The sequence below is a fragment of the Schistocerca americana genome, chromosome X (genome assembly GCF_021461395.2).
Source record: "Schistocerca americana isolate TAMUIC-IGC-003095 chromosome X, iqSchAmer2.1, whole genome shotgun sequence".
Classification (NCBI taxonomy): Eukaryota; Metazoa; Arthropoda; class Insecta; order Orthoptera; family Acrididae; genus Schistocerca; species Schistocerca americana.
In genome coordinates, this window is record NC_060130.1 from 484,129,464 (window position 1) to 484,201,552 (window position 72,089).

Genomic DNA, 72,089 nt, shown 5'->3' on the forward strand with positions numbered 1-72,089 from the left:
TGTCACAGTTGATCGTGCTACGATATCTATCTTATTAGGTTCTGGGTTCGAATCCCTGTCCAACACAAAGGTTTACCTCACGGCATTTCAAGTAAGTTACTTGTTAAGAAACAATATTTAACATCTCTCGTACTTCGTTAACAGGGACAATAGGTGCTCGGTAGGAATTCGCGTCCATTAAAAATGTTTGCGTTACGTAATTTAAAGTTGGTATTTGCTAGTTGATACTGTCTAAAATCGAGGTATATCACTCTCTGTATACCTAATCAGGAATGACTGTTAGTTTCCGTCAGTCACGAAATCTTTGCTTAGTCTACATGACCTGGGTTTGAATCCATATGCAAAACGAGACGGTCCGTTGTGTCATTTGAAGTTCATACATATTCACAACCAGCTGCTCGTGAATAACTTAAATTTTTAATGTCATTTTGTGTTTAATAATAAGTACGGTATGTTACTTTGAAGAGGAGATCATGAATACGACGAACTTTCTACGTGCATTACCTATCTGACGTAATAATTAGAGTGGTAACATTTCAGGTATGTCATTTATTGTAATAAATGTGAGCTTACAATCCTTAAGGACAGTCTTATCTGTGATAAGATGTTCCCTGATATTTGTAGTATCGTAGTATTACTTTAAAATCTTGAGTTCTTGCGATACAGAGCAGTGTTTTCTAGTGGTGACTTGTTGGAACCATTTTCAATAGTCAAACGACTGTACCAAGGAGCGATTAGAGGACCTGCTAGACAGCTGCGTTATGTGCGTTGCATGCAAATCCGGCGAAATGCAATTCAGGTCGTTCGGATACTTTTGAGCACGACTGTACATGTCGTAATTCCTTTGTGTCTTCACAGGTAGTAGTTGCAGGACACTGCTCTAACATGGAGCCTGTGTCCAGTTTCTAAGCGTGTTTAATGCCATATAAGGTTTGAGACAATTTTCATTTTACTACTTTTTACTCGCCCATTATTACCATTGAAAAGTAATTCACACATATCACAGTCGTCTCAACACCAAACGGCACATTGATTTTCTGGTTTCTAAGATACGGTGAAGTTAAGTTACTATGGTAACAAAGTAAAATTTCGTATTTGCATTAATAGATGTATCTGCTCCCTCTATTTTACGCAGCTTAGTACTAACTGTCGGTACTGAGTGTCTTGGCAGTTCTATAGTTTACTCACTACAGCAAGGGTGGTCACATCTCTTCTACGGCTCATATGTCAATTGCACTACATGATAAGAAAATGTGAGGGACCCAAAAGGGAAGGAAGAAGCGAAATGAAGCTTTACGGGTTGAGAAGATATCTGGCGCTATCGCAGTGTTTGCAAAATGGAGTCGAATTTACAAGGAAATTGGCAGTATGACCCCATTTATCAGTATGACGTTTTACACTCTCTGGCTTTGATACATTCACTGATTCGTTTGGGAAGGGTCTCATAAAGCCCTTGTGTCCCCTTCTTAGGCAATCTGGCTCATAAGTGTTGTAACTGGTTCTCGATATCTTGGATACCGTCACTGGGAGTTGACGTCCCTGGTCCCACACATGTTCCATCAGGGACAGATCTGGAAATCTTGCTGGTCAAGGAAGTACGTCTACATCACGGAGACAGTTCATCGCGACGCCTGCAATGTGTGGTCGAGCATTGTTCCGCTGAAAAATGGTACCAGTGGCATGCGGGGTAAAACGTAAGGAAGCAGGATGTCGGTGACTTACCATAGTGCGATCGGAGGTCCCTCAATAAATACCAACCGTTACCTGAAGTCATTCTCGGTGGCTTACTACATCATGACGCTGAGAATAACACCGCTGTATCTCTACAAAACATCGGAAGAATGGGACCTCTTCTCAGGTCTCCGCCATACTCGTCGACGATAGTCATCCCGAGAAGCGTAGAATTGTAGTTGATAACTGAACACAAATAACCACCAGCCCATGCTTTCCAATCACGGAACTACCCCAAACCGAACCGACTGTGCTGTAGTGTAAACGGCAGCCGAAGCATGGAATGGTAACTCCCTCGTCTGGATGATGCCTGTCTCAGACGAGTTGTGTGGGATGATGCAGGTTGTTGCTAGGAGTCTATTACTTGTCTTCAGTTGGCTGGCTCTGAAGTGAAAGTGTTACAATGTGTTTTGTGCAAAATACGAAGATCCTCCGTTTTAACGGTCAGGCTTAGCCGACCGTAACCACTAGAACGAGTATACCTGACTTCACGTTTCTGTTCAATCCAACAAGGAGCCACTGTTGCATCCGTATTCCCCACGTATCTAGATATAGTAAGATATGACCAGCCACCCAAATGGAGAACCCATAGTGAACCTACTTTCCAATTCTGTCAGGCGTTTGTAAACTCTCTACTTTCTAATCACTTAAATTAATTATACGACATTGACCGATTAGTGAAGAGAGTGTACAACAAGTTATTCCATTGAACAACCTATTCTACTTCAACACTTTCTGCTGAGATGGATTTTGTTTCATACTTAACACAGTGCCATTAATCGCATAATGTACGAAATAAAAAGAGGCATCACGTGACTCAAAGATTCCCCAAAAAATCTAATTGAAATAATACAGAAATTAATGAATACGGTCGCAGCCCAATTGGGGATTGTCTGTTCAGTCTCCAAGTGATAACGCGGACAATGAATACGTAACTATTTGACTGTTCGTTTGCCAACCGAAGGTTGACATACGTTTCTGGTAACACAAGACGTCAAGAAATAATAATGAACAAAGAAAGCAGTTATCTTACATCATTAACAGTTATTTATGCAAATCTGGAAAAGTTATTTCAACTCGTTATTGAAAAATAAATGATTAATTAAAGGTGGCTCTTGTTGTTGTTGTTGTTGTTGTTGTGGTCTTCAGTCCTGAGACTGGTTTGATGCAGCTCTCCATGCTACTCTATCCTGTGCAAGCATCTTCATCTCCCAATACGTACTGCAGCCTACATCCTTCTGAATCTGTTTAGTGTATTCATCTCTTGGTCTCCCTCTACGACTTTTACCCTCCACGCTGCCCTCCAATACTAAATTGGTGATCCCTTGATGCCTCAGAACATGTCCTACCAACCGATCCCTTCTTCTTGTCAAGTTGTGCCACAAACTCCTCTTCTCCCCAGTCCTATTCAATACTGCCTCGTTAGTTACGTGATCTACCCATCTAATCTTCAGCATTCTTCTGTAGCACCACATTTCAAAACCTTCTATTCTCTTCTTATCTAAACTATTTATCGTCCATGTTTCACTTCCATACATGGCTACACTCCATACAAATACTTTGAGAAACGACTCCCTGACACTTAAATCTATACTCGATGTTAACAAATTTCTCTTCTTCAGAAACACTTTTCTTGTCATTGCCAGTCTACATTTTATATCCTCTCTACTTCGACCATCATCAGTTACTTTGCTCCCCAAATAGCAAAACTCCTTTACTGCTTTAAGTGTCTCATTTTCTAATCTAATTCCCTCAGCATCGGCCGACATAATTCGACTACATTCCATTATCCTCGTTTTGCTTCTGTTGATATTCATCTTATATATTCATCAATATCCATTCCGTTCAACTGCTCTTCCAAGTCCATTGCTGTCTCTGACAGAATTACAATGTCATCGGCGAACCTTAAAGTTTTTATTTCTTCTCCATGGATTTTAACACCTACTCCGAATTTTTGTTTTGATTCCTTTATTGCTTGCTCAATATACAGATTGAATAGCATCGGGGAGAGGCTACAACCCTGTCTCACTCCCTTCCCCACCAATGCGCCCCTTTCGTGTCCCTCGACTCTCATAACTGCCATCTGGCTTCTGTACAAATAATAAATAGCCTTTCGCTCCCTGTATTTTAACCCTGTCACCTTCAGAATTTAAAAGAGAGTATTCCTGTCAACATTGTCAAAAGCTTTCCCCAAGTCTACAAATGCTAGAACGTAGGCTTGCCTTTTCTTAATCTAGCTTCTAAGATAAGTCGTACGGTCAGTTTTGCCTCACGTGTTCCCATATTTTTACGGAATCCAAACTGATCTTCCCCAACGTCGGCTTCTACCAGTTTTTCCATTCGTCTGTACAGAATTCGCGTTAGTATTTTCCAGCCGTGACGTATTAATCTGATAGTTCGGTAATTTTCACATCTGTCAAAGCCTGCTTTCTTTGGGATTGTAATTATCATATTCTTCTTGAAGTCTGAGGGTATTTCGCCTCTCTCATACATTTTGCTCACCAGATGGTAGAGTTTTGTCAGGACTGGCTCTCCCAAGGCTATCAGTAGTTCTAATGGAGTGTTGTCTACTCCCGGGGCCTTGGTTCGACTTAGGTCTTTCAGTGCTCTATCAAATTCTGCATGCAGTATCATATCTCCCATTTCATCTTCATCTACATCCTCTTCCATTTCCATAATATTGTCCTCAAGGACATCGTCCTTGTATTGTCCCTCTATATACTCCTTCCACCTTTCTGCTTTCCCTTCTTTGCTTAGAACTGGGTTTCCATCTGAGCTCTTGATATTCATACAAGTGGTTCTCTTTTCTCTAAAGGCCTCTTTAATTTTCCTGTAGGCAGTATATATCCTACACCTAGTGAGATAAGCCTCTACATCCTTACATTTGTCCTCTAGCCATGCCCGCTTAGCCACTTTGCACTTCCTGTCGATCTCATTTTTGAGACGTTATTATTCCTTTATGCCTGCTTCATTTACTGCATTTTTATATTTTCTCCTTTAATCAATAAAATTCAGTATTTCTTCTGTCACCCAAGGATTTCTACTAGCCCTCGTCTTTCTATCTACTTGATCCTCTGCCGCCTTCACCACTTCATCCCTCAAAGCTACCCATTCTTCTTCTACTGTACTTCTTTCCCCCATTCTTGTCAATTGCCCCTTTATACTCTTCCTGAAACTCTCTACAACCTCTGGTTCTTTCAGTTTATCCAGGTCCCATCTCCTCAAATTCCCACCTTTTTGCAGTTTCTTCAGTTTTAATCTACAGTTCATAACCAATAGATTGTGGTCAGAGTCCACATCTGCCCCTGGAAATGTCTTACAATTTAAAACCTGGTTCCTAAATCTCTGTCTTACCATTATATAATCTGTCAGTATCTCCAGGCTTCTTCCATGTATACAGTCTCCTTTTATGATTCTTGAACCAAGAGTTAGCTATGATTAAGTTGTGCTCTGTGCAAAATTCTACCAGGCGGCTTCCTCTTACATTTCTTACCCCCAATCCATATTCACCTACTACGTTTCCTTCTCTTCCTTTTCCTACAACTGAATTCCAATCACCCATGACTATTAAATCTTCATCTCCCTTCACTATCCGAATAATTTCTTTTATCTCATCATACATTTCTTTAATTTCTTCGTCATCTGGAGAGCTAGTTGGCATATGGACTTGTACTACTGTTGTAGGCGTGGGCTTCGTATCTATCTTGGCCACAATAGAGCGTTCACTATGTTGTTTGTAGTAGCTTACCCGCACCCCTATTTTTTATTCATTATTAAACCTACTCCTGCATTACCCCTATTTGATTTTGTATTTATAACGCTGTATTCACCTGACCAGAAGTCTTGTTTCTCCTGCCACCGAACTTCACTAATTCGCACTATATCTAACTTTAACCTACCCATTTCCCTTTTTAAATTTTCTAACCGACCTGCCCGATTAAGGGACCTGACATCCCACGCTCCGATCCGTAGAATGCCAGTTTTCTTTCTCCTGATAACGACGTCCTCTTGAGTAGCCCCTGCCCGGAGATCCGAATGGGGGACTATTTTACCTCCGGAATATTTTCCCAAGAGGACGCCATCATCATTTATCCATACAGTAAAGCTGCATGCCCTTGGGTAAAATTACTGCCGTAGTTTCCTCTTGCTTTCAGCCATTCGCAGTACCAGCACAGCAAGGCCGTTTTGGTTAATGTTACAAGGCCAGATCAGTCAATCATCCAGACTGTTGCCCCTGCAACTACTGAAAAGGCTGCTGCCCCTCATCAGGAACAAGCGTTCGTCTGGCCTCTCAACAGATACCCCTCCGTTGTGGTGGCACCTACGGTACGGCTATCTGTGTCGCTGAGGCATGGAAGCCTTCCCACCAACGGCAAAGTCTATGGTTCATGGAAGGGGGGGGGGGGGTGTCTCTTAAGTTACGACAATAATTTACGTAACCTTCGATCAACGTTTACTTGCATTCACTCAATTTCTTGATGTTGCAATCTACGTACTTTGCATGGAACGTAATTGCTATGAAAATTTACTGACTTGAATAAGCAAATGTTGCATTTCATCAGTTTGGCAGCATCCAAATACGAACCAAGCTGGCACACAACAGCACTATTACAACAGATACAGGGATAAAATATATATACTTGACTTAGTCTTTTCTAAGATTTGCGATTACCACAATTGTTTTAAGTTATTTTAGTTTACTTTAATGTGTCATCATTTATTTAACAAGAATAACTTTCCCCCTGAATGTTAGTGAACAACACATTTAACTTATTGAGGCTTCATTATAAATTACTCTCCGTTATCTTTTCAGCAAACAAACAAAGCTGACAATGATAGTCTGTTTTTAGTCTTCTTTTAAATTCATTCAGTAACTGGAACGGAATTGAACCCCAAGTAGGTGGCAATGCCTGAGGATAGTGGTAAGGTTAGGTACCTAAAGTTTTTCCATATGTTACTTATTTTTCAGTTACAGTCACTCAAATTACGCCACTGGGCGATGGCTCACAAAGTTTGAAACGTGTACGAAAATGGAACGATCCTACAGTTGGCTGTGGATGTTCAGCCGTTGCCTTCGCTGTCGTTGACAACAACCCTGTTGCTCCCTGTAATTCTGTGGGCACACTTTGATTAGCAATGACTAGTTATGGGGAAGGATCTCGATGTTATTGGAGCCTCTTACCTCTGCCCTCACTTGTCATGCATGCTTTTGGTGCGTGTTCACTTTGATGTCTCACAGTCATGTAAGTCTTCTGGGCGCTCTGTTCTGACGTCACACCCACGTCCAGGGACAGCGCTCTTACATAAGTTTCCTCTCTGCCTATAATATTGCTATCCCTAACTTTCCCCAACAGTATTAACACAGAATAATTGTATCATAATACTGAATAATTTATACAAGTTACAAAGCATCTTATATTTCTAATAACAAAATAGTCTCTAAAGGTCTGCAGAAAAAACCACTACAGTCTGGACCCGAGCGACCGCTACGGTCGCAGGTTCGAATCCTGCCTCGGGCATGGATGTGTGTGATGTCCTTAGGTTAGTTAGGTTTAAGTAGTTCTAAGTTCTAGGGGACTGATGACCTCAGAAGTTAAGTCCCATAGTGCTCAGAGCCATTTGAACCATTTTTTTTTATGTATGGGAAATCATTCTTACGAAGATATGAGTCGGAAATTGGAAGACCACTGATTTGAGCAAAGAGCAGGCTTTTATGGCCCATGCCTGGAAACGAGCGCTCGAAAACTGGGAAGCTGGTCGACCGTTCCCGTGATGAACATCTATGGAATTGAATGAAGGATGGTGAAACCATGAGTAGACGACAAAATGCTGGGCGTTCAGGCCGTATCACAGAACATGAATGTTGGAGGGTTACCTGCTCAGGTGGACACATGGCATCACATCCACCGTGAGAAACAAGGCAACACTCTCTTCACCAGTCATTTGTCTAGCCAACTCAGCCAGATTTATCTCACTCGTGATATGCAATGCGGAGCTATGGCCAACAGCCTTCTCGGATCGCTCACCCTAAATTTGTGCCGTAGCTCTGAGTGCTCTTAGGATATGGCGAAGCAGAAGCCCATGGACGCTCAATACTGCACAGTAGACTTCCACCGTCTGCTGAGTAGCTGTAAAGCTGTTTGGAATAAGTGTGTCTGGCATCGTGGTCTTTACCCCTCGGCCCTATCATGGTGGACTGACCGCACAAAACCAGCCCACAGATGAACCTTAATGATGTGCGATTGAGAAGCAGCAACGTGGTGCCGATACTATGGACTTTTACTTTACCATCCTCAGAGAGTGTTCCAATTAGTCGCCCTCGCTAGGCAGACAAGTGTTAGTCAGTCTTGGCAAAACAAGTTTTGTTTCTGTAATATGTCTCTATTTGGAAAGAGGTGTAATACACGCACATGCAAAAGACAGCCTGCCCATAGAACACTCTTCAATGTATCATTTACTTAAGGAATACAAAACGTGGGTGTTGTGTGATGTCCTTAGGTTAGTTAGGTTTAAGTAGTTCTAAGTTCTAGGGGACTGATGACCATAGCTGTTAAGTCCCATAGTGCTCAGAGCCATTTGAACCATTTTTGAACAAAACGTGGTGTTGGTAACTGTCCACGTTATTGACATGGAGAATGGTAGGTATCTCAACAAACAACAGTATATAGCCAAAGGTTTTGATGACAATTGTGTATTTGGTGCAGCAACTCGACCTGGCGGTCGTGTCGGACGTCTCAGGGTTGATCCACGGCCCCATACAGCATGCATTGGAAGCAGACTTGATATGGGACATGAAATAAGACGAGGTGTTTGATGCCATCGAAAGATGATCGGCCGACAAGTCCCTGGGAATAGATGGACTCCCTTGGGAACTTCATTGGGATTTCAAGTAGTTGTTTGTCTTGGACAGAGAAATTCCAAGAACTGGTGTCTCCAAACATACCACTCCTGTTCTTGGAAATGATAGTGGCTATTCATAAACTGAAAGGTGGGTCCTGTATCGATGATCCTTGACGCTGCTGAATAGTGACATGAAAATCTTCAACAGGTTAGCGGCTACTCGTTTTATGAATACGATACAGTATGTAATTTCATAGGATCAAGGGACGTTGGCATAGCTCTGTACCGATAAAGGGACGTGATAACGCTGGAGAAGTTTCGGTGAATGTGATGTGCGCCGGATTCCATCGACTTTAGCCAAGCATCCGACCAGGTTGACCACGCATTCATGACTGCTGTTCTCCGAAACATGCGATATACAGACCCCTTTACCGAAGTGGTGGTGCGGCTACTTCGCAATGCGCTATCGAGGGTGGTCGTTAATTGTCGTTTAACGGCGCCCGTCCAGGCTCACTGCTCGAAGCGCCAAGGTGCCCATTATCAATAATATTGTACGTCTTGACTTTAAGACCCTTGTTATGCTGTCTGTGCCATTGACTGACTGGGATGAAGCTCGGTGCTGCCACCTCCCAAAGCACCGTGTACACAGGCGACTTGATGCTGCTCCTCCTTGGTGGTTTGTTTGTTTGTTTTTTATTGCTTTATGGAGCAAAAAACAACTGAGGTCGTACGTGTCCAAGTCAAAACTACAGAACACGAACACAGAGAGGAGTTAAACGACTATACGTCAGTCCCAATGGACAGAATAGGAGACAGCTAATAACAGGCATGTGGAAAATGGGCTAAAAAAACACCAGACAGAAATGGAGGTCCAGAACTAAAAATTAAATGGCCTTCGCCGTATTGCTTCGGCGGATAAAAAATAATACGCAGTCGACAGCCCGCGCGTCATTCGCTAAAACTGCTGATAAATCAGACGGCAAACCCCGGCCGGAACTAAATTGTTAAATAAAAAAGGCATTCCAGCAGGAAGTGGCTGACAGTTAAAATTTGGGTGCAATGTGTACAAAGCGGTGGGGTAGAGCCACTTATCAAATGACAATGGCTAAAAAGGCAGTGCCCAATACGCAGCCGAGTTAAAATAATCTCCTCCCGGTGGGAGGGCCGAGAGGAGGTCGTCCAAGGCACTGGGAGAGGCTTAATAAGCCTAAGCATTTTCCCGTGAAGGGAGGACCATTGGCGATGCCAGAAGGACTCTACCTCCGGACAGACGGCGACTCAGAGATCATCGGAGGGAATATAGGTATTCGTGGGTGGCGGTATGAGGACTGCAGCCTTGGCAGCAGCGTCAGCAGCCTCGTTGCCTGGCTGACCGACCTGACCAGGAACCCACAGAAACATGACACTGACTCCGCGAAGAGTGAACAAGTAACAGTTTTCCTGGACCTGCTGCACTAAGGGATGAGCAGTGTATAGCGCACATAGACTTTGGTGGCCACTGAGTGAGTCTAAGTAGAGAACCGAATAGGAAAGGCTGTGTCATTGGATGTACTCCCGTGGCCTGATACAAGGCGAAGAGCCCGGCTGCAAATACTGAGGATTGTGCCAGATGCCGATATCGAAAGACATGGGTGCCAATGACGAAGGGATACCAAACCCCACGGTCAGTCCGAGAGCCATCAGTGTAGACAAAGGTACTATCGCGAAGTTAGATGCGAAGGTCGTGAAACTGGAGGCGATAGACCGAGGCTGGAGTAGTGTCCTTAGGAAGTGAATGAAGGGCAAGGTTAACATTGGTCACTTCACGAAGCCAAGGTGGTGAAGATTTCATACCCACTAGCAAAGTTGCAGGTAGTGTGAAGGTAAGCCGCCGTAGCAAGTGGCGAAATCGGACTTCAGGAGGTAACAGAGAGGAGGGACGCGCCCCATACTGGCGATCAAAGGAATCATCAAAGAAGGAGGAATAGAGGGGGTAGCCACGCATGGCAGACAAACGGCATGCATAACTGCTGAGGAGAAAGTCATGGCGGTAGGACAGTGGTAGTTCAGCAGCTTCAGCATACAGACTCTCAACCGGGGTGGTGTGAAAGGCCCAAGATGTAGAGATAGTGGGAGAAACCATTTTCGCCGCCAGAAATTCATACATACGGTTTTGTCAGGGGAAAAGCGAAAGCCATTGTCGATGCTCCAGGAGTAAAGCCGATCAAGACCGCTGAAGACGCCGCTCAGTGAGACAGGTCTGTGGAGAACTGCAATAGAAGGCTAAATCGTCTACAAAAAGAGAGCCGGTGATGCCCGGTAGGAGACAGGCCGTTATAGGGTTAATGGTGATAGCAAAGAGGACAACGCTCAGGCCGGAACCCCGAGGCACACCATTTTCCTGGATAAGAATGTCCGACTAGGCAGAACCCACACGCACCTTGAAAACACGGTCTTGTAAAAATGCTCGAAGAAAACACGACAGGCACCCACGGAATCCCCATGTCTAAAGAGTACGGAGGATACCAGTTCTCCAGCAAGTGTCGTAGGCCTTCTCCAAATCGAAAAACACGGTCACAGTCTGGGATATCCGCAGGGCACCATTCATGACATGGGTGGGCAAAGTAACGAGATGGTCAACTGCAGAACGGCGTACTCTAAATCCACACTGTGCATTCGTTAGTAAATGTCAAGACTATAGCTACCACCTTTCCATCACCTTGCAAACATAGCTGGTAGGAGAGATGGGGCGGTAGCTTCAAGGAAGATTCCTGTCCTTACCAGGCTTAGGTATGGGTATGACGGTGGTTTCACGCCAGCGTCCAGGAAACGTGGCCTCTGCCTAAATGCAGTTGAACGTGTTAAGCAGAAAGTGCTTGCTCACAAGAGAAAGGTGCTACAACATCTGAATCTCGATAACGTCAGGCCCTGGGGAGGAGGATCGGGGTGAACTGAGAGCATGATCTTGTTCCCTCATAGTAAAGACGGCATTGTAGCACTCACGATTCGGAGAAGAGAAGGGTATCGCCCGAGCCTCCTAAACTCGTTTCCTGTGGAGGAAGGCAGGGTGATAGAGGGAAGAGCTCGAGACTTCCGCTAAATGGCGGCCCAAGTTGTTGGAGATAGCAAGAGGGTGCCAATATGATAGTCGCCGTGGAATGGATCATGACTTATAGGGCAGTCTTGGGTAACTGCATTAAAGTCGACATACATATAAGGACGAGATTGCCACCTGAAAGTGTCACCCCCTTATGGGTTAGCGACCAGATAAGATTCTTGGGCCGGCCGGAGTGGCCGTGCGGTTCTAGGCGCTACAGTCTGGAACCGCGTGACCGCTACGGTCGCAGGTTCGAATCTTGCCTCGGGCTTGCATGTGTGTCTTGTCCTTAGGTTAGTTAGGTTTAAGTAGTTATAGGTTCTAGGGGACTTATGACCTCAGCAGTTGAGTCCCATAATGCTAAGAGCCATTTGAACCATTTTTTTAAGATTCTTGGGTTAAGACTTCACGAATGGTATATACCATACGGTGGCCCATAATTATAGGCCCCTTCTTCACCAATCTTGAACATCCTCCAGAGGACAGAATGCCTGAGTCTACCAGAGACCTGTACGTACGTGGCGAAACCACGTGTTCATCACTCGCTATGCATGTGTAAGCATAAGCACGTGAGTGGTAGTCGCCTCATCCAGCAACACGTGGCACTCACTCACCAAGTGCGCCACACGGCTAACACATGTGGCGTGACAAGTGAGCAGCGAGACACATGGCTCGTCAGATACGTGGCAGTGCTGTGTCACACATGTGACTCGACGCTAATAGAAGTGAGAATAGTAGCGTGGCAGCACGCATTTTCCGGACGACGGAGGTTTCCTGGCTTTAGTCAACTTAATGAACATTAATCAACAGGTATTCAGAATATGTTGTTGGATACATCGTTTTACTGACGCTGGGCAATATGGCTGAAACAATTATGGGAGAATGTTGAAAGAAACCCATAGTGAAGCCATTGTACGTCTTTAGTACGGTGACAGTTCAGAAAGTATGACGCACCAGTTTTCAAGATGAGTACTTTGTTTCATTTAAAATCACAACACGTTTTGGAAACACATGAACCCATTATCTTGTTCTCAAAAATGCTTCGCTATCTATAATCATAACGGAATCATGTCTTTCCCAAATATGTTGTGTTTTAAATTAAATACAGTACTCATCTCGACAACTGGTGCGTCATATTCTTCGGATCGATAAAGTTCATTCGGTAAAGTGTAGTCTGAGGCAAGGTCCCACTTCTGGAACCTACGCCACTGTCACGACTGCAAATTACCTTGTTATTTTACTGCGTAAAAAGCTTTTGCTTTCACTAAAGGTAATGAGGTCATATCCTCATAAGCAATTAACTGATGAAAGGTGTGTATTTAAATATAGATAAACTGACTGGAGGGGGGGGGGGGGTTAAGTTGGTATGTAGAATGTTTTTTGCTATGTTCGTGCCAAAGCTCCAGGTAGGAAACCACACTGCAGATATCTGTTTAGTTCTCTTTCTTTTTTTCTTTTCCGCAAATTCCTTAACTTAATTTAGATTATTGCACTTGTCTCTGACATTTCTGCTACAGCCTTTTTTATGGTCCCTGTTCTCCTTGCTCTATTCAGCATCGCTGTCGTGAATACATACCCCACAAGACCAACAGATTGAATATTGAACTAACCATCATGTCTTACTCTACTGTGTACAGTGGCAATCGCTAAACAAAAGAAGTCTCATAAACTGTCATAGTGGAGACGTATAGCATTCCAAAGTGCAGCACGCCACATTCACCTGTCAGCGAAATGGAATGCCAGATGACGTGATTAAGTCACATCAGTCCTATAGGAGCTACCGCATTGGACTTTGTGTATTCGTCCTGAAGTTTCAAGCTGGGTGTGAGCCGCTTAGCACACCTGTTCGGTAGCAGTCTATACGGCATCCCTATATGGCACAGTTTTTATGCGGCTGTTGCTGTGAGTGGTAGGTCATAGTTAGCTCCCTTCATTTTATTCCTCCCCCGTCTCTCAGCACAGCCCCATAGAAATGAAATGTGTGCAAATACATGCTTGAGTTTTAACTTAACATCGTCTGAAAGAAGGAGAATACAGTGCATTCTCCCATTTGCTATAGGTTATGTAAAGACCTGTGTGGTTTGGCATACCTGTATTCTTCTGAGAGATTGCTACGAAACTGAAAATACATTATTGATTACTGGGTTGGAAGAAGTGCAAGCAGCTGGATGGATACGTCGAGAAATTTCAACAAATAATGTGAAGAACTTAATGATGGATTACTGTTTGACTTCAGCTTGGTCTGTAAACTGGCAATTTTTCTAAAATATAACCGATTATACAGGGGAACAGATTTTAATAAACCAAGATAAGTGACAAGGGTGTACTTTATTGTCTACTCGTTTTAATGTTTGAATAGATGGTGTCAAACAGAAATGGAAAGGAAGACTATCAGAATGAATCCATATAAACAAGAATAAATATGTCAATATACTACTATATGCTGATGCCATTGTATTAATGACAAATTCTGGAGACAAACTATAAAACTCAATGTATGATTTAAACATTATTGGAAAAGATTATAATTTTATGACAGCACTAGATAAAACTGATACAATGGCATTCCATGGGAAATACCCAATACAAAGCAGAATTGTAATCGAAGATGATATTTTCGAGCAACTCCAGCACTTCATCTACCTGGGAACCATATCACTTGCAGTAACCGCGCCATGTTTCTTACTATTAGTACTCTCTGCGGACTGCCAGACAGTATGGAGATAAATACAGATTTATGGCTAAAAATACACAAAATATTAATGAATAAATAATGTAAAATGTTTAAATTTTAATGCCAGTTCGACTCGCTCATGTTCTGTAATAAGCTGGTAAGACAACAGGTGCAGAAAATTTCTTCATCTTTTGCAGCTGTCTGAGTTTTAGCAGCATGAATTGCTAAAGAACTGATATGTCCAACATTCAGTAGTGAATAAAATATGATCACAGGGAATCAGCGAGTGTGTCTTGCACAACTGTGGACAACACGTAACTTTTCAAGCGCGTCTGTGCCTCCTTTCGTCTTTTTGTACAGGATTATCATTTTTGCTTTGCCCGTCTCTTCAACAGCACTGTCAAAATGGTGAAGACTGGATACAAAGCAACATTGTTGCCTTTGTAAGAAATATATAGTACAAGAGCACAAGATTTTCTGAAGGCAAACGTATTGGAACCTTGTGGACGCTTACTTGGCTACATGAATTCAAGTGGCAATTCCATTCCGCAAAAATATATAAATGGAACAGTTCACTGTCCTGCAACTAAAAAATGCTATTAACAGAAAATAATACCACAATTATGAGAATACCCTGGAGAATAAAGTGTAATGTGCCTATAATGCTTCCCTTTTACTGTTTCTCATAAAGGCGGCAGTGTGGGACTTTCAATCAGCAATTCTTGGCCATTTCACCACTATTGCCCTAGTAAAACTGAAACAAAAGAGTAACATAGTACTGCTAATAACAGTAAGGTACTCGGTTCATGTGATTTATAGGTCTGAACAGACGAACAGGAAAGGAGAAAATACGTTCGTGCCGACTGTCAGTCTGCATACGACTACTGCAGGGAAGAATGTAGAAGTTAAATTACAGAGATGTCAGACTATATGTGATACTATAAGTTGAACATTAAAAAATGCACAAAGAATAATGAAAATGAAATTCTATAAGCTGAAGGCCGTACCTGTTTTACAGTACAGGTGTAAAACCTGGGTTACGAAGAGACAAGATTTTAACCAAGTTCTTTGAGCTGAAATGATATTTTTACGAGCAGTAAAAGATTGCACTAACGAGGAAGAAACGACATGTGCCATAACCCGATTTCCCAGAAACTTCGCTCGCTATTTGCCACATCCTTAGAACATTACTAAACAAATGTTTCTTCTCAAGTTAGAGGATTCAAGGGCGTTGTATGACGTGTAAAATTACGACTGGGTTTCACAATAAGTGTCACACAATTTTTTCTTATGTTTGTGTTTATAGTTCCCTCAGAGGATGGAGTGTTTTTAAACTTTCATGTTCTTATATTTTATTTTGACATTAATTCTTACGTTAATTTCCGTATCTTTCTATAAAATTTATCTCAGAAAAGTTTTGTGCATTCCTTTTGATGATACCGGTTGTAGAAACTTTTGAAACATGGTAATGCCGAACACTACGAGCATCAGGCGAAGGCACGTTTGCCACAGTGAAATTTATTCATACGAATGTCACAGACAAGGGCCCGCATCTCGTGGTCGTGCGGTAGCGTTCTCGCTTCCCACGCCCGGGTTCCCGGGTTAGATTCCCGGTGGGGTCAGGGATTTTCTCTGCCTCGCGATGGCTGGGTGTTGTGTGATGTCCTTAGGTTAGTTAGGTTTAAGTAGTTCTAAGTTCTAGGGGACTGATGACCATAGATGTTAAGTCTCATAGTGCTCAGAGCCATTTGAACCACAGACAAGGAACATCGTAAACATTGCTTAAGATTTCACGTGTTGGCAATAACTTCACGGCAAACCACACATAGCAGATCACTTTACCGAAAAATAGTGCTAGCAACTGTCTGTGAATCCAGATATACTACAAGAATTTCACTGAGAACAGTTTAAAATACTTTTCTCCTTCCTTTATTGTTCCTTTCTTGTATTCAATCACGAGACATACAACTAGTAAACGAATACGTATGAAATTATTCCAGTATTCGAGTAGTAATCTTCTACAGACATGGGTAGATATATGAAAAACCAGAATAAAAGTACTAACCGTGTTTCGAACACAGGGTGCAAAAGTTTTAAACCATGATGCTAGCCACTGTGCCACCATTTCAGTTCAACTATTGCGTGGTGAAAGGCACATAAAGTACCTCGAAAATTCTGACCGTCGTTTTTTCAGAAACGGCCGAGTTTCTACGGATAAGTCGAGACATGTGTTTCATTTATATGTAAATTAAAGTTAGAGGGGAGAGAAAGGAAAGCAAAGGGAAGGGAAGGTATTACTGATGTCAACAGCATCGGGACATCACACGGAATCAGCGGCGATGAAAGAAAATTTGTGCCAGACTAGGATTCGAGCCCAGGATCTCATGCTTACTAGGCAGTTGCGTTAACCACTGCGTAAGCCATGAGTCAATGTTCAATTTAACTGCGCACACTATCTCGGCACGTCTCACGGTCGCCCCATATTCCCTCCAAGCGCCACCTATCGGCAGTCCTTGTCCATTTCCCCTATATTTGCTACTGTGAGATTCCCGCAGGAGGTCGAATGTACTAGAGCATCCGCACTGAAGATGGTGTATCCATTGCCCATCTAGGCAAATCAGTTATATGGATGCGTGGTGTCTGTTCTTATGGACATGTCTGAAAGAACAGACATCATGCATTCATATAATGTGTTTGCTTATTTTGACCCTTTCTCCACTGAGTGAAATTTTGAGGAAATCGGGCTATGGCACATGCCGTGTCCTCTTCGTAAGTTGGACAGGAGTCCTACTGAAAACATAAGACAAGAACTGATTATTTTTGCAGTAAATGACATGTAACAGAACACCAACCAAATTGGAAGAAAAAACTGGAGCAAATGAATGAAACGAGGTCCTGAAGATGGGCTTACAATACAAACACATAGGAAACAGGGGATTAGGATGGCCACTTTCAAATGGACCTAATTCTTCCCTCGACGTCTTTTTGGATAGTCCTGTACGTTTTGTTTTTCTTCACACATCTCACGACCAAATCAAGCAAATGAGCTAATACGACCTGTTATAATCTGTAACGTTAACGGCAATGACCGGAAAGAGGTAGGAGGCGTGAGGTGTAGTGGTAAATGTAGCACATAACACATGCGCACACCACAAATTCAGAGACAATATGCAAACGAGTGCAAGTGCGTAGCTTCCGCGTGATGGCAGACAAGCACAGTACTTAAAGCGTGGAAGACAAGTAGCGCTCACGCGGCTGCATTATGAGGCGAGATAATATCGGTTATCTTTGACAACTTTAGCCAACTTTCACGAAGTGTACTCGCCGTCTCTCTCACACACCACAGCCACATGTAGGCCACCCATATAGGCCACGCACCTACAGGGCTCTAATGTCTGTATAGTACCGCGCGGAGTGGCCGCGCGGTTCCAGGCGCCATGTTATGGATTGCGCGGCTTCTCCCGCCGGAGGTGCGAGTCCTCCCTTGGCATGGGAGTGTATCTTGTTCTTAGCATAAGTTAGTTTAAATTTGTTTAAGTAGTGTGTAAGGCTAGGGACCAATGACCTCTGCAATTTGATCCCTTAGGAATTCACACACATTTGAACATTTTGTGTGTGTCTAGTGGCGCGCTCATTCCGCACGTCGCACGGACTCTCCCAGTTACGAATCCAATTAGTCGCAGCTTTATGGCAACTCTCGGCTACTTCGTTAGCACCGGAATGTTTCTCAAAGTTCGATATGAATCCCTCACCCTCCCCAAGGACAAGGCAGGACCGGGGCTAGTAAACTTTTCCGATAGAATGGTCGCTCTGTCTGTTAGTTCACATTTACCATGATGGCATCGTTGCTCTACCACCCCAACGAGCTTGCTGCTGGAAATCGTGGCGCTGACCTCCTTCGAGTTCCCGATATCGTTGCAAAACATACCGGTACCATTCTTCTGCCTTGTAGATTTCTACTTGGAATTCAGTTACACACATTACGCTTTCCGGTCTCCATCTTTGGCGATGACGAAGGTGATATATTGCACCCTACAACGGAGACGGCAACCAAATGCGGTGGAAACGAAATATACCAGCACACAGTGGCGTGCCGTATGGTGGGCGATACATAAAACCATTCTCGACTTTGACGCCCAGTCCACTTGATATGCGACAGTCAATAGGAAACAGGTGACATTGGAGCATGTACATAAAATCCGCCTGTTGGAGTCCCCCAGTTGCTTGCAGTGTAATGTGAGTTACAAGGACGAACAACGCCTTAACAGCGAAAGAGGAAGCGGCTGTTTGGTACTTCGTCAAACAAATGTCGGCTTTACTGCTGTGGGTAACACCGATTCAAGCCACGCTCCAAACTCTTCTTCTTCAAGACGAGATGCACTCTCCAAGGACCAAGACAAACGCCATCATATGGATCCGAGGCCATGCAGTCTATTACTTATTCAATGACGGCCCAAATGATACATGTGATTTCTGTGACTACATACAGGAACGGCACTGCGCGATAGTTAGGGACCGCAAATATAGACAATATTTTTCTAACTACCTCTGGAGTGCACTACATAACCCGCCGCGGAGCTGGGTCATCCATGATGAGAGACGATGAATATTTTGCAATTCAGATGACTTAGAACGTACAACGGTGACCTAACAAAAGATACGATGAGATACGCTAGGACGATCTGAAAACATTAGGAGACTACGTGCAACTACTCGTGGAGTAACTGTTTACTTTCTTTCAGTCAAAGGGCGGTACTCGCTTTTCTTTTCTTTTCTTTTTTTTTTGTGGTACGATGTGACATTGTATACATCGGCACGGTTAAAAAAGAGAGAAAAAACTGCTGTGGCACTCAGCTAGGCGATAAGACGGGATTCCTGTGATGGATGATATTTTCGCGATCAGTATGTGGCAGACACGGAGGCGAAAGATGGTGGCTGGCTTAAAGTTTCTGATCGCCAATGTTGTGGATTAAATTCCAAACCTCTCCGTAATGTCTCGTGAAATGAGAGCGTATGACACTATTGATTGTGATACGTCCCTCGGATGGACACGTTAAGCCTGGCGGCCCCCTCAGTGCATTTCGAAAGGAGTGGGCTATGCGCAAGCCCTCAGTTCCATCCTCTCCTTTCCCTTCATCCAGGCCTACGAAAGGCAAAGGTCCCGAGTTCGATTCTCGGTCGGGCACGCAGTTTTAATCTGCCAGGAAGTTTCATATCAGCGCACACTCCGCTGCAGAGTGAAAATCTTATTCTGGAAACATCCCCCAGGCTGTGGCTAAGCCATGTCTCCGCAGTATCCTTTCTTTCAGGAGTGCTAGTTCTGCAAGCTTCGCAGGAGAGCTTCTGTAAAGTTTGGAAGGTAGGAGACGAGCTACTGGCAGAAGTAAAGCTGTGAGGACTGGGCGTGAGTCGTGCTTCGGTAGCTCAGATGACGCCGGCACGGTAACTCAGCGTGTTCGGTCAGAGGGTTAGCTGCCCTCTGTAATAAAAAAAAAATGAGTTAATGGATCAACGACGAACGGAAACGGGTGTCTTGCAACGTCCGCCCCGAGCAGATACGACGAACAAAAACGAACAAAATGAGATCAATAAAAAAAAAAAAAAAGATGGTAGAGCACTTGCTTGCGAAAGTCAAAGGTCCCGAGTTCGAGTCTCGGTCGGGCACACAGTTTTAATCTGCCAGGAAGTTTCACATCAGCGCACACTCCACTGCAGAGTGAAAATCTCATTCTGGAATTTTGTATTATATTTTCAGAACTGTTTCATAACTACAGGGAGATATCAAATCTGAAGTCCAGAGCCAGTACAGTTGACGCCCATTCTGAAGTCAGTTTCTTCGTCGGTTTTATTTACAATTTTAAGATATGTCTCATCACGACATAAATTTGCAGTGAATTCGCATCGAAAAACTAGTACTTCACTTTCAAACAAGCTAATGATCTCATAAAACCTATCATCGATATACACTACTTTTATACTTTCGTAACTGCACTGCAATGCAAATTTGAGAATGAATTAGCGAATTGTTATTTCTGAGTCATTTCAACCACTGAGTACTCAGTATTTCAGGTAACAATGAGGTGCAGACGCTGCACGCGCTCTTGCTGCGAGGACACGTAAACTAGTCCTACTTCTTCAAAAGTGTGACGATATTATTTGGACCATCTTGGCACGTTTCAAGGACAGACTGAAATTTTTAGTGCCACTTATGGTTCCTTCCTGTTTTCCGAACAAACGCACAGATGTTGTTCGAGAATAATGCCACTAATTTAACCCTTCGATCTGCCATGAAGTTTCGTTTGTCACGAAGTACTCTGTACATTGCAGGTTCGGCATTTCGCAATTGATTACATGGCCATCATATCATTTCATTGCATTTTATTCGCTTTTCCACAGATTGCATCATTTTCTTTTCAGTGAATTTATGTCAGTTTGTTTACAAATGCCTTCATCCAGTCGTCGGACAAATTCTGGTTGTATTGGTCAGAAGTCACTGAGGGTAGTGATACAACCTGGCTACATGGTAGACTATAAAACGCTGCATCCAGCCACAAACTTGAAGTATTTCTGCGTTTATTTCGGGAGTGATTTACGGTGGAGCGATCACACAAATCCATAGTTGAAGAAGGCAGATGATGAATTCAGGCTGTTGTCGGTCTCGGACGCATTCCAATTCCGATTACCGAATTAGATACATAGAATTCAAAGATGATCCGCACTATTCGTCACTGGTAGTTTAGTTAAAGGATTCAAAGGAGATCTGCACTATTCTTCACGGGTCGTGTAGTTACCTTGGGAATGTCGCAGTAACGCTCAGCTGTCAGTGGGAGGCACTTACAAGAAACAAGTTACTCAGCCAGGACATCCATAACGGTTATTCGTTGTCAATGATGAAATCCACTACAGCTTTAGACATTATTTATTTCTATAAAGAAAAGCACTAATCAGCTTCAGGACAATATCCCATCGTCAGGTGCACATTAAAATGTGAGCCCACAAGAGATGCATAAGCAAGGTTAAAACATGTTACAATAGTGCCTCCCTGCTACACTGCATGCAAGAGAATATCATCTTCAATCCTAAGTCTACCAGAAAGTCTCTCTCAGAGGAAGACAATGGTTTAGGCTTACGGGCGGGCCACACAAAGATCCCCATGAAGGTAGATAGACGGTCCTTCGAACACAGTGCTGCAGAGACACACATCAGGCTTTTTGGGAGACCTAGGATTGAAGAGAATGTTCTCTTCCATGCCATGTACCAGTGATTCACTATTTTAACTTATTTAAGGCTTATTTATTCATACTTTGTGGACTCACACTTTGATATGCACCTGAAGGTGGGATATATGTCCTGAAAACGGGTAGTAGTTTCCTTTTTCAGAAATAAATAAATTTTGCAACTGTAGAGGATTTTATCATTGAAATTTAAAAGAAAAAGACTGTGCACCCTAGAGAGCTTTATTCAAAAAATTCGAAAGACGTGTTTCCGTAATAAAATGAAAAACGTACTAATGTCTGCAATACACTTCTCTAAAAATGATAACAAAGCTAAAATTAGATAAAATTTGGCACATTCAGTAGGGTATCGAGCATGTTTCTTGCGGTATACTTTCCGTGAATGGGATAGGACCCACCATATTCCGTGATAATGGTGCACGATGTACTGTCCTCCAACCCATATTACGATGACTTACGAAGCACAAATCGAGATGAACTTCATATCGTGAAACTGCATACGTTTCAGAACGCCGATATCAAATGGCTCTGAGCACTATGGGACTTAACTGCTGTGGTCATCAGTCCCCTAGAACTTAGAACTACTTAAACCTAACTAACCTAAGGACATTACACACATCCATGCCCGAGGCAGGATTCGAACTTGCGACCGTAGCGGTCGTGCGGTTTCAGACTGTAGCGCCTAGAACCGCTCGGCCACTTCAGCCGGCAACGCAGATATCAGCTAATTTACTCAATCCCATACACCGGAAGTTTATTGAAGTAAACGAAGGAATCAGTACGTTATTAAAATTAAGGTGTCTACGACAGCGTATTCATCTATTATAGCTTGGACATTTGGATTCATGGGAGAACACCTGTTAATCACATGGACTAACACAAGAGTGTGGCATATGACAGAAGTGGTATGCGAGGGTAAGCGGTACGACCTATTGTTTTGAAGTAGGTACCATGAGAACAATTAACTGTTAAGTACCTGTAGAAACTAAGCTGCATGAATTGTAACAAATAACTGATAACACCAGGTCATTATTTCATGGCATAGAAATTTAAATTCATGTTCCATAATGCTGAGATACGTTAGAAGTATCTCTGTCGGGTATCAAAGATCAACAGCTCCCCATAACCGTAAGGTAAACTCAGGGCCGTGAAGACAAAGTGTTGTACTTAAGACGAAACCTTACACGTTACAGGTAACGCTCAGGGAAAATCAGTTACCTTGTCTCTGCGGGATCGTTTCTAGCTCTGAGATCACTTCCATCGTCGGGGCAGTGTCTGCTTAACTGGTGCACTAATCGTCGATGCTCGAGGTACAACAGCGGTGTATGCCGCAGCACAGACAGTCTCCTGTATTCTTTGCACATAAACTATAACTGAAATGTCTCATTCCATTATTTATTATGTTGCTGATAAGGAGTTCCTCTTCTGATACGACTTTCTGGGAACCAGCACAGCGTGCTGCTGAGACAACTTCTCACTTTCGCATCTTATTAAACACTGCAATAATGTCAGTTGTTTCAAGAGAAGTCCACAGAAAAATACGTGTCTTATGATGGTACGACTGTGCCATTAAGGTTATTTTTCATTATTGTGCCAACGGTAGCCCCCGTTCCCCCCGGTAGCTGAATAGTCAGCGTGACGGATTGTCAACCCTCTGGGCCCGGGTTCGATTTCCGGCTGGGTCGGGGAATTTTCTCCTCCCAGGGACTGGGTGTTGTGCTGTCCTCATCATCATACTATCGTTCTCATCGACTGCAGCTCGCCGAAGTGGCGTCAAATTGAAAGACCGGCACCCGACGAACGGCCTGCCCGACGTGGGTACCTAGCCATACGATTAAATAAATTACAATATATTTGGAACAATTAAGAAACGTTCTCCGTCTCTATCCCTCCTAAAACTGCTTGTCTTCCTTTGCCTTAAGATATTTGCATCAGGCATTTCGGGAGAAGACGATATGCCTAGCGCTGATAGGCTGCGATACGAGTAGTTTGTTTTATAATTCAAGAAGTGTTAAATGAAGTATTTCGCTGCCTATGTGAACACAATACAGCATACATCTATATTCTGTTACACTGCATCACCTGACCATCAACTTCAGGTTCAAACTTACGTAAATGGTAGAGAATCTGATTCTGAGTATTATGAAGCGAGAAAGCAGTGGTCGGAAATGAGTATTCCAAGTGCACGAGATTTGAATGAACAACACTTTCGATGGACAACATTTGTAAACTTCTTACATTTCATAAAAAACAACAGTTTATCACATCGCCCTTTGTGGTACTATTTTGAAAACCAATAAACAATCTTCAAGGACTAGTCTATGCTGTAGTTTACCACTGCTTATATTTCACAAATAATTGTCTAAGAAAGACCATCACTAATTAAAGGAACATGATTTTAATGTGTACTATAATAAACGAGGTGAAAAGAGTCATGGAATAGTGATATGTGCTTAAAAACGTGTGTGAATTTCTAAGGGACCAAACTGCTTAGGTCATCGGTCCCTAGACTTACACACTACTTTAACTAACTTATGCTAAGAACAACACACACACCCATGCCCGAGGGAGGACTCGAACTTCCGGCGGGAAGCGCCGCGATATGTGCTATATAGATGCCTGCAGTATCGCGTTCACAAGGCATAAAAGAGCAGAGCATTGGCGGAACTGTCATTTGTACTCGGCGTGACTCATGTGAAAAAGTTTCCGGGGTGATTAGGGCCGCACGACGGGAATTAACAGACTTCGAACGCCGAATGGTAGTTGGAGCAGGTTTCATGGGACGTTCCATTTTGTAAATCATTAGGGAAATCAACATTTCGAGATCCACAGTGTCAATAGTTTGCCGAGAATACCAAACTTTAGGCATTACCTCTCAAGGTGGAAAATACACTGGCCGACCGACGGCCTTCACTTAACGACCGAGATCAACGGCGTTTGCGTAGACTTGTCAGTGATAACAGAGAATCAAGACTGCGTGATTTAACTGCAAAAATCAATGAGGGGCGTTAATGGGCTATGGCAGATGACTACCGACGCGAGTGCCTTTGCTAACAGCATCGACTCTCCTGAGCTCTTGAGCATGTACATTGGACCCTTGATGACTGGAAAACCATGGCCTGGTCAGATGAGTCCTGGCTTCAGTTGGTAAGAGCTGATGGTAGTGTTCGAGTGTGGCGGAGACCCTACGAAACCATGGCCCCATATTGTCAACAAGCCCCTTTGCTGGCTGGTGGGTGCTCCATAATGCTGTGTGGAGTATTTACATGGTGTGTACCTCGTCCTCTTGACCAACTGAACAGATTATTGACTAGGAATGGTTACTTCGGGACCATCTGCAGCCGTTCATGGACTTAATGTTCCCAAACAACAATGGACTTTTTATGGATGACAATGCGCCATGTCACTGGACCACAGTTTTTCGCAATTAGTTTGAAGAACATTCTGTAGAATTGGAGCGAATGATTTGGCCACTCAGTTCACGCTACACGAATCCCATCGTAAATTTATGGAACTTAATGGAGAGCTGTTCGTGCACAAAATCCTGCACTGTCAGCAACTATGGGCGACTGTAGATGCAGCATGGCCAAGTATTTCTGCAGGGGACTTCCCACGACTTGTTGAATCCACGCCACGCCGAGATGCTGCAATAAGCCGGGAAAAAGGAGGACCGACACGATATTGAGAGGTATCCCATGACTACTGGCACCTCATTATAGAATGTAGCGCCCGAAAATCAGAACTATTATGGAGGAAAAAAATCGCAATTGACGTCTTCCTAACTGGACGAAATGTATCGTCGTAGCAGGAAACTTGCATGAAATAGTTCGAGCCATATAGAAGCTGACCAAGTTTGCGACAAGGAATTTTTCGCACAGTTTGATATGATGTGGTTGTGTTTCACAATGTGGGAAGAGATACATCGAAATTCTCCTATCAGCTTGGCCGTGAAATGAATACTTCGAATTACACAATGTGGAAAGTATTGACGGGCCAACAATTACAAACATATCTAAACTCTTTTCTGCAAGGAATCCAGGAATCTGTGTTTACATTAATACTGTATGCGATGTTTGCGAGTGTGTTATTCTGACTCTTTTCCCCTACAGTAATCATTCAGTAGTTTTTCTGCTATAACAACCCATAAATGTTACAGTTTTTTGATGGTAAAGTTATGAAATACATGTAGCTTTTTGTGACTGGATGCTAGTGTCAGAAAACAATATTTACACTAAAATCACAAAAAAACGACTGAAGACCAAGAGAAGAAGACCAACACATACCCAGACATTACTTACAATACCGATGTAAACACAGCACCTAAAAATGGGAACCAGTGCTTGAAACTTGTCATGGAATGGTCGAAAAGTGTGTAAATTATACTGCGTTTTACTGTTTAAGATATTAAATGAATTATTTTAAGGCTTAGGAAATTCTGACGAGTAAGAAACTTCGCAGGGAGAAGAAATTGCCGGCATCGTTCAGGACGAAATAAAGTATTATTTTCAATATTGGCTGGCGCTTGAAGAATTATATCATTTTTCAGTTTTTTCCATAGATGATATTTACGATAAAATTTATAACGGGGAGTAGGTCAGCAGAATAAACATCGAAAAAGTATGTATAAAATATGATAAAACATTCATATGGCTGGCTAGTTTATTCTGTTTATTCAGTATAAGTGACTAATCATTTCTATTCAGGAATATCTCCGTGGTATAGATGGAGATGTCGACGGGAAATATTTCTATCTATATTTGAAAACACTTCTTTCATATGTTAGATATTTCATTTCCCTAGGAAGGTTGTCACAGAATTTTATAGCTTCTTATTTCACCCCTTACCGTGCCAAAGCTAGATTCATTAAGGCAATGCTGATAATCTTCCTTCACGGTATTGCACGTGTGAATATTTCTGTTACTCTCATACTAAGATGGATCCTTCATAACAAATTTTATAAGTTAATGAAAGTCCTGTGAGAATGCGGTTGATACTTCCAGCTGCATAAAGATATGCCTGCAAGGTACGCGTATGTGGTTCAAAATGGCTCTGAGCACTATGGGACTTAACATCTATGGTCATGAGTGCCCTAGAACTTAGAACTGCTTAAACCTAACTAACCTAAGGACATCACACAACACCCAGTCATCACGAGGCAGAGAAAATCCCTTACCCCGCCGGGAATCGAACACGGGAACCGGGGCGCGGAAAGCGAGAACGCTACCGCACGACCACGAGCTGCGGACTACGCGTATGTGAACAGCGCCGATAATTCTGGTTACTTTCCCTTGTGGAAAAGATAATTTTTCTCCAAGTGAAGAGTTACCACAAAATGTGATTCTGTGAGATATCACAGAAGAACATAGTACAACAACCTTTCCTACACACCATTGACCAACAGGATGAAAGGACATAACATTGTCAAAGAGAACATATCTAATTAACAAATTGTAAACTTGCAGGTTTATCTATCCTAAACAACAATTTTCCAGGTGTTAATTCGTATATAAGTGGGACGGTGTGTATATACACTATGTGATCAAAAGTATCCGGACACCCCCAAAAACATACGTTCTTCCTATTGGGTGCAGTGTGCTGCCACCTGCGGCCAGCTACTCCATATCAGCGACCTCAGTAGTCATTAGATATCGTGAGAGAGCAGAATGGGGAGTTTCGCGGAACTCACGGACATAGAATGTCGTCAGGTGTTTGGATATCATTTGTGTCATACGTCTGTCCACACTCCTAAACGTCCCTAGGTCCATTGTTTCCGACGTGATTGTGAAGTGTAAACGTCAAGGGACACGTACAGCACAAAAGCGTACAGGCCGACCTCGTCTGTTGACTGGCAGAGACCGCCGACAATTGAAGAGTGTCGTAATGTGTAATGTGCAGACATCTATCCAGACTATCACACAGGAATTCTAAACTGCATATGGATCCACTACAAGTACTATAACAGTTAGGCGGGAGGTGAGAAGTCTTGGATTTCATGGTCGAGCGGCTGCTCATAAGCCACACATCACGCCGGTAAATACCAAACCATGCCACGCTTGTTGTAAAGAGCGTAAGCATTGGACGATTGAACAGTGGAAAAACGTTGTGTTGAGTGACAAATCACGGTACACAATGTTGCGATCTGATGACATGGTGTGTGTATGGCGAATGCCTGGTGAACGTCATCTGCCAGGATGTGTAGTGCCAACAGTAAAATTCGGAGGCGGTGGTGTTACGGTGTCGTCATGTTTTTCGTGGAGTGGACTTGTACTTCTCGTTGTTCTGCGTGGCAAGATCACAGCACAGGCCTACACTGATGTTTTAGGCACCTTGTTGCTTCCCACTGTTGAAGAGCAATTCGGGGATGGCGATTGCATCTTTCAACACGATCGAGCATCTGTACAAAGCACAGTCTGTGGCAGAGTGGTTACAAGACAACAACATCCCTGTAATTGTCTTTCCCGCACAGAGCCTTGACCTGAATCCTATAGAACACATCTGGGATGTTTTGGAACGGCGAATTCGTGCCAAGCCTCACCGACCGACATCGATACCTCTCCTCAGTGCAGGGCTCCGTGAAGAATGGGCTGCCATTCCCCAAGAAACCTTCCAGCACCTGATTGAACGTATGCCTGCGAGAGTGGAAGCTGTCATTAACGCTCAAGGTGGGCCAACACCATATTGAATTCCTGCACTATCGATGGCGGGCTCTACGAACTTGTAAGTCATTTTCAGGGAGGTGTCCGGACACTTTTGATCACATAGTGTATGCGTCTATGCTTCATCAATAATAAATGCAATCTTACACTCAAACATTAAATTGTTTTGGAGTGTTGGTCTACGTAAACGAAATGTGATTAAAGGCTTCATTCAGTACAGCAAGAGAAAAAAAAAAGTAAAATTCACAGTCAAACCTGTGGCTACCACCCAACTGCGCTATTTTCAAATGTATATTTGATAGTTTCCACACCATAGGTTTTCACAGGTGTGATTTGAAGTGACTGTCACTGTTTTCCCTTATAGAGTACCATTATGGGAAATACTGGGGGTCCTTTCTACGTGAGTGTGGCATTTTAAGTAATTCGTCATCATCATGTGCGTAATCATCTGGTATGGGAAGATGAGATAATTTTAATGGGCTACCAAAAAGGGACTATAAAGTTTTCAGCAATTCGATCAATATAATTTGTTATTGCAATTACAAATAAGTTGAATACGAAGACAAGGCGATATTTCCCACTGCAAGCGAGTTACTATGTAACTGTCTTCGTGTAATTTTATTTTAGGATAAAACTGTCCTCCTTTCATGTAAAGTGCCAAATTTAAGAGGTTCCTTATTAGTTACAGATAACAAACTGTAATACACAAGACAGTCAGAGAGACGCGCCGTTATTCCACATGTTGTTACATGAAATATAATCGCAGTTACGTGTATGATCAACCATCAGCTGAATAAAGAACTACAGTAATGAAGATATGTGCCGGAGTGGAAGCTATCCGTGCACGAATCACGACCAGACTGGAACTCACATATGTTCCCGTGTCACAACCTGTACTTGTACACACATTATGTAATCCCCGTACAGGGGATGACTTTTTAATTGAAAGTCGCTGGCTGATATCGGTGGATAAATACGATATTGCACTGTGTGTACTGTTTACAAGTACGATGCAGTATTCTTGCTTTCACCATTATGTATACTTATGTAACATTTACATATTGTTCGACAGAAAACTAAAGGACAATCCACTGATAATGGTGAAAAATTATCGAGGCATATACTAGTAAATAATAACTAAAGAATTATTTTCCTCCTCAAGGTAGACTGAAGAAAAAGTTTCGGTGATCATCATGCTGCACGAAATACATTTATATGAGTTTAAATGTCATGTACGTCACAGACGTGCACACGTACTAATGTCTGACAAACTTAATCATGCAATACAAATGTGCAAAGAGAAATTTCTCCTAAACCGGTTTTAAATATTTGCAGTATAACTGCAAAGTTGGCAAGTAATGTATCCGAATGAAGGATTTCACTACAAGAATACATTTACATAGACTACCGACGCATTATTCGGATTGCGCATACTGTATTGTTGCGGTTGTTTTCCAGTGATGCCGTGGTGTAAGGTAAGTTGTCGAAATTGAGTGACGGTAGGGAGATACAAGACGAGATAGTCAAAATTTCAGGATGGTGTGATGAATGGCACCTAGCCCTAAATGTGGAAAAATGTAATTTAATGCGGATGGGCAGGAAGAACAAGCACGTAACGCTCGGATACAGTATTACTAGTGTCCAACTTGACACAGTCAAGTCGTCTAACTATTTGGGCGTAACGTTGCAAAGCGATATGAGGTGGAACGAGAAAGTGAAAACTGTGGTAGGAAAGGCAAATGGTCGACTTTGGTTTATTGGGAGAATTATACAGAAGGGTGGTTCACCTGTAAAGGAGGCCGCATATAAAACGCTGGTGCGACCTGTTCGCGAGTACTGCTCAAGTGTTTGGGATCTGTACCCAGTCGGACCGAGGGAAATTCAGAGAGGGCTGCTTGATTTGTTACCGGTGGGTTCGAACAAAACTTAACTGTTACGGAGATTCTTCAGGAACTCAAATGGGAATCCCTGGAGGGAAAGTGGTGTTCTTTTAGGGAAACGCCACTGAGAAAATTCAGAGAATCAGCATTTGAAGCTGACTGCCAAACGATTCTGCTCCCGCCAACATACATCGCGCCTGAGGACTGCAAAGATAATATATGAGAAATTAGGGCCAGCGGCCTTTAAAAAAAATTTAAACGTGGCCCTCAACTACCTACCCTCAGACTCAGAGCTGAAATATTAAAAGTTTTGGCTGGTTTCGTTGTCTGGGGGCTGGGATACGTAGTTGCCACATTACAAGCCAAATGCTGCTGAGTCTACAGTATACAGTATGAATATACACATGAATCAAATGGTCGAAGGTTCCTATCACTCGTCAATTGCGTATTTTGAATGTAACATGGAAATTCATAAATAAAAGATTGCAATCTAATAAAATCTGCAGGTATTATTTTTAACGACTTTAAATGATGAGTACGATAGCAGAAGTACCTTTAAGAATGCCGTTTATTACTTCAAAAAAACATATTGGTGTCAATGGTCCAGCAATTAAATAAAATATAAGTTCAATAACTGCTTCACGTAAGTAGTTATGAACAACAACATAGCTAACTATATATTCACTTCTAAACACATACTACGTCTTCACTGCACAAGCCACGGAAATCTCACAAGTGCACAAGTGCACAAGTCGTCCAGCACTCCCTTTTCGCTGGCCGGTGTGGCCGTGCGGTTTAGGCGCTACAGTCAGGAACCGCGTGACCGCTACGGTCGCAGGTTCGAATCTTGCCTCGGGCATGGGTGTGGGTGATGTCCTTAGGTTAGTTAGGTTTAAGTAGTTCTAAGTTCTAGGGGACTGATGACCTCAGAAGTTAAGTCCCATAGTGCTCAGAGCCATTTTTTGAAACTCCCTCGTGTCCTGTTTGACTCGATGCTCCTCCCCCACTTCCATACTGCCTCTCCCTTGACTTTGGTAGTCGCCTACCGTAGTTCTGTATCCAGAAAGGCCCGTACAGGACCTACAACCTAATGGCGTAACCAGAGTTTTGATATCTTTATTAGTTTAAAGTTTAGCATCTGACTGTAAATGTCTCCAAGCCAATGCACACTCACAGACATGTTGACACGCATACGAAATACTGGATTTACATTTAAATAACTTGAAATAAAATAAATATTCCTACGGCTGGACTATAAACACGCTCTAACACACATTATTAAATACATAAGCAGTTTAAATAAACATATACCAAAGGAATAGAAGTAAAAGTGTCCAGTAGCCTAATGCCTCTGTGCTTTGTAAAACGCAGTAAATATGTGACCAATTTCTTCATGAACGGTATATATTGGATGTAAACAAAGACATATAGGAATAAATATATTTATAATCATGTTGCTACCGTTTATTTGTGTACTGTTGAGTACTCATGGCCTGATGCTATCAATAGTAATCACCCACTTTGCCCTCCAGTAACTCATGTACTGTTCAAGTTACATGCCTGTAATTCATACCAATTTAGTTTACACAAATAGGTTTATAAAGACACGTTGATCGACAAAATCGGATGAACCACTTAGATTTTGGAAATTCGTTGCTGGGTGTTACTTGCATAATTTACAGTCAGATGCTAAACTTTAAACTAATAAAGATATCAAAACTCTGATTACGCCATTAGAATCGTCATGCAAATAATGATAATGTACATGTTTCTTTTTTAAGGTATCATGATTCCTCTGGCTATTATTAATTTCTAAATGAACTGTGAAATGTCTGCCGTTATGGTTTCACAAAGTCCGCCATCTTTGGCACTCCCGGCATACAAATCTCCTTCACTCAACAAAGCACAGCGTGGACCACGCGCTGGGGCTACCCCTCGTACTCCGCCTAATGTCCAGCACCACGCGGTTGCTGACGAGCCCCGGCTTGCTGACCAGCCCGTGCGGCCACGCCATCTCCAAACTTTGAATATCTTCAGGGCGCCATAACTCGCGCGTTATCTCACAGGCTCATACGGAGGCGCACAGACAGTGGTTTGTTCCTCGCTGTATTATCGAGTGGAACAGGAGGGGAAATGACAAGCAATGGTACAGCGTATCCTCCGCCGCGCACCTTACGATGGCTTGCGGAGTATCTATGTAGATGCAGATGTACATGTAGATGAAAAAATATATTCCTTTTATAGTGACCTAAATCATGTAATTCTCTTTCTGAGTAACATAAAACTGAATTCAACAAACTTGTTGAGATTTCATCGTCATGAGGATCTATTATCAGCACAGACAGTTTGAGTATCGGTATTGTGGACAAAATACGTCTTAGTATGATGTAGCACGTTGTCCTAAAGGCCTTATTTTCTTTCACTGCAGCTACTCTTACCTTTACCTACAATAAAATTCCGCTACACACACGCACACACACACACAAAAACGAGGAACGATCTACAAGCTGTCGCAATAAGACACCGAGGGCACTTAGCATCTTGTGTGTAAAGGCACACTGACCGGTTTTCAAGAAGGAAACCATAACTGGAAAAGCAGCCTTGGGCACTGGGATGCATCGGAATCTGAGATGGGTGTGCGTTCCACATTACATCAATGAACCCAATATGAGAAGCACATCGCTTTGTCTGCTTACGTCAACGCAGACCTTACATTGGCGACGCTGAGTCTGAAGCACGTGAACTAATTCACTACTGACCATTACAATTGCTACACCATGAAGATGACGTACTACAGACTCGAAATTTAACCGACAGGAAGAAGATGCCGTGATATGCAAATGATTAGCTTTTCATAGCATTCACACAAGGTTGGCGCGACACCTACAACGTGCTGACATGAGGAAAGTCCCAACCGATTTCTCATACACAAACAGCAGTTGACCGGCGTTGCCTGGTGAAACGTTGTTGTGATGCCTCGTGCAAGGAGGAGAAATGCGTACCATCACGTATCCGACTTGTATAAAGGTCGGATTGTAGCCTATCGCCAATGCGGTTTATCGTATCGCGACAATGCTGCTCGCGTTGGTCGAGATACAATGACTGTTAGCAGAATATGGAATCGATGGGTTCAGGAGGGTAATACGGAACGCTGTGCTGGATCCCAACGGCCTCGAATCACTAGCAGTCGAGATGACAGGCATCTTATCCGCTTGGCTGTAACGGATCGTGCAGCCACGTCTCTATCCCTGAGTCAACAGATGGGGACGTTTGCAAGACAACAACCATCTGCACGAATAGTTCGACGACGTTTGCAGCAGCATGGACAGTCAGCTCGGAGACCATGGCTACGGTTACCCTTGACGTAGCATCACAGAAAGGAGCACCTGCGATGGTGTACTCAACGACGAACCTGGATGCACGAATGGCAAAACGTCATTTTTTCGGATGAATCCAGGTTCTGTTTACAGCATCATGATGGTCGCATCCGTGTTTGGCGACATCGCGGTGAATGCACATTGGAAGCGTGTAATCGTCATCACCATACTGGCGTATCACCCGGCGTGATGGTATGGGGTACCATTGGTTACACGTCTCGGTCACCTCTTGTTCGTATTGACCCGTGGCTCTACCATTTACTCGATCCCTGCGAAACTCTGCATTTCAGCAGGATAATGCACGACCGCATGTTGCAGGTCCTGTACGGGCCTTTCTGGATACAGAAAACGTTCGACTGCTGCCCTGGCCAGCACATCCTCCAGATCTCTCACCAACTGAAAACGTCTGGTCAATGATGGCCGAGCAACTGGCTCGTCACAATACGCCAGTCACTACTCTTGATGAACTGTGGTATCGTGTGGGAGCTGCATGGGCAGCTGTACCTGTACACGCCATCCAAGCTCTGTTTGAATCAATGCCCAGGCGTATCAAGGCCGTTATTACTACCAGAGGTGGTTGTTCTGTGTACTGATTTCTCAGGATCTATGCACCCAAATTGCGTGAAAATGTAATCGCATGTCAGTTCTAGTAAAATATATATGAATACCCGTTTATCATCTGCATTTCTTCTTGGTGTAGCAATTTTAATGGCCAGCAGTGTATTATACATCAACATTAAACGTTGTTATAATTTTATGTAACAATGACTCTATCCCAGATACAGGCCTCATTTATGCGAAGAAGGCAATCCAAATTTACTTCAGGTAAGTCCTATCCCACTGTTTCAAATTGTCCCAGATAATTTTGTGTGGTTGTAATTTATTAATTAAAGTGGCTGTCAGAGTGGCACCTCTGCATCTCTGACAGAAACCTTAATTATTGATTTACAAATAGACTGAGTTCCTGACCCTGATACCAACCCATTGTTCGAGTTCACTGGGATTAATGTCGGATGATGCGGCAGTGAAGTCAATGCGTATCAAAGTAATTGATCGTCAGGGACATCCGAAATATACGGCAGTTCTGTACGAAGAAATGGAAGTCATACGTCTTCTGCTTTCTGATTCCTCCTCGAAAATTACTGCTGATACAATCTATCGTTCAGGCATTTCATATACTTCTCTCTTGCTAGATCTATGACTGAAACTAAGTTGTCTTTTCGAAGGCACGCTGTTTTGTCATTCACCGTTGCAGAATCTGCAAGCAGCAGTGGCTTGTCAAATGTATAGCTGATCGATTGTTGGGCAGCGATGTATCTGCTGTGGTTGAAGGACTGCAGCCAATGGATAACTGTCTCGGTATGCTAAGACCATGAACATCTATGTCGACTTTGAAACTAACCTGAGTAATATTATTGTAAGGTGTGCAATAAATAGGTCCAGAGTAGCAGATGCTTACAAAATGCATAGTCAGTGCTGAATTCGCTTGTCAGTGCATCAGTTTCATATTTCACCCATTCGAAAAGAGCAGACAAAATGCTTGTAAAGTACTGCGTCAGGGAGTTTCAAGTTTACAAATGCCTGATTCGCGTCTATGTCATATTAGATCAAGTAAAAAGTCTAATTCACAGAATATCAGCAAGACATCGATTGTCAAAACTAGGAAAACGTTCAGTCATCGAATTCGAATTTCCCGGTATGTATGTGTCATGTTGCGAAGAGCCAAGGGTCAAATACATTGGTCCCCCTTGCCAGCATGCGACACGCACAAATCCCTTCTAAATTTATCACGTTTTCACATGTGGATTAGAATCACAGTTAATTTCGTTTCGCAGTACATTCTACAGTTCAACTGTTCAACAGTTCAGCCATTCAACCTTACAACCGTTCAACTGTTAAACCATTAAAACAATCATCTGTTCTACCATTCTACCATTCAAGTGTTGTACTGTGCAATGCTTCTACTGTTTCAGCCATCCAACTGTTTAACCGTTGAACTCTTCTCATTGTATTAAAAGGGACTAGAAACTGTACAATTTAAGCTCTGAACATCCATTGTCGTAGCTAGAGTGCAAGTAAACGCGCACAGTCAACCAAGTGTGCACCTAACTTGATTCGGAAAGCAAACATTTTTGATTATGAGACATCAGCCTGTGGAAGGCGAAAGTCCTGCTCTCACATTTTCGTTCCTTTTTAAATAAGGATTTACATCAGTGTTGCCTACCACTTTCATTTTTCTTGCGATTCAGACGATATTCGCCATCCTTTATCAAACTCCAGAATGAAACTCATTCTGGAAACATCCCCCAGGCTGTGGCTAAGCCACAGGAGACGAGATACTGGCAGAAGTAAAGCTGTGAGACCGGGCGTGAGTCGTGCTTCGGTAGCTCAGATGGGCCAGTCCGGCTTTCGCCGCCGTGCAGTGCGGACGTGTTGTTGTTCCCGCCTGCAGAGCGCACGCGCTCGCTGTTGTTTACATTTCAGCGGCCGTCACTTACGTGTCGCTTACGTGCACTAGAACCATGGCCAACCGTTTTCGAAAATCAACTTTACGATTCAGCTTCTGCAACGACTACGCACGACCAAAGGCCTTGGAAGTGGAACGCTTCCTACGCGACATTGCTAAGATCCCAGCTTCTGACATCTTGGGCATCCATTTGTCCATATTAAGCAGTACGGTGTACGTCAAAGTCGTCAATGACGCGGTATGTGAAAGAATACTTCGTAACACCAACCATGGATTACGCTTTTGCCACGCCGACGGCAATGTCGGAGCGGTCACTGTAGGCTTAGGAATGCGCACCATACGAGTTTTCGAACTCCCGTTCGACCTTCCGGCGGGAGACGTTATCGCGGCTTTCCGCCCCTATGGCACTGTACATGGCCACACTGCCGAACGCTGGGCGCAATTCCAAACGTACCCCGTTCTTAACGGTGTACGGCAGATCACCATCGACCTCCATCGCCACGTGCCATCTTACCTGCAAATTAGCGGGTGCCGCGCGGTTGTTATGTACGACGGCCAACCCAAGACCTGTTCCGGGTGCGGCAAAGAAGGCCACCTCAGATCTGAGTGTCTTCAGCGACGAATCACCCAATTGCCAGCCACTACCGTGGCACCTCCGGCTCCGACGACGGTTTTACCGATCACCTACGCATCGGCGCGCTCTTCTCCTCCCACCGGCCGCCGCCCAACGGACCACGTACCAGTGAACCACCCAGCTGCTACGGATACCGCCGGGGCCGACGCGTTGCGCTCAAAGCCTGACGCTACTCCGGCGCCACTACCAACAGCGACGACTTCCGACACCCACCCGCTTGAACATATGGACGCCCCTTCATTTGACGTTCCCGCGACGGCCTTCCTCTCAGAGCGACGCGACTCCCTTCCGTCTTCCGACACGGAGGGACGAACCCGCAAACAACGTTCACCTAAGAGGCGCAAGAGGAGGCACCGTAAGGTCTCGGAACGAGACGAATCTCCTCCCCCTGATGCTCCAGAGGCCGTCCGACCCGACGAGGCCTCGGAGAACCTGCATGACGACACGAGTGACGACAACATGACGCCGACTGTGGATGCGTCGATGCCTACTCTACTGGCTCGCTCAGGTGCTCCTGAACCAATGGACTCCACCGATGCGACTGCCGCCGAGACGTCCTCCGCCCCTACGACCGAAGTGGAACGTACGACCATCACAACGACAACACCTTCAATGGTGTGGAGTGAGGACGTCGATGAGGACCCGGACCACACGCTGGGGACAGAGTTACCCCAGACGGAAGCATCGTTACGCCGCTGATAATGCCGTCAGGTGGCGTACGGCACGACTCACCGTTGCCTCGTCCCTCTTCATCCTCCGCCGGTGGAGTTCCCCTCCACGGCGGGTTACAGCTCCAAACCTACCGAATAGCGACGATCAACACTAACACCAATAGCTCACCCGTGAAACTTCAACTGCTGCGAGAGATGATATGGGCGTCGGACGTCGATATCGCACTACTACAGGAAGTACACCTGGCCACACTTCCAGAGGTCGCGGGATATAACACTTATCCTTTTCCTGGTGACCACCTGGGACGCGGGGTAGCCATCTACGCCAGAGAAGACATTCCAGTGGCCGATATCACATACCTTCCATCTGCCAGAGGCATGGCCGTCACCGTCATGGGGACGCGTATCGTCAACATTTACGCTCCGTCAGGCTGCACCCGCAGACGCGACAGGGCACTCTTCTGTTCAGAAGAAATCGCTCCTTTGTTTCTTGGACGCTGCGACCATTACTTGCTTGGGGGTGATTTCAATTGTGTCTTGCACCCTAAAGTTCAAGTACCCCACTACAACACCTGTCAAGAACTGCGTCTTGTCGTCCGAGATTTGTTGCTCCGCGATACTTGGGAAGTGCGGCACGGCGACGCGCCTGGACATACTTACCAGACGAGTCACTCCGCGAGCCGCCTTGATAGAATTTACGTCTCTCGGGAACTCACACCTGCAGTCCAAGGTGCAGAACTTTGGCCCCTGGCCTTTTCGGACCACTGTGCCTACATCTGCAACATTCTCTTCCCCAAGCAAGTGGTCTGACGTAGTCCATCGCCGTGGAAGCTAAACGCCTCCTATCTTCATGATCCCGAATTTCTTCAACGTGTTACCGAGACATGGGCCACCTGTGAACGTCGCTTACCTAAATACTGCACGACCTTGACCACCGAGATCACCACCTGTCGCGGCCAGCACGTCACTTGCCAGGCCGAAATCGTCAGTGCCTTTGTCGACCACTACCGCACAATGTACCAGGAGGAGACTACCAACAACCACGCTGAGGAGTCTGTGTTACCACACGTAACTCGCACCCTCACCAGCGACGAAGCGGACGAGCTGATGGAGCCCATTATGCGTGACGAAATCCATGATGCAATCAAAAAAGGTGCTCTGAATAAGTCACCTGGTGTCGACGGATTGCCGATAGAATTTTATCGCGCTTTCTTCACACTAATGGCGTCACGGTGGACACCGATGTTTCATGAACTGCTGACGATGGGGAACGCCGTACCGCCGTCCTTCGTCACGGGAATTGTTATACCCATCCACAAACCGACACCAGGTGTGACGACAGCACATTACCGTCCCCTGACTCTGCTTACCGCAGACTGTAAAATTTTTACACGCCTACTGGCAACGAGATGCCGCAAGATCCTGCCTAGCATTCTATCCCCGGAACAGACGACTCCGGGCGGCTCAGTTAATATACAAACGGCCACAGGAGAATGTCGCGATTTAATTGCACTGGCAGCGGCGTGCAGATTCCGCGCCGCAGTGGTAGCCATTGATTTTGACAGCGCATTCGACAAAGTGCGGCATCTTTTTCTGTTCTCAGTGATGAACCGCATGGGTTTTCCACCAGCCTTTATCGACGTCATCCGGCGCCTGTACGGCACCGCCGAATCGTTGATTCAGGTTAATGGCCGTGTGGCGGGTCCAGTGGCGATCCGGCGTTCCGTACGGCAAGGCTGCCCACTTTCGACCCTACTCTATGCCATAAGCCTAGAGCCACTCATCGGGAGTCTGACGAGCTACCTTTCTGGTCTCACTTTGCGACAGCACAGTTTTCGATGTCGTGCGTATGCGGACGATCTCCTCCTCTTGATCCGCTCACGGAGTGAAACACACATGGTACTTGATTTGATATCAACGTACGGTACTGCAGCGGGCAGTAACATGAATGTGGCTAAATCCGCGGCGATGCCCATTGGACGCGGCCTCTCACACGACGACTTAGCACCTCTCCCGTGTGTACAAAAACTACGACACCTTAGTATCATTTTCACCTCCACCGTGCGCCGCTCCGCTGCCATCAATTTTCGGTGTGCACTCCAAACTATCCGCACGACGGTGCGACAAAATCTTCTCCGACGACCTGATTCTTTACAACGTGTCCAGTACCTCAATCAACATGTGGCGGCCAGAATGGTCCACATCGCACAGGTCCTCCCGCTGCCGTCAACTATTGGACGCAGCCTCCAGGCTGCCTTCGGATACTTCCTTACGGCCGGTACGGTCTTTAAGGTCCACTACGACACGCTCACCCTTCCCCCGCGAGCGGGGGGCCGCGGCCTAGTCAATGTGCGACTCCGCGCGGCGTCCTTGTACATGTCCACCATGCACAAGCAGTGGCACGGGGGCACCTCCCTTACGCGCAGCTTGCTGGAAATTCTTGTGCCCTCGATCATAACACCACCAGTACCAGTCGGACACATCAAGCACCATCTGACGCACATTTCTGATTTCATCGTCGACTTCAGTTATGCTCACACACACTTACCGACCACGCGTTCTCCTCGACCTAAAAGTTTTTACACCCCACTCCTTCGTTCCATATCCAGCAACAATATCGAACTGAGATATCCGTCCACGCGGTGACTAACGGTTTGGCGTCACATCCACCAGCCTTTTCTTCCCTCCAACGTCCAGGCAACATGGTACCAAGTCGCAAATGAAAAATTCGCTACAAATCATCGTCATCACGCCATCGGACTAAAGGACTCTCCACTTTGTTCCATTTGCCACCTCGTGGATGACGATGTCCATCAACTGACTTGTGCTGCCACCAGTGATGTCTGGAAACTTGCCCGACAGTTCGTTGCCTGTTACCTCCGCGTTCCGCCGGACTCGATTGACCCGTGGACTTTTATCCATCCTGAGAATACTTATTTCTCCGCCACCAAAAATCATGCGATTGTATGGGTCAAGGGATGGATGATCACCTACATGTATAATGATGGCGACTAATCACGCCTTGATTTCTGGCAGTACTTACAAACCGCCCACAGTGAAGTCGAACACCGACCGCGCTACCGCGCCTTCTTCGCCAATTACCTACATGCGATCTTTACTTCACCCCCGCTCAGTTGGATGGTGCCACACGCCGACAGCACTCCCGCCCCCCCCCCCCCCCCCCTGCTGACATCTGAGATTCCCCGCGCTACTTTCTACATTGTAACCCACAGTGGAGTAAGCGCATGGACATGCGCCTCCTTTCTTTAATGCACTACACCAGAAAACACTGGTCTTTCCCTCGCCAGTATGCTGCCAATATGGTTGCACTATCGATCGGAGGATGGCAATCACGTATCGTACAGCCGTTACGGTGCCTACCATGACCACCAGCGGCGTACGTCGGCCACCTCATAATGCCACCCTAAAACAGCGGGGAACCTGCACCTTGATGCACTCGCTGGACAGTGTGTCTAAGGCGTTCAGGCTCACGATGTTACCACCAAACCCGTCTCTGACGATTGTCTGGTTGAAGGCACATTCGACACTCATCAGTGAAGAAAATGTGATGCCAATTCTTAGCGGTCGATTCGGCATGTTGTTGGGCCCATCTGTACCGCACTACATGGTGTCGTGGTTGCAACGTTGGACTTCGCCATGGACGTCGGGAGTGAAGTTGCGCACCATGCAGCCTACTGCGCACAGTCTGTCGTAACACAACGTCCTGTGGCTGCCCGAACAGCATTATTCAGTATGGTGCTGTTGCTGTCAGTGTTCCTCCGAGCTATAATCCGTAGGTAGAGGTCATCCACTGCAGTAGTAGCCCTTGGGTGGCCTGAGCGTGGCATGTCATCGACAGTTCCTGTCCCTCTGTATCTCCTCTATGTCTGGACAGCATCGTTTTAATTCACTCCGAGACGCCTGGACACTTCACTTGTTGAGAGTCGCCGGCCGGAGTGGCCGAGCGGTTCTAGGCGCTTCAGTTCGGAACCACGCGACCGCTACGGTCGCAGGTTCGAATCCTGCCTCGGGCATGGATGTGTGTGTCGTCCTTACGTTAGTTAGGTTTAAGTAGTTCTAAGTTCTAGGGGACTGATGACTTCAGATGTTGAGTCCCATAGTGCTCAGAGCCCCCCCCCCCCCCCCCTTTGTTGAGAGTCTTCCTGGCACAAAATAACAATGCGGACGCGATTGAACCGTGGTATTGACCGTCTAGGTATGGTCGAACTACAGACAATACGAGCCGTGTACCTCCTTCCTGGAGGAATGACTGGAAGTGATCGTCTGTCGAACCCCCTCCGTCTAATGGGCCCTGCTCATGCATGGTTGCTTACATTTTTGGGCGGGTTTAGTGACATCTCTGAACAGTCAACGGGATTGCGTCTGTGATACAATACCCACAGTCAACGTGTCTCCTGGGAATCGGGGTGATGCAAAACTTTTTTTGATGTGTGTATTGAGACACGGACCTTATAACGGAAACCAAAGAGCAAATTATTCAGAAATAAAATCTTGGGTCGCTACCAGCGTATTGCTGGACAATACTGGTTGAATTAAGGTCCAGTTACTCTCAGAGTTAGCAAATTAATTTAACGGTGCTTTTATTCAACATATTTAAAGAAAGGCAAGAACGTGAACTGAGTACACACCATCTCTGCGAACATAAGAAGAAGGAAATAATCGTGTCAGCCTACTCTCAAGGAAATTATTCATTGTTTCAAAGGCGATACATGAGTGGTTCTTAGTTAAAGTTTTCCTCGAATTCAACAGGACAGGAAAAGAAAGAAGTACGCAAACAGTTGTGTGCAGCGCATGTTACAGTAAGAGATTAGCAGAAACTAAAACATAGAAATAAAACCCTCTCTCCTCAAACAGCTGAAATTGCTGTCGTTGATCGATCACATTGGACTTTGGGATTACCATGTCTGCGACTAATCCACGTGATGTCGCCGTTTTTTGTGCTGATGGAAGGGCATGTGCTGGCTGACGCTGGGCAGGCTGTCGTGGCTCTGGCCGTAGGACGTAGTTACATTCGCAGAAGCGATAGTGAGAAATTTATCTAAGTCCTGAGTTCGTCATGAACTAATAAATGTATGCTATTAGCAGATAAAACTTCGTGATTTTTGTGATTGATGTATTTATCACACCATTGAAATTAAATTGCCAAGGTACTCATACCATAAGCACTTAAGTGAGGTCCATTAATGACATCAGGATTTAAATTAACATATCCTGCAGGCACAATAGTTATACTTATAATCAGTCACGGGAATAAACTACCGCTTTCTGAATTGAAACGACGGTACTGACGTCAGAATTTATTTGCCTACAAGCGGAGGTCCTTAGCAAGTTCCCGGCTGTATTTCCTATTACGCCCGACTACTGGCATATGTTATATCGAGAGTATTATCATGCCCTTTATAATACTTACAGTATCTAACGTAAACAGAAAGATATGAAATATACTGATGTTGAGGCAATACCGTATTTTCACGCAAATATCAGTGTAATTCGAAAATTGTGAAAGAGATGAAATTTGCTGCCAAGACAGCACTGTTTTGACGTAAACAGTGTACTAAAATGAGTAAAGCATTTAAGTTTTGAAATTTAATGTCATAACAGTTCAGTATTTGACATAAACATTGTGTGTGTGCACGCGCGCGCGCGCGCGCGCGTGTGTGTGTGTGTGTGAGTGTGTGTGTGTACGAAAATTGGAGTAAATAATGGCAAACTTTAGAATTTGGTGCAAATATTTCATTTTCCCACTATAATTGTGGTCTGCCGGGTTAGTCGCCATGCTTCTTACGTTGTTCCCATTGCCGTGTTCACTCCGAAACTGGTTAAGATGGAATTGCATTGATTCGTCGCAGCAGGCCCTGACTGTTTTGAAACCGACTGTCAATGAAAAAACGTGATACTGGCCTCAAGTCCCATTTGGTTTGGATCCTTTTACGACTACCGTTCTTAAGACGTGTTGCATAGTTCCGAGTGATACACCATTCGATGTTGACACGTTGGGAAGTTCGTATTATTACATCAACATATCAGGCAACTTGATTCACCGTGAGCTCAAGGGCATGTTCTAACACGACAGATCTATTCTTCCATTTATTATGCTGTCTCCACACAACCTACATGGCCATGCACATCATTTCACCTGACATCAGTTTTTCATGTGATCCTGGGTGCAGACATCGCGGCTGGAGGGCCACATGACCGTCTGATACGAATTTTTCGCCATCAATAGGCCCAGAACGACCAGAGTGCTATTTTCAAGGAATATCATGTATTTTGTCCGTTAACATTATTTCCTTTCCTGCTAAAATCTGCGTCCAGTAGTAGCTCATTTTCCACACAGTATTCAATGTTTGACAACACAAAATACAGGAATGTGAATGTGACGAAGCTGACCGCTGTGGCTGAACTGTTCTAGGCGCTTCAGTCCGCAACCGCGCTGCTGCTGTGGTCGCAGGTTCGAATCCTGCTTCGGGCATGGAAGTGTGTGATGTCCTTAGGTTGGTTAGTTTTAAGTAGGTCTAAGTCTAGGGGACAGATGACCTCACATGTTAAGTCCCATAGTGCTTAGAGCCATTTGAACCATTTGAATGTGACGAAGGGCCAAGGAAGTTGTAGAATCCCTCATCCCTTCAAAGGAAAGAACCAGCCTGACGGTCGGCGATAAGAGTCGTTTTCGTTACGTCTCCATTATCTAACATCCGAGCTGTCCCACGTACATGTGGAAGAGCACATTAAACAGCTGGAGACCTTCGCACCTACGGATTTAGCTACTAGAGGCTGTAAAACTGCTTTTTCTTTCAGTTGTTGTGACCTAAATGCGTTTTATAGGTTCTTGGTAGCCGGGAACAGTTTACAGTTGAATGTGTCAGTGCATTTACCGCAGCCTAAGCTGTGTTTTTGTTTCCTAAACAGAATACAAAATACATTTACACACTTAGTTGTGATTTATTCTAGGACGTGATGATATTACAGAAAGCACTAACTAAATCTGTGTGACAGCAATACACTGTTGTCTAGCCATGCAGATGTGAGCTCTCATTTTCGAAAGATTTCTACCTGTAGTACTCAGGCATCCTCAGAATACATAAATCTGTTTTCGCATGTTCACTGATGTTGCTCAGCTTCTAAGTTCCTGGTTTAAGCAATTAGTGTGTGCGTGTGCCCGTGTGTGTGTGTGTGTGTGTGTGTGTGTGTGTGTGTGTGTGTGTGAGTTTACAAAGAAAAAGGGAATAAAGTTGCTGGTGGTAAACCCTTCGGGTATAAGGTCGTGGTACGCAAAACCCTTCTGTTTCTAACAGCACTAGATATTTTCAGATCGTATCTCTCAACGTTTCGCCTTGCCGATTGATGGGTCGGACGTCTGAGAGCGACATATATATTGCAGGAAAAGGGGCGAAGCCGGAGCTACATGTGATAAACAGAGATGTCCGTTGCCAAAGATAAAAAAGAAATAAAGTTTTCTTAAGAACACACTATTCCTTGATTACTTTGTAAGTTCACATAAGAAGCAGAGCATTTGATATCCAAACTATAAAGGGATGTATGTGTGAAGGCGTGTTGAAATGTAATGCCTCCGATTTTTTTTTGTGAAAACTCTTGAAGCTTTTTAGATAAAAAGTATATAATTAACATGTTATATATCCGTTCCTTATGTCTACATACTGATTTCTCAACATGGCGGGGAACACATTTCTCCAGACGAGAGACCAGTTTGTTAATGATGTCACTGCAGAAAGTCTGAATTTGTTGACGGAGCCAAAACATTACCTCCGCTTGCAATACTTTATCACTGTGAAAGTGAAGTACCAAAATTTTTCCTTAAGTTTTGGAAACAGATGAAAAGTCGTGACTGTGTGGAGGATGACAGTGAACCAAAGGCGTCGAATTGCTGCAGATGTAGCAGGTCTCGTCTGTGGTCTGGCATTATCATGCTGAAGGAGAGAGTACTCCATGTGTGGACGAATTCTTCGAATTCGTGCTTTCAGTTTTCTGAGGGTCTCTTACGCACCGACATACTTACATTACATACCGATACGTTGCACGCTACAGTTCGGAGCCCTCTAGCGGAGAGTGTTACAAGCTGCATCAGTGAACGGGGACAGTCGACAGAATAAGATGCATAGCCTGTAATTCGTCAACCGATATTGAGAGCAGAGACATTACTATTCGACACGCCCTCGTTCGTATTTTTGTGTGTGTGTGTTTCTAATGGATTTTAGATGGGAAAATATTACAGGTTACATAATTTACGTAAATGTTTGGATAAAAACTTATCAATATAACACAAATAAGTCAGATTTTTCAGCTACTTTTGTGCAGAGGCAATATATTTTCTCTGGGGTTAAATTGTGATTGGTTCTTTCATTTTAATGCCCTGAAGAGTACTGGTGTGTAATTGGCTGTTCAGTTTCAGTCGCCACTACTGTTTCATGAAATGAAGTGTTGCTTCTGGGAATGTGAATGACGTCATAAATTGGGGGGAGAGGGGGCAGGCTTGGTACCTGATCATGACGACGTCGTAGATAATATTTGGCGGGGATATTAATTACGTGACAGGTCTCTGACCTTGGTCACATGACACCTCAAACGTAAACAAAGTGCACTGGAGCCTCTATAGATATACTGCTGGTCATATTATACAGGTGGCTAAACAGATGCCGTGTTAATAAATCATGAACTCAATTGATTGTTTATATAGAACTTCTGTTACTTGTAAAATCCCTTGGACATCACTATGTTCGATAATTTGGACGACGTGGTAGGCCTTCATGTGCTGTAATGACATCTGAAGGAGAGAACTAACGCCACCTTAACTATATTTTATCCTGGTTTTAGAGACAGGAGAATTTACCATTCTCTTGAAATAAAAGGCTAGTGCAATTTTCCTCCTCAAATTACGGGTGTATAATACTTAGTCGAGTAGCTATGTTGGTGTGCTCTTACGAATCTTAAAGGACATGGATCGAATGATAGCTCCCTCGTTGTCTCGATTTTAGAATCCAGACGGCTGCTGAGGAGCTCTGTATGTTCCCTTTAATTACTCAGACTGTTGTAATTTCCCTCCTCAAATTACTGATGTATCATACCTGGCCCAGCACACACTGCGCTGTTGCTCTTACGAAGCGTACAGAACCTACATTGAATGATAGCTTCCTTATTGTCTTGAGTTTAGAATCATGAGGGCTTCCAAAATTTGTACATATTCACTTTAATTGCACACATGTTGTTTATAACGTACCCAAACTGAAAATGAAGAACACTGTTCCGAATGTTACACAACTAGAGGGCTGATATCTGTTGATGCGAGTATGTTCTAACACCTGTGGGACCTTTAAAGAGATTAACATAGCGAAATGATGGAATTACATTTTCCTTGAGACATATGAGTCTCAGCTTCATCTTCGATGGCCGGCCGGTGTGGCCGAGGGGTTCTAGGCGCTTCATTCTGGAAACGCACGATCGATATGGTCGCAGGTTTGAATGCTGCCTCGGGCATGGATGTGTGTGATGTCCTTAGGTTAGTTAGGTTTAAGTAGTTCTAAGTTCTAGGGGACTGATGACCTCAGGTGTTAAGTCCCATAGTGCTCAGAGCCATTTGAACCATTTTTCATCTTCGATGATAACAGAAGCTGAAGAAATGAATTAAAATTTGTGCCTTGGCCAAGACTTGAATCCTGGCTGTTGAACAAATTTTAATTCATTTCTTTAGATTCTATCATTGTCAAAGATAAAGTTGAGACTCATATGTCTCAGAGTAAAACGTAATTGCATCAGATCAAATCAGATCGATAGATCACCTACTGCCGAGGTACAGGCAGGCTTTCCCCATTACACACACCTCTCGGGTGCTATTCCAGTACCAGAGACCCTCGTCAATACTTACGATTTAAGAAGGGGAAATGGCCTGAAGGCGTGAATTAAAGTTTGTGTTACGGAGGGCATTTCAATAGGGCAGTCTTTGCATTACTGTTAGCCATACTGCTTCAGTGGTCACATTTCTGCTTCACACGCCGAGCGAGAAGGGTCTGCCTGTTCCCGCCTCTACCGTTGCGCTCCGAGAGCTTCTTTGTTTGTCCTCAGTGTCGTGTGAGTCGTTGTGAGCGTCACGTCGTCGTTTGTCTCTCGACGTCTCGTGTATTCCATTTGGACGTGCCGTTGTCTTGCTCCGTGATGTCGTCCACGGCTCCTAGGAATATTCCGCGCACAGGTAACGTCAGTTTTAGTATTGTCAAGTCCAAGCGTTATGTCAAGCCGAGTTCGTTAGATATTCAAGCTCAGCTTATAGATACGATCAAGGTCACTTCAGAACAGGTTAACACGGCTTCCTTCGATTCTGAATCATATGTGTATTATGTCAAGTTCATAGACCCGCTTCATGTTGACAGGATCCTTTTTCGGCGCGGGCAACAAGTCCCTTTCACTCATCACGATGGCTCTAATACCATGCTTATTCTGGTGCACGCAGAGGTTGAATGTTAGGGTGTTTAACCTTCCACCAGAAGTTGACGACAGTTTCCTCAAGACAGTCTTGCTTCCGTCTGGGGATATGCGGAATATATTGCGGAAACACTGGTCCGGTCAACATCGTTTAAAAGTTTATAGCGGAGTTCGACACGTGGACACGGTGGTCAGACGGAATATTCCCTCTCATTTGCAGGTTTGTGGATACCGGTTACATATAATTTACACAGGACAAGAATGGACATGTTTTATATGTAATGAGAGTGGACACCTTCTACAAACTGCCTGCGTCGTGTTAGGGTCTTAAAATCCAGTTATGAATAACGTAAAAGGCTAAATTTAGCGTATCTGGTTCCTCAAGTGACAGCCATTGTGCCTAATCACGTTTCTGTAGGACAAGGCGAGCCATTGTGTACTGGTCCTAACGTATTCCCACTCTTCGCCTCTTGTCGGGATTTCGCCACTGTAGCTTCCGCGACGTCACCACCTTCACTTCAAAAAAAGCGTAGACGCACCCAAGATGGTGAGGAGTCAAATGATTGCTCTTCGCTTCTCCACTCTACTGAAAAGATTCGGTGGACGAGGCCTCTCGCCTCCCTGAGTTTCGACAGGATGATAACATGTCGGTTGCTATTTAAGATTCGAAAGCATCCGGTACTGCCTCCGACCTGACTCCCGAGACCGAGATCGCTTTTTCAACATCACAAGAGGATGGACCTGTTCCGGAGCTCCGTACTATATCTACGGACTCGCCAGTCACCCCTAAGTCTGTAACGTATTCCCACCCTTCTTCTGTGTCCCCGGATGGGGAAAGCGTGCCTCAAGTCACAGCTGGTCAAACCCCTATCGGCCCAAGTGTGCCAGCAGCGCATGTGGTGACGTTAAAAGACGTACCGTGAGTTTCCGATTGCATTGATTCCCAGGAGCTGCACCACCCCCCTATACTTGATACTGAATTTCCACAACACTCCACCACGCTGTCCCCGTGTGGCAATCGCCTTCCAGCACAGCCGTAACGTTTTCAGTCTGAGCGCGCGGCATCACGAAAAAAGAAGAAGCAGGAGGAGGGTGGAAGAGAGGGATCCTTCTCTCTACTTTCAGATTCATCCGTTGACTCTGCCATGGACTGTTAACGATCATTTGCAAGGAATCAACTGCGTAGTTTTGGTCATCGATAGATTCAGGTCTATACCTTTCTTACTTTGGCTGTACTCAATTGACGGGAGGTGACGAATCGAATCCAAGGGGCAATTCGTGAACATGAATGCCGTTTCCTTAGTCTTCTCCACAAAGTGTGGATCATAGATTCCTACACTTTCAGCAAAGTGTACTAGGTTGCATATATATTCCCGCTCCCCACGATGATGGCGCGCAAATTGATATACTCGTAAATGTTCGGTCGTTTCCTGTCGAAACATTCGTGTACATATAATGGAACTCTGCATCCCTTGCACGACCAAGTTGCTTCATTACGTTTATTTTATTAATCGTGTAAACATTATAGAGTTCTCATGGCTTTGATTTTGATGCTGTTTGCTCAATATGCATAGGAACATGTGTCCAAAGCTTCGCGTGCTGTCTCCCTGGTACATTTTCGAACAATACTCGTCCTCGTCCTTTGGAACTTGATTTTGGTTCATTATTCACTAGTGATTCGGTTATTTCAATCCTATAATCAACATAGCTCTTTCTCTCCTTATTTACTTTGTTGCACAAAATGTACGATTTGGAAAGAAAAGTTTTCCATATCCTTTCATATATTTTCTCATGATTAAGAAGCATGCAAGTATTTGGTCTTGCCGATCAATTCCAATCATTCCCCTGTTGTGCTCAGTAACACAACTCTGTTTCAAAGTAGGACTGGATCCTTGTGTAATCATTTCCACTGTTCCGTGTTTCATATGAACATCTCGCTAGGCTTTCTATTTTATAGCGAATCTTCGATTGCAGCTCCTCATTATGTTTTCCCCCTATTTCATTTTACTTTGCAGAAATCTTTTGGCGTGCTCTTTCTATTCGCACATACTGTGTGCGAGAGTCATAAATAATTTTGGCGAAGATTAGCAATCATCTAGGTATAAAGTGTGTCCTCTGTGTAACACCGACTTTGATAGTTCTTTGACAACACTGTGTGATGCGCTGTCATCACATCACAGTTTATCTTATCATGGCCCATATACATTTTAAAGTCATAGCAATAACCTGAATTTGACTCCCATAATTTTTAAAATTTAAACCCGAATCATGCCGTTTTGATGTACTGAACTGTTTGTAAGATCTGCGTCCCTTAAATTTCATGAGCGATTCATCGATGGCGGAGTCGTGTTTCATTGTATACACTTCTATAAATTTTTGATTCAAATACTCGGTCGCAGGTCTTATTTTGCTCAGTTGGCCTGTATTCGTACTGTCTCTAGTAGTTGATCATCTTCCGGGACGTCATCCTCAGTAAGTAACTGCCTACATCTTTTCTTACAGGACGTATAGTGTCACCACTCTTACTGTCTGTAGCAGAAGTATCATCATAATACTTACTGTTCCCATCACAACATTCAAGTTATGAAAATGTTTTGTGTCGATACGCCCCTAATATTTAAGAACATGTATTTCGACGTGCGAACGTGACCAAGAATAACATGTAACGCAGTGTGATAGAAAGGGATAATAAGAATCTATCACGAGGCTGGCCTGTGCTGTGTGTAATGGGGCAAATCGTAAGTCGTGACCGTCATACCACAGGCCAGGCCATCATAATAACATTTCGCCATATTTTTGGGACCAGTAGTGGCACGTAACGGCAAGTCATGAAACTAAACACTACTAACAACGAAAATCTGGCAGCACGCAATCTGAACGTCACTCCTATAAAGTTGGGTACCAATACGGTAAACAGTTTTCCGTCTACACGGGGTGAAGTAGCGAAAACCCTAAATTAGGCAAAAGCTGCGTGGGTGGTTCCTGTATAAGCGATGCTGGCTTGGAAAAATATTAAAAACATTCGAGCTACATCTCTAACACTGACTGCACGAACATTGAAACTTCCTGGCAGATTAAAACTGTGTGCCGGACCGAGACTCGAACTCGGGATCTTTGCCTTTCACGGGCAAGTGCTCTACCAACGGAGCTACCCAAGCACGACACACACCCCGTCCTCACAGCTTTAATTACGCCAGTACCTCGTCTCGTACCTTCTCTTACCTCGGTCCGGCACACAGTTTTAATTTGTCAGGAAGTTTCATATCAGATCACACTTCGCTGTAGAGTGAAAATTTCATTCTAGAAACATCCCCCAGGCTGTGGCTAAGCCATGTCTCCGTAATATCCTTTCTTCTATGAGTGCTAGTTCTGCAAGGTTCGCAGGAGAGCTTCTGTGAAGTTTGGAAGGTAGGAGACTAGGTACTGGCGGAATTAAAGCTGTGAGGACGGGGTGTGAGTCGTGCTTGGGTAGCTCAGTTTTTAGAGCACCTGCCCGCGAAAGGCAAACGTCCCGAATTCAAGTCTCGGTCCGGCACACAGTAATAATCTGCAAGGAAATTTCATATCAGCGCACACTTCGCTGTAGAGTGAAAATGTCATTCTACACTCCTGGAAATGGAAAAAAGAACACATTGACACCGGTGTGTCAGACCCACCATACTTGCTCCGGACACTGCGAGAGGGCTGTACAAGCAATGATCACACGCACGGCACAGCGGACACACCAGGAACCGCGGTGTTGGCCGTCGAATGGCGCTAGCTGCGCAGCATTTGTGCACCGCCGCCGTCAGTGTCAGCCAGTTTGCCGTGGCATACGGAGCTCCATCGCAGTCTTTAACACTGGTAGCATGCCACGACAGCGTGGACGTGAACCGTATGTGCAGTTGACGGACTTTGAGCGAGGGCGTATAGTGGGCATGCGGGAGGCCGGGTGGACGTACCGCCGAATTGCTCAACACGTGGGGCGTGAGGTCTCCACAGTACATCGATGTTGTCGCCAGTGGTCGGCGGAAGGTGCACGTGCCCGTCGACCTGGGACCGGACCGCAGCGACGCACGGATGCACGCCAAGACCGTAGGATCCTACGTAGTGCCGTAGGGGACTGCACCACCACTTCCCAGCAAATTAGGGACACTGTTGCTCCTGGGGTATCGGCGAGGACCATTCGCAACCGTCTCCATGAAGCTGGGTTACGGTCCCGCACACCGTTAGGCCGTCTTCCGCTGACGCCCCAACATCGTGCAGCCCGCCTCCAGTGGTGTCGCGACAGGCGTGAATGGAGGGACGAATGGAGACGTGTCGTCTTCAACGATGAGAGTCGCTTCTGCCTTGGTGCCAATGATGGTCGTATGCGTGTTTGGCGCCGCGCAGGTGAGCGCCACAATCAGGACTGCATACGACCGAGGCACACAGGGCCAACACCCGGCATCATGGTGTGGGGAGCGATCTCCTACACTGGCCGTACACCACTGGTGATCGTCGAGGGGACACTGAATAGTGCACGGTACATCCAAACCGTCATCGAACCCATCGTTCTACCATTCCTAGACCGGCAAGGGAACTTGCTGTTCCAACAGGACAATGCACGTCCGCATGTATCCCGTGCCACCCAACGTGCTCTAGAAGGTGTAAGTCAACTACCCTGGCCAGCAAGATCTCCGGATCTGTCCCCCATTGAGCATGTTTGGGACTGGATGAAGCGTCGTCTCACGCGGTCTGCACGTCCAGCACGAACGCTGGTCCAACTGAGGCGCCAGGTGGAAATGGCATGGCAAGCCGTTCCACAGGACTACATCCAGCATCTCTACGATCGTGTCCATAGGAGAATAGCAGCCTGCATTGCTGCGAAAGGTGGATATACACTGTATTAGTGCCGACATTGTGCATGCTCTGTTGCCTGTGTCTATGTGCCTGTGGTTCTGTCAGTGTGATCATGTGATGTATCTGACCCCAGGAATGTGTCAATAAAGTTTCCCCTTCCTGGGACAATGAATTCACGGTGTTCTTATTTCAATTTCCAGGAGTGTAGATACACGATCATTTCTTTGAAAGATTATGTGTAAACGAGACAACTGGTTGCTCCGATGCTGCCTGTAAACTATTTTCCGTAGTATACAAAATAGAATAAACCTCAGAATAAAGTAGGTTTCATTAAAATGGCGATTTCTCATTGCTCCCTGCCGCCGTTGGATTAGCAGCTGCAGCAGCAAGTCGTATACCCCTAGCTTACTTATTTGTTACATAGTTAAATTCTTAATTTCTTTGCGTGTTTTTGGGTACTTGCATTGTTTAATTCATAAAGTTCGGGCGTATTATAGTATTTGAGAGCTGTAGCATCGCGCATTAGTACCTGAATAGTAGATTCTTATTTAAATTGCGTGTGAGTTTCGTATAGGACGTGTAATTTCGAGTTTTAGTTACTATATTCGTAAATTCAGGCAGATTGTAGCGCAGTCGTTAGGCATTTGTACAGGTTAGTTAATACATTCTTTGCGTGCTTCCCTTGCGTTATCTAGGCACGGACTCGTGTTTCTTTAACTGTTGTTCAACATCGATTAGAATGGACAGGGACTGTGATTGCTGTGTTCGGATGAGGGCTGAGTTGACATCCCTTCGCTCACAGCTGCAAGCGGCACTGACTGCGGTCGCGCAGCTTGAGGCTGATGCCAATTGGCACCACTGTGGGGAGCCGGACTTGGGAATCACGGGCATGTCAACCTCTTCCCGTCTGTCCCCAGATCGGTCTGCCGCTGTGGTTGCCCCGGTTGCTGCCAGCAGTGGGGCTGAGCCCTCGCCTGTGGTTGATTGGGAGGTCGTTCCAAGGCGTGGCAGGCAGCGAAAGACGACCCCGGAGGCTGATCAGAAAGCCTCCCCGGTGCGTCTGACAAACAGGTTTCAGGCACTGTCTCTGGCTGAGTCAGATGCAGCTGCCTGCCCTGTTTCAGAGGATGATTCTCAGCCTTCAAGATCCATGCAATCACAGAGGGTGGGCTTATTGGTAGTTGGGAGCTCCAATGTTAGGTGCGTCTGGCTGAGCCAGATGCAGCTGCCTGCCCTGTTTTAGAGGATGATTCTCAGCCTTCAAGATCCTTGCAATCACAGAGGGTGGGCTTATTGGTAGTTGGGAGCTCCAATGTTAGGTGCGTAATGGCGCCCCTTAGGGATATGGCGGCTAAGGAGTGGAAGAAATCCATTGTGCACTCCGTGTGCATTCCGGGTGGAGTCATTCCTGATGTGGAAAGGGTCCTTCCGGATGCCATGAAGAGCGCACGGTGCAGCCAGCTGCAGGTGGTGGCACATGTCGGCACTAATGACGTGTGTCGCTTTGGATCTGAGGAAATTCTCTCTGGATTCCAGCGGCTATCTGATTTGGTGAAGGCTGCCGGTCTTGCTTACGAGATGAAGGCAGAGCTCACCATCTGCAGCATCGTTGACAGAACCGACTGCGGACCTTTGGTGCAGAGCCGGGTGGAGGGTCTGAATCAGAGTCTCAGACGGTTTTGCGACCGTGTTGGCTGCAGATTCCTTGACTTGCGCCATAGGGTGGTGGGGTTTCGGGTTCCGCTGAATAGGTCAGGAGTTCACTACACTCAGCTGGCGGCTACACGGGTAGCGGAGGCAGTGTGGCGTGGACTGGGCGGTTTTTTAGATTAGAAGGCCTCGGGAAATTACGGGGTGGGCTGCAATCTCAAAGGGTGCATGGCAAATACAGGACGTGCTTGGATCAAGGAACAGTCGGAATTGTAGTTGTAAATTGTTGTAGTTGTACTGGGAAAGTCCCTGAGCTTCAAGCGCTAATAGAAAGCACAGAAGCTGAAATCGTTATAGGTACAGAAAGCTGCCTAAAGCCTGAAATAAGTTCTGCAGAAATTTTTACGAAGTCTCAGACGGTGTTCAGGAAAGATACATTAGGCAGAATTGGTGGTGGAGTGTTTGTGTCTGTCAGTAGTGGTTTATCTTGTAGTGAAGTCGAAGTAGATACTCCGTGCGAATTGGTGTGGGTGGAGGTTATACTTAACAGCCGAACTAAGTTAATAATTGGCTCCTTCTACCGACCCCCAGACTCCGATGATATAGTTGCTGAACAGTTCAGAGAAAATTTGAGTCACGTAACAAATAAATACCCCACTCATACGGTTATAGTTGGTGGGGACTTCAACCTTCCCTCGATATGTTGGCAAAAATACTTGTTCAAAACCGGTGGTAGGCAGAAAACATCTTCCGAGATTGTCCTAAATGCTTTCTCCGAAAATTATTTCGAGCAGTTAGTCCACAAACCCACGCGAATTGTAAATGGTTGCGAAAACACACTTGACCTCTTAGCCACAAACAATCCAGAGCTGATAGAGAGCATCATGACTGATACAGGGATTAGTGATCACAATGTTGTTGTAGCTAGGCTCAATACCGTTTCTTCCAAATCCACCGGAAACAAACGCAAAATAATTTTATTTAAAAAAGCGGATAAAGTGTCACTAGAAGCCTTCCTAAGAGACAATCTCCATTCCTTCCGAACTGACTGTGCAAATGTAGGCGAGATGTGGCACAAATTCAAAGATATAGTAGCAACAGCAATTGAGAGATTCATACCTCATAAATTGGTAAGAGATGGAAATGATCCCCCGTGGTATACAAAACAGGTCCGAACGCTGTTGCAGAGGCAACGGAGAAGGCATGCGAAGTTCAGAAGAACGCGAAATCCCGAAGATTGGCTAAAATTTACAGACGCGCGAAATTTGGCACGGACTTCAATGCGATATGCCTTTAATAGGTTCCACAACGAAACATTGTCTCGAAATTTGGTAGAAAATCCGAAGAAATTCTGGTCGTATGTAAAGTACACAAGCGGCAAGACGCAGTCAATACCTTCGCTGCGCAGTGCCGATGGTACTGTTACCGACGACTGTGCCGCTAAAGCGGAGTTATTGAACGCAGTTTTCCGAAATTCCTTCACCAGGGAAGACGAATGGAATATTCCAGAATTTGAAACACGAACAGCTGCCACCATGAGTTTCTTAGAAGTAGATACCTTAGGGGTTGCGAAGCAACTCAAATCGCTTGATACGGGCAAGTCTTCAGGTCCAGATCGTATACCGATTAGGTTCCTTTCAGATTACGCTGATACAATAGCTCCCTACTTAGCAATCATATACAACCGCTCGCTCACCGATAGATCTGTACCTACAGATTGGAAAATTGCGCAGGTCGCACCAGTGTTTAAGAAGGGTAGTAGGAGTAATCCATCGAACTACAGACCTATATCATTGACGTCGGTTTGCAGTAGGGTTTTGGGGCATATACTGTATTCAAACATTATGAATCACCTCGAAGGGAACGATCTATTGATACGTAATCAGCATGGTTTCAGAAAACATCATTCTTGTGCAACACAGCTAGCTCTTTATTCGCACGAAGTAATGGCCGCTATCGACAGGGGATCTCAAGTTGATTCCGTATTTCTAGATTTCCGGAAATCTTTTGACACCGTTCCTCACAAGCGACTTCTAATCAAGCTGCTGGCCTATGGGGTATCATCTCAGTTGTGCGACTGGATTCGTGATTTCCTGTCAGGAAGGTCGCAGTTCGTAGTAATAGACGGCAAATCATCGAGTAAAACTGAAGTGATATCAGGTGTTCCCCAGGGAAGCGTCCTGGGACCTCTGCTATTCCTGACCTGTATAAATGACCTGGGTGACAATCTGAGCAGTTATCTTAGGTTGTTCGCAGATGATGCTGTAATTTACCGTCTAGTAAGGTCATCCGAAGACCAGTATCAGTTGCAAAGCGATTTAGAAAAGATTGCTGTATGGTGTGGCAGGTGGCAGTTGACGCTAAATAACGAAAAGTGTGAGGTGATCCACATGAGTTCCAAAAGAAATCCGTTGGAATTCGATTACTCGATAAATAGTACAATTCTCAAAGCTGTCAATTCAACTAAGTACCTGGGTGTAAAAATTAGGAACAACTACAGTTGGAAAGACCACATAGATAATATTGTGGGGAAGGCAAGCCAAAGGTTGCGTTTCACTGGCAGGACACTTAGAAGATGCAACAAGTCCACTAAAGAGTCAGCTTACACTACACTCGTTCGTCCTCTGTTAGAATATTGCTGCGCGGTGTGGGATCCTTACCAGGTGGGATTGACGGAGGACATCGAAAGGGTGCAAAAAAGGGCAGCTCGTTTTGTATTATCACGTAATAGGGGAGAGAGTGTGGCAGATGTGATACGCGAATTGGGATGGAAGTCATTAAAGCAAAGACGTTTTTCGTCGCAGCGAAATCTATTTACGAAATTTCAGTCACCAACTTTCTCTTCCGAATGCGAAAATATTTGTTGAGCCCAACCTACGTAGTTAGGAATGATCATCAAAATATAATAAGAGAAATCAGAGCTCGAACAGAAAGGTTTAGGTGTTCGTTATTCCCGCGCGCTGTTCGGGAGTGGAATGGTAGAGAGATAGTATGATTGAGGTTCGATGAACCCTCTGCCAAGCACTTAAATGTGAATTGCAGAGTAGTCATGTAGATGTAGATGCAACTCCTTTAATAAGTACACACAGATTTTACACATCCATAATATAGTATTTGTTGTTTCAGTCACCCAAAACAGCTGATTTACGAAGTGATATGGATATTATTATCTTATTTCCCCATGTTCACCGTCGTCTAACTGCAACATGAGATGTTTCCTTTTAGCTTTGAAATTTATCTACTACACGAGATGTTTTTGTATTTGGCAGGAAATTTTTAAAATCTGTGGGTTACACTGAATATTTTGTATCGTTACCAGAGAGCCAAATTTCATCAGATGACATCGAAAAGGATGGTACATTGCTAAAGATTTTGATGAGAAGAGATGTTCGAAGCCCCGCCCCTATATTTCGATTTTGATTGTCCAGTTCTTTTTAATTCAATGCAAACGAGTGGTGGAATGAATTCTTTAAAAAAAACACGGTAGAATTTTTTCCTCTCTTTTCTCCAATCGAAGCTTGTGCCTAGTTCGGAAAGATTCCAGTGCTATACTCCAACATCCTTCCTTCACCGTCGTCGTTCGAATCTTCGTGTTTCCTAGGGATGGCTGTGTACTCCTGAGGACTTTGGCGTGCCCCTCATTCCAGCTTTGTCGTCGCATTCATGCTGCCCGCTAGGAGATTCCTCGTAGGCTCAGGACAGACAAGGAATTTCCTGGGCTAATAACAACAGCCATGCTAAATATAAAGCACTTTGACGAAATATGTACGGCATGTAAGGCCTCGTTACTACAAATTATTTGTTTTTGTGTATAAAATTTATATAGGCTTGTGTGAAAGATCATAGAATTGATATATCGATTAAGGACCATGGTGTCCATATGACAGTACTTATACTATCTGCACAAATGAAGGAGGGCGCAGCCTCCAATTTTTTCTTCGAGTGCAGCTAGGAGATGCCTGGCTGTTCGACTTTGTTTTATACCATTGTGATCTTGTCATATCCGCATCGTTGTCTGTAGTTCTGGATAATTTCTAATATATTGAGCTTACTTTCATTCAACCTGTGTTCGAATAGTTTATGGTAGTTCACATATTTATGTTAGTAACCATTGCACTGCATTTTTCATCTTTTTGAGAGAGAGACGCAACACTTCGACGGTGCTCCGGTCCCCTATTAGTGTGGCTCTGTTATTAATTTTCAGTATACTTTTTTTTCTCTTATAGTACATCCTGAACTAGCAGTCATTCGAAGAAGAACTCCGAGCTCGCGATACGCAATTTGCATTTTCAAAAATTTCATCGGTTCACATTTTTATTAGCGCTGCTCGCTACTTGAATCTGGGACAATTATAACGTGCATTCTTTTACTGCTTCGGTATTCATTTAGTGAGCGGAGACGGAAGCCAACTCACAATATAAAAAAGTTGTCGATGACTTGCTTTATCCTGCCTTAACATATTTGACTTTATAACGGTCTATCAACTTTTTGCATTGTACTTCACAATGATATGAAAACCGAAATCTGTGTAGTACAGCAGATAAGGATAATAATACACAGTCAAATGGCGTCTTACTCTTTAAAAACAGATCACAGCTCGTAATTGGAGGACGTTGCTCTTCAACGTTGCCTGTTTAGAGTCTTCAAATCTGTTCAATACCTTACATGGTTTGAGAACATTTTCATTTTACTGCTGCTTGCTCGCCCAGTGTTATGACTGATAAGTTCAAAATGGCTCTAAGCACTATGGGACTTAACATCCGAGGTCATCAGTCCCCTAGACTTAGAACTACTTAAACCTAATTAACCTAAGGACATCACACACATCCATACCCGAGGCAGGATTCGAACCTGCGGCCGTAGCAGCAGCGCTGTACCGGACTGAAGCGCCTAGAACCGCTCGGACACAACGGACAGCTGACTGAAAATTAATTCACACAAATCACAATCGTTTCAACACTAATTTTTCTGATACTTAAGATATGATGAAATTATCTTACTTGGCTCTGAGTACTATGGGACTTAACTTCTGAGGTCATCAGTCCCATAGAACTTAGAACTACTTAAACCTAACTGACCTAAGGACATCACACACATCCATGCCCGATGCAGGATTCGAACCTGCGACCGTAGCGGCCGTGCGGTTCCAGACTGTAGCGCCTAGAACCGCTCGGCCACATCGGCTGGCAAATTATGTTACTGAAGTAACAAAGGAAAACATCGTACTTACAGGTGGACATGGATCTTTTCCGTCTGATTTACTGAACTAGGTGCTATATGTTGGTACCAAGTGCCTAGGCAATTCCAAAGTCTGCGCATTCCACGGTGGGTGGCCAAATGTGTTCTAAGGGTAATATTTCAACTACGCTGCATGATGAAAAACTGTGAAGCACCCACAGTGGGAGCAGAAAACGAAATGAAATTTCACATTTTGAGGAGGTACGTGTTGCTGTCGAAGTTATTACAAAATCGAGTCATATTTACAAAGAACTTGTCAGTGTGAGCCCACTTCTCAGTATGACGTTTCACTCCCTCTGGGGTTGATGCACTCACTGATTCGTTAGGAAAGGGTCTCATAAAGCCGTTGTATCCTCTTCTGAGGCAGTCTGGCCCGCAAGTGTTATAACTGGTTCTTGATATCCCGGATACCGGGGCTAGGAAACTTCCCTGGTTCCACACATGTTATATCAGAGACTGACCAAGAAAGCTTGCTGGCCACGGGAGTACCTCAACATCACGCAGACAGTTCGTAGCGGTACGTCCAATGTCTGGTGGAGCATTGCTCTGTTGGAAAATGGCACCACGGTACTGTTGGATGAGAGGTAACACATGAGGACGCATGATGTCGATTACGTACCCTTGTGCTATCAGCGTTCCGTCAATTACCTGAAGTCATACTCGGTGGCTCCCCACACCACGACGCCAGGAATAACACCGCTGTCCTTCTACAAAGCAACGGAAGAATGGAACCTCTCCTCAGCTGGCCGCCATACTTACCGACGATAGACATCCGGAATAGCGTAGAACTGTAATTGACAACTAAAGACAATTAATCAGCGGTCCATGCTTTCCAGTCACGGAACTACTCCAAACGGAACCACATGTGCTGTGGCGTTAACGGCAGCCGACGCATGAGACGGTAATTTCCTAGTCTGGATGCTCCTGTCCCATTCCAGTTGTGTGGGATGATACTGAATGTTAAAGGGTGTCCATTCCTTGTTCCCGGATAGCAGGCTCTGACGTGAAGGGATTACAATGTGGTAGGTGCAAAATATAATCCTCCGTTTAGAGGTCAGACGTCGTCGATCGTCCACATGAGACCCGAGTTTACTTGCCTTCACGTTCCTATGCATTCCAACATGGGGCCATTATCGCATCAGAATGCTCCACGAATCTGGATGTGGCATGATTCGACGAGCCACCCAAATAAAGGCTCATAATGAGCCTGCTTTCAAATTCTGTCAGGAGGTTGTAACCTCGTCACTTATTACTCGGTTAATCCGATAATATGACTGTATGATGAACAACTCACTTTACTCCAGCACTTTCAACTTACGTGGATCTTACTTTATACTTAAATCAGTGCATCAATCACGTGAAGTTCGAAACAAAAAGGCGTACCACGTTACTCAAAGACTCCACAACAAATTTAATTGAAACAATTCAAAAATTAATTGATACGGTCGCCACCTCAGCTGGACATTTTCTGTTCAATATCTAAGCAATAATGAGTACAACAATAAATACATAACTGTTTGACTCTACGTGTGCCAACCGAAGGTCGCCATAAGTTTCTGGCAATACAACACGTTACGACATAATAATGGTCAAATAAAGCCCTTGTCTTACTTCGTTAGTAATCAGATATATTAATCTGGAAAAGATATTTAAACTCGTTACTGAAATGTAAATGATTCACTGGAAGTAGCTCTTTTCCTCCGGCAATAATTTACGTAATATCATATTAACGTTTACGTACATTCACTAGATTCCAGGATATTGAAAGCTACGTACTTTGAACGGATTGTAATTACTATGCAAATTTACTGGCTTGAATAAAAGTCTGTAGGCTTTCATGAAATTGGCAGCGACGAAATACGAATCAAGGAGGCACACTAGAACATTATTACAACAAACAAGGGATGAAATATACAGGGTGAAGAAAAATTCGGACTTCGCAGCGTGATTCCTCACGTACTTGCAATACAAAAATGTCTGTCACAAAATTTGGTTCTGCGCACATTTTGGTCAGTAAATGGACGTTAAAGACTGGCATCGTGGCAACACTGTAATCACGTGTACGATAAGTACCTCTGTCAGTAGGTAGCAGTAGTGCTGTGCAATTGCAGTTGGTGCAGTGGTTAGCATTTTGGGTTAGCATGGGGGAGGTCGAGGGTTTGGGTCTGGGTCAAGGCGTATTTGACTTTATTTGCTAAAAGTAGTCTGCTTGCTACAGTGTCTGGCGTCCTAATAATCATACAGCGATTAAGGTGGGTCCTCTACAAAACATTTTCAGTTACATACTACGAACACAGAAATGGAAATACAGTAGTTTTCATCAGTCAGCTTTTAAAGAAACATTTTGCACGCCGTAGATGCGAACTGTTTCGAACCACTGCATCTGCTACATTCCAAACTTGTTTTGTGTCTACTCTCCGCCAATGGTCCCTTTGATTAATAGCAACTATTGTTCTTGCCACGTTCAGGTCCATTACATTTCGTTAGGGTATTACTTCAACAGTAGAGCTATCAACGTGCTTTGAAAACTATTTCGATGGGACCACTACGGATGGATACATAGAAATCAGGTTTGGAATCAAGTTGATGCAGTGGCGCGTAACAATTCGGGTCTACCACGTGCAAAAGGCTTCTTTAAAAACTGACCAATGAAAACGACGGTTTATCCATTTCGGTGCTCGTAGCACATCACAGCAAATGTTTTGTACAAGACCGACTGTAATCGCTGTGTGATGATTAAGACACCAGATACCGTACCAGGCACACTACTTTTAGCAAATAATAAACAAATAAGCTTCGACCCAGCACCGAAACCTCGACCTCCTGCATGATAACCCAAAACGTTAGCCCCTGCACAGCAATGACCGACTTGGTGACACAAGTAGTTGCCGTACATTTGATTATAGTGTTGCCAGATTGCCAATCTTTAACGTCCATTTTCTGCCCAAAATATGCTCAGGACGAAATTTTGCGAGAGACATTTTTGTATTGTCAGTATGTGAGGAATTGCACTGTACGAGTGCGCAAATTTTTCTTCTCCCTGCACAAATCTGATTCATTCTCTTCTTACATTTGAGATTTCTGGAATTATTTCAAGTTAACTTACTTTACTTTACTTTGTCTTCATATAGTTAACATGAATAACTTTATAGTGGCGTAGGGTCATTCCGATCAATATCCCAAAATATTAGCAGCTGAACAATCATAAATTGTTTGATCATTTACAGATGCATATACCGAAAATTCTAATACAGTTGAATAGGAATGAGAGCACTGTAGCGGAATTGTGATGGTTGTTAGAGATGTGTCATTCGCGAATGAGCAGATACAAAGGAATAGTTCACTGAAGTGATCGGAAGGACTGAGGAATGACTACTGCGGGAACAGTCGCCCACTATTCACTTCGGTCACGGCCAGTCTTGTTCCAGGAACGGTCGCGGCCGCTCCTCGTTCTGGGAACTGTCGCGTTCAGTCCTCATTCCTGCAACGGTCGGTCTGTGTTCCAAGAGTGGTTGCGGTCAGTCCTCATTCCATGAACAGTTGGTTCTAGTTCCAGGAACGGTCGCGGCTGGTCTCGGTGCCGTCTCCGTCTCGCTCTTTTCAGGCGAAACACTTTCCATTTCAGCTTATTTATAATTATGTAATTTATACAGAAATGAAGTTGGATGTAACATATAAATTTTTCAGGCAGCAAGGTAAGAAATCTACTTCTCTCTGCGACATTTTGTCCAACACTGGAACATACAAGTATTACAAGGCTAGGTTTATTTTTTACTCACAGATTTTTTGTTAAATTTCGACTATAGTGCAAGGAAGCGCACATAAAATTGGCGATTTTCACATTTCTTCCAAAAATAAATCATGATATTTAGTAAGCCTCTTATTTTTCAAGTCTGGTTGTTTCAAATGGCTCTGAGCACTATGGGACTTAACATCTGAGGTCATCAGTCCCCTAGAGCTTAGAACTACTTAAACCTAACTAACCTAAGGACATCACACACATCCATGTCCGAGGCAGGATTCGAACCTGCGACCGTAGCAGTCGCGCGGTTCCGGACTGAAGGGCCTAGAACCGCTCGTCCACCGCGGCCGGCTTGGTTGTTTCCTTGTGTTACCTGCTAGTTTTGTTTCTTTGCACGGAAAGAAAAGAGATTTTCGTGATTGCGGCTCATTAGGGAAATGGGCATATCTAATATTTTGCTACTATTGTGTGCTACATGTTTCCTAAGTTACTTGAGGCTACTTTGTACAATACATAATCTAATCTACAGTGCCTGCAGCGTTACAGGTGTGCCAGCATGTTACAAACCACCATTGTCGGCAGTGCTCACCGAACTAATCCCAGTGGGCATGCCCCTGGTACTGGGATGGCCCAAGATGTTACAATCGATGCAGTTCTATCCTAGTAAGTCATCCAACTTATCCTACGTCTAAACCTAATTCTTATATCTATTGTCATTTCCGGTGCTTGTCTTGATCGGTTGAAATGCACACCCTCCCCCTTTTTCTTTTGGAATCCTCGCAATACTTTACTTGATATTTCATTTGAAAGATTCGTCAGTGCGACATCGTCTAAGAGGGGGCACTCATACACCACATGGTCTGGAGTGCCCTGTATGGCACCACAGTCAAACGATGGTATAGCCCGTTTCCCGAAACGGCATAGGTATGCAGGGTATGGTCCACGTCCAGAAAGAAAGTGCAGCAGTCCTCTAGTTGGTTTAAAGTACCTAAGCTGTAAACGCTCCATGATATTTGGCAGCACCTCGTCGGTTCTCCGGCCTGTTTCGTCACTACCCCACTGCTCCTGCCATAATTTCTCCCCCCTTCTTTCAATTCGGGGTTTATGCCCTACATAAACTCCCATTATCCGAGCTGCTTTTGCCTTTTTCTCTTTCTTCAACCAATACCAGGCTCACTGTTCTCTAATCCATATATCAAGGGACAGAGCCCCATTAATACTAGCAGTGCCCCGCCCCAGAAGTTGTTCTATATGCTCCTACGGAGCGCTGGAGCATGTTTCGCTGCACCCTTCTTACGGCCATGGAGGGCATGATCCTCGTGAGCATGTGCGCCCAGACCCCTCACCCGTATCCTACATTCAAAGTCAGAATAGCATTATCAGGTCCGGTGGCGGATGGAAACGTTTATGACCGATCACAATTAAGTTACTTAGTGTTTCCAGCTACCTCTGTGTTACATTGTCAATATGTGTTGCATAATTCCACCTGTCGTCAACGACTACACCTAGATATCGTGCCTCGCGACGCCGAAGAACTAGCGAGCCTTCTAGCGGTTGTCCTTTTAATAGTGAATATGTAGACTCACTAGGTGCTACTGTCATTTTTGTGCTACAGCACCATTTAGTCTAGATGGATATGGTCCTTTCCACTTTTGGCTCCAAGTCTTCGCGGCTACGACCGCCAATCAGCAGCAGGAGGTCTGCATAGGCTATGGTAGTCTATGACCTGTAGCACATCATTACTGTTCTTTAAGCTGTCGTCTAAGGCGCTGCAGTCATAGACTGTGCGGCTGGTCCCGGCGGAGGTTCGAGTCCTCCCTCGCGCATGGGTGTGTGTGTTTTTCCTTAGGATAATTTAGGTTAAGTAGTGTGTAAACTTAGGGACTGATGACCTTAGCAGTTAAGTCCCATAAGATTTCACACACATTTTTTTTCAGCTGTCCAAATGGGTTTCCATATTGACGTCCCAAAGGAGTGGTCCCAGGACAGAGCCCTGTGGACATCCCTTTGTTTTTTTTTTTTTTTTTTTTTTTGCTGATATTCCCGCTACGGGATGATAGCCAGACCTCCCTTTCCTCACAATAGCTCCTGAGACAGCCATATAGCAGCCCTGGACACTCTCCCGCAGGGAGAAGAGCGAAGGCCATTACAGGTTGTCAAAGACACCACTGATGTCCACCATGATACTGACAATGTACTTGTGGGGGCTGAGTCACAAACCTCCGCCACCAGGGTGATTGCGTCAGACGCCGATCGCCCCAACCGAAAACCGATTTGTCTGTCATTCATCCCACACATCACGCGGTGTAGTGTCGGTCCGTCTGCCAGGCGCCTCTCTAAGTTTCCCCAGCAGGTCCAGTAAGCAGATGTGGCTGTATGATTTAGCTTCTTTCGGGTCTTTATCTGGACCTTTCTTAATTATCACAACATTTGCTTTTTTCCAGATGAAGGGGAATTTCCTAAGCCTTAAGTACTTATTGTACAACTTCGTGATAGGCGCCACCAACTGTGGGGGGCAGGAATTGCACCACCCCCAATGTAAGGCTGTCTGGGCCAGGAGCTTTGCCCTTTTTAAGGGCTTTATTTTGGCACCTTCTTCAGAGAAGGGATAAACCATGCTGTTTTCTCATAGGACTGTTGGTTATCTATCCTAATTTGTCTTCGTTCCTTGCAGTCATCCTCTTCTCTGACGTCAGGCAACAGGACCTGGAGGAGGACCTCAGCAGTCTCCCGCCAAGTTTCCGTCATCTGGTCCCCATCGCTGACGTTGTACTTGTCAAACTTGGATCTTATTTTCTCCCGTACCAATTTGTACGGGACACTCCATGGGTCAGTAGCCAATTGGCTTTGAACGTACTTCTCCCAGCTCCTTAACCTGACTGTCCTTAGCTCCTGTTGAAACTGTTCTTTTGCCGGCCGAAGTGGCCGTGCGGTTCTGGGCGTTACAGTCTGGAGCCGAGCGACCGCTACGGTCGCAGGTTCGAATCCTGCCTCGGGCATGGATGTGTGTGACGTCCTTAGGTTAGTTAGGTTTAATTAGTTCTAAGTTCTAGGCGACTGACGACCTCAGAAGTTAAGTCGCATAGTGCTCAGAGCCATTTGAACCATTTGAAACTGTTCTTTTGTTTTTCTGTAAACATGCACCCAGCATTGCTTTACCTCCTTACAGACTGGCGCGTCTGTCCCAAATCGGCTAAATATGGTGATGGAGAAGTTGCAACTGCTCTCCTCCTGGTTGGTACGGATGGCTTCACCCTGGTAACTGCTTTCACCAGTTCCTCGACGTACTCCTCTACATTTTCGTCTCCTACTGGCAATGTCGGTACGTAGCACTCCCTCGCTAAGCGGTCCCAAACAGTCCTGTTATAGGTGAGTTGTAATCCCCACCCCATGTCCCAGTGGCACTCCCTATCACCCAAGGAGAAGGTTATTAGGTTGTGGTCGCTGGTGGTAATTTGGTCCCAGGTAATCCAACCTTTTACTTTGGTTACAAGATTTGACCTTACTAGTGTAACGTCAATATTTCTGCCCTCACCCCCTCGACCAATATAGGTGTAGGGATTTCCTTGCTTACTGGCAACCATTAGTTGCAGCGCCATGATAGTTTCTTCTGCTTTTTCTCATATTTCATACCGAGTGCCACTGCACCATAGGGGGGGACTTAGCAGTTATGTCCGCTGTCACCACAGATTTGTGCCCCCGCAACGCCGTGGCCACCTGAGTTAGTTTATCTAGAGACTCATCTACTTTTCTTCTGTACTGGAAGTACATGTTGATAAGATACAACACTCCAACAGGCGACTGTAGTTCCAGGACGTTGCAGTGGTCATCAGAGAGCTGTGCAAGAACTGTAGATCTCAACGCCCTACTTGTGACTATGATTGCAGCTCTTAGTTCCGCCTCACTATGAATTACTTGCCAGTTCGCTGCTGCATAAGGGATCCGCCCGGCTTGGGAGTATGTCTCCTGCCGAGAGAGCACGTCCAGAGTCCTATCCTCCACCACTCTTCGGAGTTCCTGCCTTACTAATTTACTGTTGTGTGCGTTGATCTGTCCGAAATTTAAATTGGCAGTCATGGGAAGTATGTTCGAATATGAGATTCTGGCCAATTTTTCCTCCAGTCATGCGCTATCCTTCCATTTGTAATGACAGATTTGTTATATAACTCGTCCAGGTCGAACTTTTCATTTTTTCTTTCGAACACCTTTTTGACTAGGTCTCGCGGGGCCCCAAAGTCAGTGGGGAGATTCATCGTCTTGAGCTGTACCCTATCTACAGCCACCACTACCGAGGAGGTGACATCTGTACCATATTCGTGGCTGACACGCACCACATGCCTCAAAGCTGTAATGAGGACGGCCGGCTCCTCCAGGCGCGCTAATTGCATGGCATGTTCTAGGTTTGTGTATACCCTAACAGGGTCCATCCACCAACCTCTCTGGGAAGGTGCTTCTGTTGACGCACTTGTGCTGCTCACAACATGAACCTGGACTCGCTCTTTAGTACACATTTCATTCTGCCATATCACCGGTCGACTCCCTACCACAGGATGATCTTCAGGCGACCTTTGTCCCCGGCTTGGAGGAGAGGGAGCATCTTTCTGACCACGGAGGTCTGTTTGAATGCATACAGCCTTCATCACCACTTTCTGTGTTTGTGACTTGGCGGGCTTTTGCAGAAATTCCCTAAATCTACTGGCCTCGTTTCATCCCTTAACTTTTGCTTTGGGACTTTCTGTGTACAGGTTTTTGTACAGGTTTAGCCTCAGCCATAATCGATTCTGGCAATGAGCCTCTGCTCTAATATTCTGTAGGTAGGACAGTTTCTTCTGGCACTGTTGCAGGTTTTCTTCCCTCTTCGCGTGCAGTGGGTGCACACCCCAGGTCTGCCGCAACTTTTCCTGACATGGTCTTTGGCCCCCCACCTGGAGTAAGCCGGCTTTCTTTCGCAATGCTTATGTATGTGGTCTAAATCGCCACAATTGTGGTATCAGGGAACTACCAAGTGATCCCTCACAATGATGGTATGAAAGCCCATATAGATCTTGCTCATAGTGGTAAGCCTGCGTCACATTTTCTCAGAGACCTCGACACAATGATGTACATCATCACGTTCCCACGGCCCAGTTTTGAAACGCAGCTTAAACTCATTTTTAAATGTTTCTATATTCATATCATCAAAATTTTTTTGCACATTGTTTCGTAGATGTAATTTTCTCGTAATGTGACACGGTCATCGTATAGGATTACTAGAGGGTTCCGCTTTTTAGGTGGCTCACACTTTACTATCTAGTTTAATTTTGGATTATTTAAAATTTTGTTTCGATCTTCCTCTGTTGCGACATCCACTACAACCACATTTTTTATCACCTTTACTTTGTTTATTTTAATTTTATCTGTTGCAGGATTTACTGTGTTTGTAAAGATCTCCTGCATCTTATTTATGTCCTGACCGGGTAGGGGTCTCAAGAAGACCACCGTGTCCATTCTTTTCGATACTTTGGCTATAGTCTCCTTGGTTGTCTTTGTCTTTGGGGCTGCTTGCACGGCAACTCCCGCCCACGTTTTGACTGATAGCTTACGCAGCTTCTCGTTTTCTCTTTCTAGTTCCTCCACTCGCCTCTCGAGCTTCGCACTAGCCGTATCCCAGGCAGCGAGTACAGTCTTGATAGCCAGGACTGCCGCCTGAGTTATTTTCCCATTTTTAACACTTGAATCTAATATTTGATTAATTGTGGCATGCTTCTCAATTGCAGTTTACTCGTTCTGTCCCAGGCCCTGTTCTGAGGTAGGAACAAGAAGCATTGAAGGCCTCGAATGGGCACTTGTGTCACTCGTCTCGTGGTCTGCCATCATTAATTATAGACGAGTGAAAAAGATGGGAGCCCGTCTCTTGCCCCAGACTAGCTCCTCTTGCATGAGAGATGACTGCTGCAGCTCGCCCACCGGCCTCGCCCCTAGGCCAAGGACACTCCTGAACCACCGGGTTCAGCATGCAGTCGCCAACGTACTGGTCTCCCTCGGGGGCCCCTTCATCGATTTCACACAGCTCTCCTCGGCAAGTACACCCTACACTCTGTAGAAGCGGATGCACTTCTCGCCCTTCGCCGCCTACTAGCCCGAGGCTCCACCTCTTGGCCAAGGACCCACTCATACTCAGGTGGTGGGTCGGTTACCAAGTCGTTCAGCGGTCTGGACCCAGCCAACATGGCGCAAATGATGTCACCACCTCCTGGGTTTGGCAGAACACGCCTCGGTTATCTACGGGCGTGGCGAACAGTCCTTGCTGACTCTCGCCGAGATTCCACGCCGACAAGTGAGGTCGCTGGCATGCAGAGCACCTGATGTTCTGTGCTCTGCGCAGAGAGGGAGAGGAGCAGCGCCACCCAGCGCAGAGGAGTCGCACACAAAGTGAGCAACAACACCCGGCCTCGCTCAACCCTTCCCTCCCCCTCCCCCCCCCCCCCAAGGGACAGATCTTCGGTCCCTGGACACAGCTTCCCCTGTGCCACGCACCGTTCACTTTGACGCAAGGCAACATCCGGACGGGCCCGGGAAATGCCGAGCTTGAGGTCTGGCACCACGAGAAGGCGGAAAGAGCCACTTGGGAAGGAGAGGCAATGTATGATGCATCACTCCCCCATGTAAGGCCTGTCGCCGGCACGCCAACGAGAAAGCGATACGCCCTGGTACGAGATTCCGTGCCTTACGGCGCACCGGCAGCGGGCGGGTCCTCACCGAGCACACCGTGTAAGCGACCGAGGAACTGTGAGCTTGCGCCGCGCTCAACTCATCCGACCTCACGCCAGACATCGACGGTGTCTTGTCCATCCCATCCGTCCAATGATAATGCTGTTTATTATGACATAATGATTGACTGACACCTCTTGTTTGAGATGGAGAGAGCCTTGGAGAAACACTGGACATTTGCTACTTGTCACTATGAAACGTGGGATTAAATTTGGGTGTTTGGAGACTGTGGTGTCTTGCCCACTCGTTGCTGATAGGGTGCCTACTGGATGCAGCGTTCTCTGAATGCTAAACAACAATTTAATCAAACGACATTTGTAGGTTTATTTCCAGAAGCAAGCTGACAATACTTGACTACAGCATATGTCGCTAGCGACAGGCGACGTGAAAACAATGCAGTCTGATAGAGAATCACTAAACACTAAACACGGGTCGATCTACGCACTGAGACTAGGAGGAGCTGCGTGTATATTGACTTGTTGCAGGGGGTGGGGGGGCTCACCTGGTGCGACGCAGTCCGATTCTGCGCACCATTGGCAGCCCTTTCTTCACCGCCTGCTCTGCTCCTGCGTGCCGCCTCTTCGTTCCGGCGTTTGTGGTTATGTTGGAACATTCCTGCCCCCCAAAGCGATGGACCGTCATGGTGTATGGGGTGCGACAACGGCGGGGGATGCAGGAGGGTGGACGCTCTGATGTGCTGGAAGCTGTAGATGCAGGGGACGACCAGCTTCCGGCCGTACCCCGCCATCCGGCCTGCGCTCTGGCAGAAACGTCCCCTGGAAACCAACCAAGATACGCGTCCACTCCCTGGTGCCATGAGCCAGATGAAGAAGGCGGCGACAGCGGCGATGCGGACGGGTCCGTCTCCATGGGTAGAACGAGAGAAGGCAGGGAAGGCGAAGAAGCCTTCGTCTTCTAGGGTCGTCCCGTGGTGTCGTGCTGACACCCTCCGGCGGCTGCTGCGGCCGCGCTGCCCTCTGGATCCGTGAATCTGGGGTATGAGAGACTGAAAGATCATCGTGTACGTGACAGAGGCGAAGCAGATTTTGATGGCGGCGCTGCAAACCATCTGGACCTGAAACAAGATACATGCAAGCGCATAGCCGACGGACGGCTTCGCCTCGCGCCCACCGTCTGCTGCCACTAAAAACCCTGTAAAAGACAATGTCATGCGGCACGAAGCGATACTTGCGGCCTTCCTGTGGGGCCGGATGCTGAGGAGGGAAGAGCACGTGGAGTACTGTGCGATGGCGGCGGCAGTGAAGTAATTCCGCCGGCGATGGTCCACTTGTGGGAGCGAACGATACGAGGCCAGAAACAGTTGCAATGCTTCATCCCTGGCGTGTGCGGAGTGAAGTTTGGATATCTGCTGCTTGAATGTTCTGACAAAAAGGTTCCGCTTCGCCGTTTGACTGAAGATGGAATGGTGCACTAGTTAGATGCTGTATACCGTTGCATTCACAGAATGTTTCAAATTCATTTCATATGAACTGAGGTCCGTTGTGTCATACTACTACTTCGGGCAAATCTTCTAGGCAAAAAATCGATGCCAACACCTGAATTGTGCTACGGGACGTTGTCGAGTTCATGGGCGCAGCAAAAGTAAACTTGTTATATAAATCAACCACTATTAACCAGCGAGTGTTCCAAAAGAGACCCACAAATTCTATGTGCACACGTTGCCATGGTGATTGCGACTTAGGCCAAGCAGAGGATTTTTGTGGCGGAGCGGACTGATTTTCCGCACATGCGTGACACTGTGACATCGTCTGTTCTATTTGGCCGCCCGTGCCCTGCCAAGTACAGTGTCGTCGCGCGAACTGTTTCGTACGAACAATCCCCCAGTGCCCTTGGTGAAGTAGCTGCAACACTTCCGTTTACAAAACTTTAGGGATTAATACACGTGACTGTCCATTGTCATTCTGAACAAGAATCACCCCTTTTCGTACAGCGAAGCTATGCCGACGTGCAAAATGTCTGTGGATTACAGAATTCTTTTTGCTATTAAAGGACTGAGGACAAAACGCGCGAAAATAATTGAGCAAAATGTTCAAATCTGGATCAAGGCTGAAGCAATTCAGAATCTTGAGCATCGATGTCATAGCAAAATGCAGCAGAAGCATCTAAGTCTGTGTCAGGGCCAATTGGAAGACGTGAAAGCGCGTCCGCTTTACCATGTTGAGCTGTCAGAC